Source organism: Bombina bombina, chromosome 4 (assembly GCF_027579735.1).
Source record: "Bombina bombina isolate aBomBom1 chromosome 4, aBomBom1.pri, whole genome shotgun sequence".
Taxonomy (NCBI): Eukaryota; Metazoa; Chordata; class Amphibia; order Anura; family Bombinatoridae; genus Bombina; species Bombina bombina.
This window is the reverse complement of record NC_069502.1, coordinates 680778531-680850619: the sequence shown is the minus strand read 5'-3', so window position 1 is coordinate 680850619 and position 72089 is coordinate 680778531. Positions and strand designations below refer to the sequence as shown.

At 39.8% G+C, this 72089-nt stretch overlaps 1 protein-coding gene across 1 annotated transcript; it reads right to left on the bottom strand.

Moving 5' to 3' along the window:
- Positions 1-38196: 38196 nt before the first annotated feature.
- PDCD2 (programmed cell death 2) lies at positions 38197-63301 on the bottom strand. The gene is given in 7 exon segments (XM_053709141.1): positions 38197-38710; positions 42427-42463; positions 42465-42541; positions 43639-43760; positions 50940-51095; positions 60422-60667; positions 62928-63301. Coding segments are annotated over 7 exon segments (1083 nt in total). The 5' UTR covers positions 63211-63301; the 3' UTR covers positions 38197-38548.
- Positions 63302-72089: the final 8788 nt, after the last annotated feature.

The following is a 72089-nucleotide window of genomic DNA, read 5'->3' as shown; positions in this document are numbered from 1 at the left end:
TCCCGTTACTGTCTAACATGCCTCCCAAACATAGCCCGACACGTATACCCCTCTATCCGCAATCCCCCCCTCTCACTCCTAACAATAAATGTATTAACCCCTAAACCGCCACTCCCGGACCCTGCCGCCACTTATATTAACTGTTACCCCCTAATCTGAGCCCCCTACACCGCCGCCACCTACATTAAAATGATTACCCCCTAATATGATCCCCCTACACCGCCGCAACTACATTAAAATGATTACCCCCTAATGTGAGCCCCTACCCTGCCGCCACCTACATTAAAATGATTACCCCCTAATGTGAGCCCCTACCCCGCCGCCACCTACATTAAAATGATTACCCCCTAATGTGAGCCCCTACCCCGCCGCCACCGACATTAACTATATTACCCCCTAATATGATCCCCCTACACCACCGCCACCACCTATATTAAATTTATTAACCCCTAATCTAAGCCCCCTACACTGCCGCCACCTATATTAAATATATTAACCACTAAACCTAAGTCTAACCCTAACACCCCCTAACGTAATTATTATTAAAACAAATCTAAATAATAATAATAATATTAACTAAATTATTCCTATTTAAATATAAATACTTACCTATAAAATAAACCCTAAGATAGCTACAATATAATTAATAATTACATTGTAGCTATTTTAGGGTTTATTTTTATTTTACAGGTAACTTTGTATTTATTTTAACTAGGTGCAATAGCTATTAAATAGTTAATAACTATTTAATAGCTATCTAGTTAAAATAATTACCAAATTACCTGTAAAATAAATCCTAACCTAAGTTACAAATACACTTACACTATCAATAAATTAATTAAATAAACTACAATTATCTAAACTAAAATATAATTAAATACACTAAACTATATTACAAAAAAAAACACAAAGACTAAATTTCAAAAAATAAAAAAGATTACAAGAATTTTAAGCTAATTACACCTAATCTAAGCCCCCTAATAAAATAACAAAGCCCCCCAAAATAAAAAAATGTCCCTACCCTAAACTAAATTACAAAAGTAATCAGCTATATTACCAGCCCTTAAAAGGGCCTTTTGTGGGACATTGCCCCAAAGTAATCCGCTTTTTTACCTGTGAAAAAAAAGAACAACCACCACCCCACACACCCCTACTTTAAAAAACCCACCCGATCCCCCCTTAAAAAAAGTCTAACCCCCAAGTGGTCCTTACCTGTCCTGAAGACCGGCGGAGAAGGTCCTGTTCCAGGCGGCGACCTCTTCTTCTTCTTCTAGGAGCCAGTCGGGCGGAGCGGAGGAGTTGAAGACTGCGGAGCTGAAGACCGCCTTCTCTGGAACTGAAGACCGGCGATACTGGAACTGAAGACCGGAGCCATGGAGCGTGGAGGATCCTCTTCATACGATCGCCGCCGTACACTGAATAGGAATTCAAGGTACATGATTAAAAATGGCGTCCCTTGAATTCCTATTGGCTGATTTGAGCCTTCAAATTTAAGTCAGCCAATCGGATGAGAGCTACTTTAATTCTATTGGCTGATTTGCATAGCCAATAGAATAAGATCTACTGTAATTCTATTGGCTATTCTAATCAGCCAATAGAATTACTACTAGAGGGGGTTCATGTAGTTAAAATAGGTGGCGACGGGGTAGGGGGCTCACATTAGGGGGTAATGTAGTTAAAATAGGTGGCAGCGGGGTAGGGGGGCTCACATTAGGGGGGGTAATAATTTTAATATAGGTGGCAGCGGTGTAGGGGGATCACATTAGGGGGTTAGACATTTAATGTAGCTGGCGGCGGGGTCCGGAAGCGGCGATTTAGGGGTTAAGCACTTTATTAAAGATTGCGGTGGGGGATTGCGGTTGACAGGTAGATAGACATTGTGCATGCGTTAGGTGTTAGGTTTTAATTTGCAGGTAGTTTAGGGAGTTACGGGGCTCAAATACTCAGCGTAAGGCTTACTACGCCTGCAATTTGTAGCAAGGTGAAAATGGAGTAAGATTTCTCCATTTTCGCCACGTAAGTCCTTACGCTGTATATTGGATACCAAACTGCGCGGGTTTGGTATACCAGTCTATGGGCCAAAAAACTACGGCCGAAGGCAGAAATATATGAGCGTAACTTCTATGTTACGCCGTATATGTGATACCAAACCCGCGCAAAATTTGACTTTTGCGGGTGACGCTGCATATCGGATCGGGCCCATGGTGTGAACCGGATTCCCTTTATATTGCAACAGAACTTCTTGTAGACTGGAATATTTGCAAATACGACCAACCTGAGTATCTCTGTATGTGAATCCTGTGTAACTTTATCAGATGAACTTTAAACAAATATGTTTAGAACTGGTAACGAAATAACCTGTAAACAAAACAATAACAGAAAATAACATGAAAAAATACAATACAAAAAACAAAATGGTATGTTTGCAACCATTCACTTAGTTAAGGAAGATAACACTAGATGACAATTCCTATAAGGTACGTATATAGGAGGGTCAGGGCAAGTGTGGGAAGGGAAAGAGGAGAAAATGGATAAGGTGCAAAGGGATTATATGGGGTAAAGGTGGAGAGGGAAACAGGAAGGGAAGGTCAATAGGAGAAAGGGTGAGGGAAAGGGTTAAGCATCCTCAGCTAACTGAGATTAAATTCAAGATAGAGCGTCTATTAACTCATTAAACCTACTTAGCAGCAAGCTCTTGTTACTCTAAATACTCCCTTCTAGTAGGTCAGGTAGGACTGGTATGATGTGCATTGCTGCTTGTGCCAGGAATATTTTATTTGGTTTTCTTGATTTGTCTGCATTTCTGCACAGTGGACCAAGTTCTGTTTAATGTCTTCCAAGGGCTGTTTTGTGGAAGTTGGGCTTTACGATCTTGGGAGGTGATCTGTAGCTTGGCATGGAGATTAAGGCCCTCCTGTAGAGTAGTGCAGCAGCATGTGTTGCCATTATGTTAAAATATCAGTTTGAAAGGAAATGCTTCTTTGAGCGAAGCAAGTACTGGTTTCAAGTCTCTTCTCTTTTTTAACGTCAGTGAAATATCAGCGAAAATTTGAATTAATGATCCTCAATTCAATTTGTGGTAGTTTGTGAGCTTCATGCAGGATCTGTTCCTTAATATGATAGTGTAATTTCAGGATGACCTCTCTTGTGCCCTGTGAATTCTTTCGAAGAGTAGCAGTGGGACCTCAATAGTGGGTGCAATCATTTGGAAAAGTTCAGTAACTGTTGCTTGAAGGTCTGTGAATGTTTCAGGGAGATTTTTTATATGCAGATTGGATCTGCGTGACCTGTTTTCGAGGTCTTCAAGCTGTGCCTCCAATCTGAGGATTTGTTTCTGTTGTTCCATAGATGATCGAATGTTAGGGATTGTCAGTTATTTCATCTACTTTTTTTCTAAATCTGAAGTTCTACCACCAATGTCTTGGATATCTTGTTGAATCTTGCATTACTGATCTTAAGATAAATTCAAATGCTATACAGATATGCTAGATGTTGACAACAAAATGTACAGAATGACTAGAATAGAGCACAATACTCCCCTCTTAGGTGACCGAAGCCTTCTAACAGTCTCTCCCAAAAGGACTGTGAATAGAATATGGAAAATGTATATAGAGGCGCTGGTCTTTGGTCTAACTGGAACACATGATAACGCATCATTTGGCTGACCTGAAAGGGAACTGCACAGAATCGGGACTCGAAAGGGAACTACCACATTACTTCACTGTGATTGGTCAAATAACTTTTAATTTGTTTATACCGATCCGATCTGGTAAATTATTGAGATTTTGAGCGAAATAGCTTAAGCACACAAAAATTGCATTACTCTCAAACACAATCGGATGGGGATAAAAATAAAAAATAAAATGTTTTATTTGTGAGTCCTATTCCGGTGTTTTTCACCGGAACAGGAACATTGATTATCCGTATAAATACACCTGTAATACTCCAAGGCAGCACTTCCAATTGTTTTTACTGCTCTTGAAAAAGACGATTTAGTCGTTGAAACGCGTAGAGCCAAAAGAAGAGCTTTTTTAATATGTTTTAATAAATATTTGTTTGTTACAACAAGTATTTTCTGCTGCCTTTTTGGAAGTATTTTTAAGTTACCAATCACATTTGGGGAGCCGGATTCCGAATTACTCGGAGTGAGTATACTGCACTTTATATAATTTATAAGATACAATCACCTGCAGTGTAATTTCCATTGTTTGCAGATACTAAAGCACAATATGGGAAAATCAGGATTTAGATCCTTATGAAGAGGCTGAACTCTGAAATTTTCGGAGTAAGTATACTGCACATTATTTTGTTGTTAACTCCTGCGAATCACAAGCCAAGTTTCTTTCTTCAGTGTGCACTACAACACACAGAAGGACCCAAGACCAGCGCCTCTATATACATTTTCCATATTACTGATCTTAACTCTTCTTGAAATAATGCTTTAATCTGAGAGAGTAGTTCTTGGTTAGGATTGTTACCAAGAATTAAAGAAGACATATCTGTTAAAGCTTCTTGGGAGTCCATTTGTAAATGAGGGCATTTGGCTGTCTTCCTAATGTTTCTTGTTCTGTGACTTAGAGAGGGAGTCCTTCATGGTTTGTGTTCTACTTTTCATAGTAGAGAGAAGAGATACTAAGCTTATAAAGTAAATTAAGAAGCTGGTGCAGATCTGTAGAGTGATCACCTCATATGGTAGCTCAACATGTTATCCTGTACAAAGAATTTAGGGTTGCTGACTTTCAAATGTTCTATGGAGTCATGTTTATAAAGGAGGGGGGAGAGACAGAGGATACAGAGCTAGGATTTATATGCAGACCATAAATCTTAGATAGTCCTCCACTTCGGCTTCTCATTAGCTGCAATATTAAAAATCCCCCTGAGCCAATAAGGAAAGTAGACATCAATGATCTTGCTTGCTAAGAAGAAAGCTCTGCAGTTTATGGTATTAGATGTTTATTTTATCATTGAGGTATCCCAAAGTTTCAGGGTCCCAAGTTTGGCCCCTTGTATCATAGGACAGACAACCTTATTTGGATATTTGGTTTATGTTATGTAGAATGTTCTAATGCACAATGATGTCCCTTGTGTGGTTTCTATTTAGACAGTTAAAAGTCTGTTTAAGTTTATGACAGTTTATGTATGTTTATTTAGGTTTATTACAGTAAGTGGGATTATTATTGGGTAGTGTTTCCAAATACCTATATTTTCATATAAGCAGACTCAAAAATCAGTAAATGTATTGTTGTCAAGTTGGCAGCTTTTATTTTGTCAAGCTCTTATAACTGAAACTGTCGATCTCTGCTGAAGGGTGATGGCGTAGTTTTGCGCAAAAATGTTCAGGCCTTTCTGTGGCGTATTATAAAACAGGCCCCCTCAGCTTGTTATCTAGGAATATTATTGCGTATTGGATCAGAAGCTAACTGACCTTAATTAATTGACCCTCCGATCATTCTATTTGAGAACTGTGGCGCTGTTCCACATGGTCTGCTGTTTCAATGGCGAATTAAGTAGTCGGGCTGCGGATGATGTTATCCCAATTTAGGCCGGCCTGTCTGAGCAGCTCTCAATCGCCTGCCGGTGATTGTTCTGTGGTGAGATGCTTACTCGGCATGGAGTGGATCCCTGATCCTCCGGCTATCAAACAGTCCCAGATCAAGTCCTCACTGGTGAATGACGGATCTTTCCGTTTTGAAGTTTGGCTGTGCGTATGTTCCAAAATAGGCAACTAGATTTAAATTTTTGCCCGCTTCTGTTCTGGTCACCTTGTCTAGTTTGACAAGTTTTTGTCTGGGTTGTGTCTGAAAGTTAGTAGGTTTTCTATATGGCACTCGGAATTCTTAAAAATTGCGCCTGCTTCGTTCAGCGGTTATCTCCGCCCCGCTTTGTATTCTTTATTAAAGGAGCAGCAATGCACTACTGGGAGTGAGCTGAACACATCGCTTGCAGCAGTCGCCATCTTTCCTCAGGGTTGTGATTAGTAACAGATATTTTCAGTTATCTTTTCTTTTTAAAGACACGATGAGTCCACGGATCATCTTCATTACTTATGGGATATTCACCTCCTGGTCAGCAAGAGGAGGCAAAGAGCACCACAGCAGAGCTGTTAAATAGCTCCTCCCTTCCCTCTCACCCCAGTCATTCTCTTTGCCTACGTTAGTGCTAGGAAGAGGTAAAGTTAGGTGTTAGAAAAGATTCTTCAAACAAGAGTTTATTATTTTTAAAGTAATGCAAGATTGTGCTGCTTTGTTCTAGGGTGTAGCCGTAGTCCATATCAGTCTCTTCAGTAGAGCTTTTGGTGGCTTTAGAGAAATGGGAACTTGTGGGACATAATTCTCACTTTGCCTCCCATACATTTATGCTGCCCTAATCCTGATGGCCTAAGCAAACTTAACTCAGGCTTTATCATTTTCCACAGGGCTATGGGAGGGAGAGGACCTCTTAAACCTGCTGGACTGTCCTGCTGTCGGACAGAATGAAGGTAAGTGCTGACTTTTTTATTCTGGGAGGATAACAAGACTCGGAGGAAAGTGGGCACTTTAATAAGATACATATAACACATAAGGCTCAGAAACATGGGGCTCTTTATGTTGGGACATTATGCTCTCTGGGGCTGGGAGCTAAGCTTATTTGACATTACGGTGGTTAATTTCCGTAACGGTTTATTTTTCTATGAAGCTGGTCGGGTTATGTCTGAGTAAAGCCCACGATGGGCGGGGCTATCGTTTTGCGTGCTTCCTCTAAGCTGCGCAGTATTCAGCCTTGTCTGGTGTGTCATGGACGTCTGAGCAACGTCGCACTCGAACCGCATGGTTGTTGTATAATTTGAGGAAGCGGTTTTAGCGCTATAAAGCCCTTATTATCCGGATCGCCAAAGATATAGCAGTGAGCCCTGTTGACAGGTAGGCGCCTCAGCAGAACTGCTGAGGTGTAAGGGGGTCTGAATTTTACTTTATTTAACTGAGAATACGTTGTTTTTCTTAATGCAGTAAAATAGTTGTTTTAAAATTTAAAGACACAGTAACAGTTTAAATAATAAAAAAAATTTTTAATTAAAGTATTTTGATTCTTATAATTTTTATTTTGGGGAGACATTTTTCTTCCTGCAAGTAAAAAAGTTTCCATTTAAATTTTAAAGGGACAGTAACGTTTTATTGTAATAACATTTTTTTGTGGTAAAGTTTTATTACATTGTCATTTTATTGTGCTTCAGTATGGACATAGGAGCCGTGGAAAATGTTACTTGCTCCATGTGTTTGGATGCCAATGTGGAACCACCAATCTCTTTCTGTCCCTCATGTATTGAGAGGGCTTTAAGTTATAGGGAAAAGATTTTACATGAGCAAAATTTTTCAAAAGCGGATGCTTCTCAGGAGTCTAATGATGAGATTCAGAGTATGCCGCAGCTTTCTCCCCAAGCGTCCCAAACTTTAAGGCCCGCACAAACAGTGCCCTGTACTTCTGCTCTAGTGCCTGCTGGAGTCACTTTAAAAGACATAGCTGCGCTTATGTCTTCCACAATTTCTGATGCGTTGTCTGCTTTTCCTATGCTACAAGGCAAACGTAAGAGGAAAGACAACCATGCTATCAGTGAGGTTTCTGATGCAATGGTGGCCATCTCGGATGTACCCTCCCAGGGAACTGAGATGGAGGGTATAGAGGTTCTATCAGAAGGTGAAATTTCAGACTCAGAGAGTTCATTGCCTTTGACTGATTCAGAGGTTGTATCTTTCAGGTTTAAACTAGAACACATCCACCTGTTACTCAGGGAGGTTTTGGTTACTTTAGATGACTGTGATTCCACAGAAGTGGTCACTCCTACGAAGTCGAGTAAATTGGACAGATATTTTGAAGTTCCTTCTTACTCAGACATTTTTTCCAGTGCCTAAGCAAGCATCAAAGATTGTTTGATAAGGAATGGGAGAGACCAGGTATTCCCTTCTCTCCCTCTCCTATTTTCAAAAAGATGTTTCCTATAGCTAACTCTGTCAGGGAAGCTTGGCAAATGGTTCCTAAGGTGGAAGGGGCTATTTCCACCTTAGCCGAACTACTATTCCCATTGAGGATAGTTGTGCTTTTAAAGATCCCATGAACAAGAAGTTGGAAGGTCTACTTAAAAAGATTTGTTCACCAGGGTCTGCTATTGCAGCCAGCTGCGTGCATTTCTACTGTCACTAGTGTGGCAGCTTATTGGTTTGATGCTCTTTCTGAGTCTCTCAGGACTGAGACTTCCTTAGAGAAGATCCAAGATAGGATTAAAGCTCTGAAGTTAGCTAATGCTTTTATTACGGACGCTTCTCTGCATATTACTAAATTGGCAGCCAAGAGCTTGGGGTTCTCTCTCCTAGCCCGCAGAGCTTTATGGTTAAAACCTTGGTCTGCGGACATGTCATCTAAGTCTAAGCTTCTAGCGATTCCTTACAAGGGGAAGACCTTGTTTGGACCTGGCCTGATGGAAATTATCTCTATATTTATCTATATATATCTATATCTCTATATTCTATATTTGAGGATTTTTCTGACAGAAGTCAGGAAATCAAATATTCTTGATACCTGCCGAGTCCTTCAGTCCACTCCTCGGCCGTCAGTGGCCCAGTGCATGGATGTAATTGGACTGATGGTGGCGGCGATGGACATCATCCTGTTTGCTCGGTTCCACCTCAGACCTCTGCAGTTAAGCATGTTCAGACAATGGAATGGAGATTATGCAGACTCGTCTCCTCGAATAACCCTGGAACAGGAGACGAGGGACTCGCTTCAATGATGGTTATTTCTGGATCATCTATCCCAGGAAACCTGCTTTTGTAGACCGTCTTGGGTGTTTGTGACAATAGACGCCAGCCTTCTAGGGTGGGGAGCTGTCTGAGGTTCCCTAAAGGCTCAGGGGGTGTGGAATTCTGAAACTAAGAGCGATCTTCAATGCTCTTCTGGTCTGGCCTCAGTTAGCCTTGGCCCAGTTTATCAGATTCCAGTTGGACGCCATAACTTCAGTGGCTTAACTCAATCATCAGGGGGGGAACGAGGAGTTCCTTAGCCATGACCAAGGTAACCAAGATAATTTGGCGGGCGGAAGCCCATTCTTGCTATCTGTCGGCGATCCACATCCCAGGGGTGGACAACTGGGAAGCAGACTTTCTGAGCAGGCAGACTTTCCATCCGGGGGAGTGGGAACTCCATCCGGAAGTGTTCTCCAACCTGTTCTCAAATGGGGTCGGCCAGAGTTGGATCTCATGACATCTCGACAGAATGCCAAGCTCCCGAGATACGGGTCGAGGTCCAGGGACCCCCAGGCAGAACAGATGCTCTGGCGGTTCGTTGGTCCTTCAGTCTTGCATACCTTTTTCCTCCATTTGCGCTCCTTCCTCGAGTCATTGCTTGAATCAAACAGGAGAGGGTGTCGGGATTCTTATTGTTCCGGCTTGGCCTCGCAGGATTTTGTAGGCAGATCTGGTGGAAATGTCATCTCTGCCACCTTGGAGACTTCCGTTGAGGAAAGACCTTCTGATTCAAGGATCTTTTCTTCACCCAAAGCTAGTTTCTCTGAAGCTGACTGCTTGGAGATTGAACGCTTAATTTTATCCAAGCGGGGGTTTTCTGAAGCGGTCATAGAGGCCATGATTCAGGCTCGTAAGCATGTGACTAGAAAGATTTACCATAACATTTGGCGTAAATACCTTTATTGGTGTGAATTCAAGGGCTACTCATGGAGTAGGGTTAGGATTCCTAGAATTTTGTCTTTTCTCCAAGAGGGTTTGGAGAAGGGTTTATCGACAAGTTCCTTAATGGGTCAGATCTCAGCTTTATCTGTTTTGTTACACAAACGTCTGGAGGATGTTCCAGATGTTCAATCATTCTGTCAGGCCTTGGTCAGGATCAGGCCTGTGTTTAAACCAGTTACTCCTCCTTGGAGTCTTAATTTAGTTCTCAAAGTTCTTCAAGGGGCTCCGTTTGAGTCTATGCATTCCTTAGATATGAAGTTGTTATCTTGGAAAGTTTTTTTATTTCTTCAGCTCGTAGAGTGTCTGAGCTCTCGGCGTTGCAATACACTTCTTACCTTTTTTTCCATTCAGATAAGGTAGTTTTACGTACTAAACTAGTTTTTCTTCCTAAGGTTGTTTCAGATAGGAACATTAATCAGGAGATTGTGGTTCCTTCCTTGTGTACTAATCCTTCTTCTCAGAAAGAACGTCTTCTGCACAATTTGGACGTGGTCCGTGCTTTAAAATTTTATTTACAGGCGACTAAGGACTTTCGTCAGTCCTCTTCTTTGATTGTAATTTTCTCTGGAAAACGTATTTGTCAGAAAGCTACGGCTACCTCTCTTTTTGGCTAAAGAGTATCATCCGTTTTGCATATGAGACTGCTGGACAGCAGCCTCCTGAGAGTGTTACGGATCATTCCACTAGGGCTGTTGCTTCCTCATGGGCATTCAAAAATAAAGCTTCTGTGGAACAGATTTGCAAGGCTGCAACTTGGTCCTTTCTTCACACTTTTTCAAAATTCTATAAATTTGATACTTTTGTCTCGGCCGAGGCTGCTTTTGGGAGAAAGGTTCTTCAAGCAGTGGTGCCTTCCGTTTAGGTTCCCTGTCTTGTCCCTCCCTTATCATCTGTGTACTGTAGCTTGGGTATTGTATCCCATAAGTAATGAAGATGATCCGTGGAAAAGAAAATTTATGCTTACCTGATAAATTTGTTTGTATGGTGCAGTCTGTAGATGTTGAACCCCTTGTGTAGGTCTTTTGGTCTGTGTGTGTCTGGCAACTTTTGGTTCCCAATATCTATGTTTGACAGTGATCATATAAGATTCATTACAAACTTAAAACCTTTTTACTAATGTACTTACATTCTATAGTTTTCTGTCACTGAATTGCTCAAGTGTTGCGATCAATTTCTGCTGTACTGCTCTCCATAAAGTTTGGTGCTAGATAAAATAACAATATATTTGAATCAATGTTTACTAAAGCCCAGTGCAAGTAGTTGCAGTACTAATGAAACCATATTAGAATGTTTGAGGACATGAAAGTAGGGAACCACTCAGGTGGGTGCTTCTAAGGTAAGTCAAGATAGCTTAATTTAAGAGTTAGAAATACAAACCTGAACCACCACCGTTTTTCAGTGTAAGATCATTTACTTGTGTGATCTCCCCCACCCTGTCTGTTGTACAAGATGGTACAATAGTGAGAGAAAAAGAAATGCATCATATCAATTTAATAGTCTGTGCCATGAAGCGGTAAGGGTCCATTACATCTGGTATTCAACTCCTGGCCACTAGGAGGAGACAACCACTGCCAAACTTTAAAAGTACTCAAACCCTCCAATCTCTATCTCACTTTTCACTCACATAGCCTACCCGCTATTAGCATGTACAGTTATCACACAGTACATCATAGACAGGGGGCACATTTATTAGACATATTCACACCATATTACATACTATACTGTTCATATGTACAGTATTATGTTTTTTTTTTTTTTAGGAGATGCTTATATTCTAGGAACCTCATCATAACTAAATGGTATAACTTTTATTTCATTTTGGTTTATATTTTTTTTTTCTCCTAATGGAGTGAGAGTCCATAAAATCATTCATAACCTATGAGAAATATTTTGCCTGGCCACCAGGAGGAGGCAAATACACCCCAAACAGAGAATTTAAGTATCCCTCCCACTTCCTTGCTCTCTCTGTAGTTCTTTGCCTCATTTCATGGAAGTAGGCAGAGAAAGGTGCTCTTCTGAAGATTATTATTTCATGCTCTGTGGATTGTTTCCTGCAAGAGACAGCAGGGGAGTTGTAAGCCATGTAATTCTCTTAGGGTTTTGGTATGTGCTAGCTACTGGATGTAGCAGGGAAGTTCCTTCCTATGCCTCATTCAGCTTAACCATGTTATCATCCCTTTCAGGCAAACTGTTAGATACACTGATTTCCCTTTGTGTTACAGGTTTCTCTAGAGGACAGAAGACGGGTACGTCCTGATTGTTTTACACTATCCTCTAATGGCTTGTTGCCCAACAAAGGAGGAATTTATATAATCAGATTGCCTATGTACCAAGAAGGGGTTCTTTATCAATAAACCCTAGTGCTAGTAAGGGGTTAATTGAACTCCTTTTTATGCATAACCTAACTGGCAAATTCTGGACTATGTATGATATATCATGACAGAGGTAGACTTCAGAGGGGGCTTAAAAAGTAGAGCAATCTGCTCATAAGCGGCGCTGTGTCCTCTGACTGGACTTGCTGTACGGACCTGGCATGCGACGCTGTCAGGTGACATGGAGCAGCATGCTATATGGTCTCACGTCCCTAGATCTCCTTGATGGACCTTTGGCTCCTAAAAGGAGCATTACTATCGGCATTCATAAGCGCTATAGGACAGCGCACGGCCTATGCATTAGATCTACGGCAGTGGGTGTGTCATCGACTCTCACCACAGGCAGTTTTGGCACTATTTGTATTAAGGGATTTACACTTTAACTATCTTCACAGGTACCTGCTACCCAAATGCTCCCACTTTACCTTTAGTTCGGTAACCCCTTTTACCCAATTTTCATATACCAATAATGACAGACACAGATTTGGCGTTAGAAAAGGTCACATTTATTAAATTCAAATCTAAATTATGAAAAATGAGCGATCCTCAACTACTAGGATAATAACATATCCTTAATCCAATTTGGATTTGAATTGATAACACAATTCATGCAACAGCATGACGAGAGAACTGGGCGTAACCCACGTAACCAAGGAGCGTGACCGCGCGCAACTCAGGGGCGTCAATTTGCTAGTAACGGGCCGAAAGGTCTGCAGACTAGGAGGGCTTGTGGGTTTGACCGACAGACCAATACCCCGCCCCCGTACCCTACACACCTCCCCCCATTACTGCATTACCCACGTGCCAGGACGCCCACTTCCCGCCGCGTCATGAAATATACCACTAAAAACGCCATGATTTCTCTATGCCATCCACCAGCTCTGGCCGACAGACCAGTAGCTGATTTCCTGCTTCGTGGCGAAAAAACCCTTAAGGGGCGCTACACGGGCGGTCTTAATCTGAGTGGCGGAAACACCACAGCATCTGCCCTTAGCCGTGTCGCTTGTGATCGCTCTTGTGCGTGACCTCTTCCTTGGGCTAGGCTTTGTCGTTTCTAGGGAGGGATGGAGGGAAAAAGAAAATAATTATTGTGAGCTCCAAGCATTGTGCAATCATCTTTATAGGCAGTTAATCCCCTCAACTCCTGTTCATACCCCCTCTTCCCCTCCTGGCCAATCCCTGTGCTAGCCTATTCAGGATCAGCTAGTTGCAGCTTATCTACACTGCCCATCCCTTCTTCTATTGTCCTACTATAGCTGTGCTATTCAAAGGAAGGGGCTACGCCTAGCCCCCAACCCCCTATAACCTTCCCAGTCAGTAAAGTCAATCTCCCTTAAGCTGTTCCTCTCCTAGTTTAGTCGATACACTTTGCTAAGGGATTTACACTTTAACTATCTTCACAGGTACCTGCTACCCAAATGCTCCCACTTTACCTTTAGTTCGGTAACCCCTTTTACCCAATTTTCATATACCAATAATGACAGACACAGATTTGGCATTAGAAAAGGTCACATTTATTAAATTCAAATCTAAATTATGAAAAATGAGCGATCCTCAACTACTAGGATAATAACATATCCTTAATCCAATTTGGATTTGAATTGATAACACAATTCATGCAACAGCATGACGAGAGAACTGGGCGTCCCCACGTAACCAAGGAGCGTGACCGTGCGCAACTCAGGGGTGTCAATTTGCTAGTAACGGGCCGAAAGGTCTGCAGACTAGGAGGGCTTGTGGGTTTGACCGACAGACCAATACCCCGCCCCCGTACCCTACACACCTCCCCCCATTACTGCATTACCCACGTGCCAGGACGCCCACTTCCCGCCACCAAAAGAGGACCCTCTTGCCGCCAACCAAAGCACACCTAGTGACCTTTTCTTACCTTGTAAGGGTCTTTACGATGGCCCTCAGATCTCAGACCTCAGAACAGATCATAATAGCCTGGTTTACATTTTTCCTACTCTTGTCGGATCATAACAGATCATAACAGCCTGGTTTACCGTTTCCTACTCTTGTCGGATCATAACAGATCATAACAGCCTGGTTTACATTTTTCCTACTCTTGTCGGATCATAACAGATCATAACAGCCTGGTTTACCTTTTCCTACTCTTGTCGGATCATAACAGATCATAACAGCCTGGTTTACCGTTTCCTACTCTTGTCAGATCATAACAGCCTGGTTTACCTTTTTCCTACTCTTGTCGGATCATAACAGATCATAACAGCCTGGTTTACCTTTTCCTACTCTTGTCGGATCATAACAGATCATAACAGCCTGGTTTACCTTTTCCTACTCTTGTCGGATCATAACAGATCATAACAGCCTGGTTTACGTTTTCCTACTCTTGTCGGATCATAACAGATCATAACAGCCTGATTTACCTTTTTCCTACTCTTGTTGGATCATAACAGATCATAACAGCCTGGTTTACCTTTTCCTACTCTTGTCGGATCATAACAGATCATAACAGCCTGGTTTACATTTTTCCTACTCTTGTCGGATCATAACAGATCATAACAGCCTGGTTTACCTTTTCCTACTCTTGTCGGATCATAACAGATCATAACAGCCTGGTTTACATTTTTCCTACTCTTGTCAGATCATAACAGCCTGGTTTACCTTTTTCCTACTCTTGTCGGATCATAACAGATCATAACAGCCTGATTTACCTTTTTACTACCCTTGTTGGATCATAACAGATCATAACAGCCTGGTTTACCTTTTTCCTACTCTTGTCCGATCAAACAGATCAAGGCACCAGCATTGTAAAGAAATAGGCGGCCCCACATGACTAAGAAGTTGTAAGACATAGCAAATAACACAAGGTTTGAAGAGCAGGCGAGCATGTTATTTTTATCGGCAGACCACCACTCAATGTCCATCCTTCCTGTGTGACACTATCCCTCCAAGACAGAGACCAGACTAGTTCAGTCCCCACCCATTTTAGCTTGAACCAGCTGAATACTTATTTTACCTGCTCCTGTAGCTCAATTGAAGGAACCAAACCTACGTCGTTCCCACCCAGGTGTATAATTAAGATATCGGGTAGACCCCACTTTCTCGTAGAGATCTGTGCTGTCCCCAATAACTGGTTTCATTTCATCCCTCTCTTCCCAATCCACCTAATTCCTGCTTCTTTAGAACTAAAACCTAAGTTTGCTCCCTGCCTGGTTGCAGCTGTGTGTGAAGCTGCCCAGTGCACGTAGGAGTGTCCGATTATCCATAATCTTGTGGCTCTACCTGAAATGGACACACCAAACACATTATCACCACAACGTAAACAACAAACCAACTGTCTAAAGCTGCTTTTATATCCTAGCTTCTCCACTACTAATGAAAAAACCCTTTTGAACTGGAACCTGGTTAAACTACTACCATTCTTGTGCCTAAAGAACATGACGCCCTTAGCAGGGGCCACACCTAAATAGCCTCTCACATGTGAAACAGGACATATTTACCCCCTGTTGCTTTAGAAGTTATCCAAGCCCCTTTCCCTTCCCTATCTGTCTGATCTTCATATGAATATTAGTCCTGATTCTACAGCAATTCCATCCTCAATGCTTCCCCAAAGCCAGCATAAATATTGTTGCAAAAATTGTATTCTCAAAACCAGCAGTACAAACCTTGCTTAAAATTTTTTCTAAGATTTCCAATCTCTCCACTGACCAACCTCTAACCCTTTTCCTAACCAGGAATCTTTTTTGTCACATCCACTTCCTCCAACAGCTGCGCAAAGAAGGAGACTGACATTACAGTGCTTAAGTTGCCTTTCTTGATACCTGCGTGCCTAGGTTATACCAAATTGTCCAAAAATATCCTTTTTTTACCCCTTTACCAATCCTCTCCAATACTTATTATATGCAGTCCATGCCCGTGTTGTCAATGATTGTCTGACCAAACCATAGATTACCTCTAATTGCTCCCAATCTGCCAAAGATAAATGGGGGCAATCCTTACCTTTCTGCGCCGCATTGGGTGCAAGCTTCCTAAAGGCCTCCCATTTAAACCTTGATAAAGCATCAGCTACGACATTCTTAACTGCTGGTATGTGTTTATAACTTTATATTATTGCTCTAAACATTTTAAAACTAGAGGCTGCATGAATGCTATGGCCTGAGGGGAAGATGCTGATAGGTTATTTAATACAATTACAACTCCTCTATGTCAGACTGGAACAAAATGCTTTTGTTAGCCAATTCTTTCCCCCATAGTTCTATCGCTGTCACAATTGGGAAAGATTCAAGTAACACCAACACCTTCTCATGCCAAGCCTGCGGCCACTTACCACGCATCTTCTGCCATCCAAATAAGCCCCAAACCCCTGCACCTTCCCTGTAGCATCTGTATATAACCGGATTTCATTAGCTGTCACCTTCTGCTCCCAAATCCTGATGCCATTAAAACTACTTAGGAAATCATCTCATACTTTTAAATCCCCTTTTAATTGACTGTTCAGTCAAATCATGTGACTAGGCTTTACAACCCCTCTGGTACTCACTTCCAACCTTCTTTTAATGATTCCACTGGAATCACCCTGCATGCAAAATGTAACAGCCTCAGTAATTTCTGCATATTCCAAGTGATACCTTCTTTTATAAATCACCTGCCGTATGGCCTCCCTTATCTTCACAACCTTATCTTGGGGCAATCTGCAATGGGGATTACTGAATAACTCTAAATGCCTAGAAAGAATAACTTAGAACAGGGACCCTCTGATTTGTCATCTGCCACTGGAACCCCCATCTCTACAAACATTTTCAGCAGTACATTAAGAACTCTATCACATTCTCCTGTACCCTTTCTACCTACTACCATGAAGTAATCAAGGTAATGCACAATACTACTCTCACCTGCCCTTCTCTCTACCAGCCAATGCAAAAGTGCTGGACATTTCAAAATCCACACAAGATATAGCACACCCCATAGGCAGATATTTGTCAATATAAAACTTGCCCTCAAATTTGCATCCCATCAAAACAAAACTTTTTGGCTTTATAGGTAGTAATCTGAATGCAGATTCTATATCAACTTTTGCTAAATCAGGACCCAGCCTGCCAACCTAACCAAATTTACTGCCTGGTCAAATGCTGGTAGGATACTGATGCATCATTTACTGACTGACCCTTAGGGTAGGATAATCGCTGAATCATTCAGAATTTACTGGCCTCTTTTTTGGTAACCACTCCCAAAGATGATTTAATCAAATTCTTTAGCTGTTTGTCATTAAAGGGGGCCTGCCATCCTTCCTAAGGCTACCTCCTTCCATAGTTTTCTCTCAAAACTTCTGGGAATTTGTAAGAACCCCCCATATGCCATGTAACAATCAGCGATCAAATGCAAATACCTCATCATCCCTTTTGTCTGTGCATAGAAAGCAAAACCTATAACCCATTCAGGGCCTTCTCAGCGTTTTCCACTAATTTTGTCTTTAAATGCCTAGATAACGGCAGCAACCTTGTTGCTGAGACTTCATCATCTGCATCATATTCCTGATCAGATTGTTCTGTATCCTTATCCTTTAAACCCCTGTTCTCTCCCCTCCATTAGATATTTTGCTTAATAGAATATTTCAGCTGTGTATTCAATAAATATGAGTACAGTTTAGGAGTGCCCTCCCAATGAGATTATTTATGGATTATGAATATTAATAACAACAATAAAATTATTGTCAGCAATACCCCAATTCATATAGTAAAATCTTAGCAGTGCACCCCAGAAAATTGTTATATAATTCCAGAAGCGCACTCCAAAATCACACTATTGAGATATTTAGCAATTAATGACAACAAGCTTACTATCAAATATCAATATTTAATCCCAAATTAAAATATTATCTTATTTCTGAACAGGTTGTTTTTATAAACACAGTGATTATATGTATGCAGTAAATAGACTATTGGTTATGACCATATATATAAATTGATTATTACCATAATAAAATTATAATATAAAGTAAGGTTAATTAGATTAATTAATATTCAATTAAATCGCCTGTATCCTGGATATGGTCACGTTATTATTAGGAAATGACTTTACCTCAAAATGACTTAACTATAAAATATCACCATTTAATGTTACTAGATAGAACAATTTATGATTAGCCAGTAACCTTAACGAATTTGGAATATGGCTTATTTAACATATAGCTAGCAAATATTAAAGCTACTATAATTTCCAGGAGGTATAATTTAGCTATCTAACCAAAATAGTTATATATGACTTAAATTAGGGCTCAACAAACCCAGGAGCCTGAGAGCCACTGGCTTCTAGAATTTTTTCCTAAAGGGTTATTATCCATATATCTATATACAAATCTAACTGTCTGGCTCCAGAAGATATGCCTGGCTCCTAAATATTATTACTGGCTCCTAATTTTAAACAAACTTGTAAAAACACTGACTAAATAATCAACCAGAGCATTTTATACCTTATTAACAATTCAATATATCAACAAGTACAGCATAATGAGTCTGATCTGGCCACAATCAATTTCAAAACTTTTACCAGTAACTAAAATAGCTTATGAGTATAAAAAACAAAAACCCTTTCTACAGTGGTAAATTGAATCAATGCTAGCATGAATATTATATAGGATACAATGATCTATTTGATATTAAATTATAGATATAAAATACACTATTAAATCACAGTTTAAGCTGTAGAACCTATTTATACATTACCAGCTAGAAATGTAACAATGAATGAGACTTCAGTATCCAAAGTTCTTTCCAAATTTCTTAGCAATTATCCTGTTACTTGGAGCCATTTCTGCAACAAAGAAAACTGCTCTGCTCTGCTCTGAAAAAAGAAAATAATTATTGTGAGCTCCAAGCCCGGTGCAATCATCTTTATAGGCAGTTAATCCCCTCAACTCCTGTTCATACCCCCTCTCCCCCTCCTGGCCAATCCCTGTGCTAGCCTATTCAGGATCAGCTAGTTGCAGCTTATCTACACTGCCCATCCCTTCTTCTATTGTCCTACTATAGCTGTGCTATTCAAAGGAAGGGGCTACGCCTAGCCCCCAACCCCCTATAACCTTCCCAGTCAGTAAAGTCAATCTCCCTTAAGCTGTTCCTCTCCTAGTTTAGTCGATACACTTTGCTTCTGCCTTGTAGCTAATGCACAACAGCCTTGGAGCGACAGTGTAAGGGTATCAGCCTGTTACAGAGGTGGTGAGGCACCTAAGATGTAGCATTTTAATAAAAAAGGCTTTGGGGTAGACATTTGGGGAACATAACTGTGGGGTCCACGGTAATTTCACTCCTTTTTATTATTGATGATGCTATGCTTGAACCTTGTCAAGCGGAGACCTTTTCTGTTATTTGAGTCTAATAAATGCATGCTATGCATGTTACATAAAATGTGTCCTCCTGCTCAATTATGTAGCTCATGCCTTTCATCTGCAGTCTCATAAAGGGGGTCCTGGTATTCAGATATCCACGGTATTCCCGCCATCTCAATCTATCCCTGGACATTCTGCAGACTTGCAGACTCAGTGTGTCCAGACATGCCAGTCCTATAGGTGCAAGCAGCGACCCCTATTTCTGCATATGCAGTTCTCTGCAACCCCACTGTACAAACTTTATTCAGAGTTGGATTTTGCAGCCCAGTTACAATCAGCGGATTCTGCTGCCCTAAGCGCTTAAAGGGGAAAAGGAAGAGGGAAGGTTAAACATCTGTTCATCTGAGTCTAGAGCTTGCAGTTCAGCTGCAGCGATCAGTCATATACAACCTTTGGATATTGACGACTCATTGGTTAGCTCTGAAGGAAAACTTACAAAAACAAAAACCCTTTCTACAGTGGTAAATTGAATCAATGCTAGCATGAATATTATATAGGATACAATGATCTATTTGATATTAAATTATAGATATAAAATACACTATTAAAGTCACTGTTTAAGCTGGTAGAACCTTTTATACATTACCCAGCTAGAATGTAACAATGAATGAGACTTCAGTATCCAAAGTTCTTTCCAAATTTCTTAGCAATTATCCTGTTACTTGAGCCATTTCTGCAACAAAGAAAACTGCTCTGCTCTCTGCTCTGAAAAAAAGAAAATAATTATTGTGAGCTCCAAGCCGGTGCAATCATCTTTATAGGCAGTTAATCCCCTCAACTCCTGTTCATACCCCCTCTCTCCCCCCTCCTGGCCAATCCCTGTGCTAGCCTATTCAGGATCAGCTAGTTGCAGCTTATCTACACTGCCCATCCCTTCTTCTATTGTCCTACTATAGCTGTGCTATTCAAAGGAAGGGGCCTACGCTAGCCCCCAACCCCCTATAACCTTCCCAGTCAGTAAAGTCAATCTCCCTTAAGCTGTTCCTCTCCTAGTTTAGTCGATACACTTTGCTTCTGCCTTGTAGCTAATGCACAACAGCCTTGGAGCGACAGTGTAAGGGTATCAGCCTGTTACAGAGGTGGTGAGGCACCTAAGATGTAGCATTTTAATAAAAAAGGCTTTGGGGTAGACATTTGGGGAACATAACTGTGGGGTCCACAGTAATTTCACTCCTTTTTATTATTGATGATGCTATGCTTGAACCTTGTCAAGCGGAGACCTTTTCTGTTATTTGAGTCTAATAAATGCATGCTATGCATGTTACATAAAATGTGTCCTCCTGCTCAATTATGTAGCTCATGCCTTTCATCTGCAGTCTCATAAAGGGGGTCCTGGTATTCAGATATCCACGGTATTCCCGCCATCTCAATCTATCCCTGGACATTCTGCAGACTTGCAGACCTCAGTGTGTCCAGACATGCCAGTCCTATAGGTGCAAGCAGCGACCCCTATTTCTGCATATGCAGTTCCTCTGCAACCCCACTGTACAAACTTTATTCAGAGTTGATTTGCAGCCACAGTTACAATCAGCGGATTCTGCTGCCCTAAGCGCTAAAGGGAAAAGGAAGAGGAAGGTTAAACATCTGTTCTCTGAGTCTAGAGCTTGCAGTTCAGCTGCAGCGATCAGTCCATATACAACCTTTGGATATTGACGACTCATTGGTTAGCTCTGAAGGAAAAACTTACATCCTCTGATTCATGTAAAGAATATGAAAGGGACTCTGAGGATATTTCATTTAGATTTAAAATTGAGCACTTTAAATACTTGCTTAAAGGGACCCTGTACCCAAATTTTTTCTTTTGTAATTCAGAAAGAGCATGCAATTTTAAGCAACTTTCTAATTTACTCCTATTATCAATTTTTCTTCGTTCTCTTGCTATCATTATTTGAAAAAGAAGGCATCTAAGCTTTTTTTGTTTTCAGTACTCTGGACAGTACTTTTTTATTGGTGGATGAATTTATCCACCAATCAGCAAGGACAACCCAGGTTGTTTACCAAAAATGGGCCGGCATCTAAACTTACATTCTTGATTTCAAATAAAGATACCAAGAGAATGAAGGAAAATTTGATAATAGGAGTCAATTAGACAGTTGCTTAAAATTTCATGCTCAATCTGAATCACGAAAGAAAATTTTTGGGTACAGTGTCCCTTTAAGGAACGTAAGTACCTGGAGGTCCAAACCCACAGAGGAAAAATAGTACATAAACTGGATATGGTTTTTAACCTAAGTTAAAAAAACCCTGAAGTGTTCCCACGGTACCTTCCATGGTGACTGACATTATAACCAAGGAATGGGGAAAACCGGGTGTTCCGTTTTTTTTCTCCCTCTCCAACCTTTAAGAGAATGTTTTCTGGGCCAGATAGTCATTTTGAAGTGTGGAATACTGTGCCTAAGGTAGACGGCACCATTTCCACTCTGGCTAAATGGGCTACTATACCGCTAGAGGATAGTACATCTTTCAAGGACCCTATTAATAGGAAGTCAGAGGCATATCTGAGAAAGCTCTTCCTTCAGTCAGGTTTGCTTTTCCAGCCAGCTGTAGTCATTGCTGCAGTGGCTGGGGTTGCCACCTTTTGGTGTGACTACTTATCTGATCTGATTTAATTTGAAGAATATCCAAGACCGCATTTAGACTCTAAAGATGGCCAATTCCTTCATATGTGATGCCATTATTCAAATTTTCTGGCTTAATGCCAAGAACTCTTGCCTCACTGTACTAGCCAGGAAGGCTCTCTGGCTCAAATCTTGGTCAGCAGATATGGTTTCCAAGTCTAGAATACTATCTTTGGCCTTCAGTGGAAATCCCTATTTGGCCCGGGTCTGGATTCTATCATTGCCACTGTCACTGGAGGATAGGGTGCCTTTCTACCCCGGGATAAGAAATCTAGAGCTAAGGGACATCCTTCTTAACGTTTTTGTTCCTTTGATCCGAACAAGACTAAGAGTAAGTACTTCTGCACCCCAATCCGAATTCGCCCAGGAGTACCTGGAAGCCTAACACACGGTATGGAACAAGAATAAACAGCCAAGAAATCAACCCTAGACAACAAGTAGGCATGGGGTTGCCACCGATCTGGGCTCAGGTTGTGTGGAGGCAAGTTATTGCTGTTTAAGGTAGTTTGGGGTCAATCTGTCCAGGACCCTTGGGTTCTGGACATCATATCTCAAGGACACAAAATAGGTTTCCAATCCCTCCCTCCAAGGGGCAGGTTCCTCCTGTCAAGGATCTTGTGAAAGCTTTTCTATTCTGTGTGGATGATCTAGTAGCTATGGAGTAGTGATCCCTGTACCATAAGAGATGGGAAGAGGATTTTTATTCAAACCTCTTCATCGTTCCCAATAAAGAGGGAACTTATCTTCCCATCTTAGACCGTGTGCATCAACAAATTTGTAAGGGTACCTTCTATTCAAGATGGAAACTATCAGGTCCATTCTTCCTCTTGCTCAGGAGGGTCAATTCATGGCTACCATAGATCTAAAGGATGCGTACCTTCACATACCAATTCACTGAGATCACTAACAGTACCTTCAGTTTGCCTTACTAGACATGCATTACCAATTCATAGCTCTCCCATTTGGCCTAGCTACGGCTCCCAGAATTTTTTCAAAGGTGTTGGGAACTTTACTTGCTGTAGTCCGACTACAGGGCATTGTGGTAGCGCCATAATTGGATGACATCTTAATCCAGGCACCATCTTTATATTTAGCAAAATCCACACAGAGAAGTTACTTTGTATCTTCGGACGCATGGCTGGAAATTAAACATGGAGAAAAGTTCTCTTGTTCCCAGCATAGGGTGAACTTCGTAGATTCTGTCAGCATGTGTATTTATCTCACAGATCTATGCAGGGAGAAGCTTCAGGCTGCTTACTGTCTATTTCAATCTACTCGTCCTTCGTGGCTCAATACATGGAGGCGGTAGGTCTTATGGTTGCGGCTTTAGACATATTCAGTTTGCTCGTTTTCATCTGAGACCTCTACAGTTATGGTATGCTCAGGCAATGTAAGGATATCATGCAGACCTGTAGCAGGTAAATCTCTAGATCCAAAGATGAGAGAATCTGTCTCCTGGTGGCTGTCACAGTAACCCATGTTCCAGGGTATGTGTTTCCTGGCGACCATCCTTGGAAAATTATAAAAAGATGTGATTTGACAGGCTGGGGTGCTGTGTGGGTTCTCTGAAAGTTCAGGGACCTGGCGACCAGAAGAAGTGAGTCTTCCTATCCAATGTTCTAGGAGTTGAGGGCCATCTTCAATGCTTTCCTGTAGTGGCCCTAGTTACGTTTCGCCTGTTATATTTAATTCTTATCGGACAAAATCACAAATGTGGCTATGTCAACCACCAAGGCAGAACGTCAGTTCTCTGGCGATGCTGGAGGTGTCTCATATCCTTTAATGGGCAGAGACATACTAATGTCAGATATCTGCCATCCACATTTCCAGGTGTGGGAGAACTGGGAAGTCGATTTTCTGAGCAGGCAGACTCTTCATTTTGGGGAATTGGTCTCTAAATCAGGGATATGTTTTGCATGATCACCTGCAGGTAGGATGTCCTGAGATAGATAGATTGGCTTCACTGCTCAATGCCATTTTACTGAGATTCAGACTGAGAGATCCCTCAGGCAGAGTTGGACGCCTTATTAGTCCCTTGAAATTTCAATCTATTGTGATCTTTTTTCTCCAATTGATCTTCTGCTCCAGTGGTAGCTCAAATCAAACAGGAGGGAATTCAGTGATCCTGTTCGCTTCTGCGTGGCCAAAGGTTTAAGAATCATTTTTTGGACTCTCACTGCCATTAGATGGAAAATATAATTTATGCTTACCTGATAAATAATTTTCCTTCTTGGCAGTGAGAGTCCACGAACCTGCCCTGAAACAGTTTAGCAGCGGCAGTCTTGCTGCACTCTTTACACCCCTTGTGTGTGTCCCTCTTTTCCTTATCCTTGGCTTGAACTACTGAGAGGGTAGGGGAAGTGGAAGGGATACTTCAATTCTCTGTTTGGGGGTGTCTGCCTCCTCCTGGTGGCCAGGTAAAGTATTTCCCATAGGTTATGAATGATTTTGTGGAGTCTCACTGCCAAGAAGGAAAATTATTTATCAGGTAAGTATAAATAAAAAAAAATTAAAATCTTGTTCTTGCTGTATCGCTTACAGGCATGTTTTATTTACTATATCGCTTCTTTCATTGAGCATGCCTGTTTTTTTGTTTTTGTTCCCCCCCCCCCCTTTTTTTTGCCATGTAGGAACACTTTGACTCTCTCTCATTCTCTCTCTTGTCTTTACACTGAGCAATTCGGCTTAGCGTGTTCTCGCCCTTACATTTAACGCTTCGTCTTAGCGCATTCTTGCTCCGGCTCTTGCTTTTTGGAGCGCACTTAGATTAGTTTGGCAGTGGGTTAACTTTCTGCTTGCGCTTTTCTCCCGCCTTCTCTCTCAGCACATCTCGGCTGTGAGGGAGTCTGGCTCTTGCAATTCGGCAGCTCTCTTATCTCTGCTTGCTCTGCTGTTATCCTCTGTGGTATCGGAGTGAGTAAGAATGCCATAATTGCCACTGAAATTTTTATATTTCATTATTGTTTGGTGTCGCTAGTGTTATTGTCAGTTGTACTCTACTTTACATTTCCTTCTCGATTTTGCTGTTTAAAATGCCCTGAACTGTTTACTGTTTTGTAAAGTATATACTATTTGTGGTGTGTTCATTTTTATTCTCTGTCTTTTGCCACACTGTTAGAGGGGAGAACCCAATGATTCTTGCAAGTTCAGTTGGAATGTGCTATGTGCAAACTTACTAATATTGTATCCCTAGTACAACTTTGCAAGTCCTATATGGATAACCTGCTGAATGCCCATCCAACAAGTTCGGTTATTGTGTCTAAAGGTCTCTGCCCTCCCTTTATTTGCTCTTTACAAGGGAGTTTCTCCAATTTTTCTCCAGTGATCAAGGACTTTGTCTAAGTAAGAGCAAAATGTCTAGGTCGGACAATAATCCTACTATGGATGTATCTGCTTAAACTCTAAAGCAGGAATCAAAAGATCTTCTCAAGGATTCAGATTCAATGTTATCAGATCAGTCTTTTTGAGGGTAAATATTTTTGAACAGGATTCAGATTCTCCTCTTAATGTTCAAATTGGATCGCCTTCATACATTACTAAAGAAGGGTTTAGTTGCACTCTAGGAATTCAGAAACCTGAGCTTACAGAGGAAAATCTGTTAGCAATTGGATCTGTATTTTCAAGCCTACTCCGGAAAGCTCCTGAGGTATCCCAGTTCCTGATGCAATTATTGAAGTTATTACTATGGAGTGGTTATAGGCCCAGTATTCCTTATAATCCATCTTAAAAATTTAAGATGTTTCAATTACCATCCTCTAATTTAGAACTCTGGGAGACCATTCGCAAAGTAGACAGAGCTATTTCCACTTTGGCAAAGAGCACTACAATTACTTTAGAGGATAGTACTTGATTTAAATTCCTTGTCTATGAAATCATTGAACTATTTCATAGAAAGGCTTTTCAGCAAGTAGGATTTCTTTCATACAGGTGGTGAGAGTCCAGGATCCATTACTCATTGGAATTACTATTATATACCACTAGGAAGAGGCAAAGCTTCCTAAACCCCAAGAGCTCTATAAAAACCCCTCTCACCTCACACATACCTTAGTCTTTACTTTGCCTCTGCTGGAGGTGGTTGAAGAATGAAGATGTGCATGTGTTCCTCAGAGAAAGGGGGTTTCAGTCTATGTTGAGACCCAGTTCCCCTCAGAGTACAGCGCTTGTCAGAGGAATGTATTTGGGGTATGGTTAATGATCTGATGGTTTCACCTCATGGGAAATCCTTCATAAACACTCTTATTGGTCGCAGGGATGTGTTTTTTGCCTCCCTTTAAAAATCTACATTATACGCCTATTCCATAACCTTTGCTGATATGTTTCATTACTGGTTTGGCTGTCTATTTGTTTTATAGTGGTCGAGTGTATGGATAAGTATATCATTTATCTACTTTATGGGCACTTTTAAATTTGAAAGTTTATTTATATATGGCCCTAGGACAGTTTCTTCATTGTTTTCTTCCTTTTGCGCTAGTCGAGTTTTTAGCACGCTTAGTTTTGCGTTCATCGGCTGTCTTTGCACGTCGGGATTGCACACGTCTGGTTTATGCTGGGTTAGTGCATGTCCCTTAATCTGTAAGGAGTTGTTGAGTTAGTGCTCGTCTTTAGTTTTTCCGCACTTTGGTGTACGCATGTCGGGTTAGTGCACGGCAATGTGTACGTCTGGTGTTTGTAGAGCTTTTCCCAATTTAGCTCAGTAACATAGTAGATGAGGTTGAAAAAAGACCGAAGTCCATCGAGTTCAACCTATACAAATCTAAAATACTTACAAAAAGCTCCAGTTAAGCTTAAATAATCCCACTAAAAAGTGACCCATTTAATACTAGCAATCATATCCATGAATTTTGCTTCTAGACAGAAATGTTTCCAAACAATTTTTAAATGTATCTAGGGTATTGGCATTTACTACCTCCTTTGTTAATAAGTTCCACAATTTTATTGCTCTTACAGTGAAAAAAAGTTTCCGTTGCAGGAGATTAAATCTCCTTTCCTCTAACCTTAAATTGTGACCTCTTTTCACAAACCATTTTCTTGGAATAAACAGAGCTTCTGCGATCTCTGTATATGGGCCTTGAATATATTTATATAAAGTATGCACTCCATACTCAAGGTGAGGTCTTAACAGGGATTTATATAGTGACGGAATTATGCTTTTTCTCCCTTGAATAAATGCCTCTTTTAATACATGCTAGTATCTTATTAGCCTTTGTAGTCGCTGCCCTGCATTGTGCACCCATCTTTAGCTTGTTATCTATTACTACTCCCAAATCCCTTTCCTCCTCGGTTTGGCTAAGTCTTGTCCCATTTAAATAATACGTTGCCTGCTTATTTTTACTTCCAAAATGTAGAACCTTGCATTTTCCCGTATGAAATCTGATTATCCATTTACCTGACCATACTTCTAATTTTTGCAGATCCCTTTTGTAATAAAAGTTCATCCTGCTCTGACCTAATGACCTTACTTAATTTAGTATAATCTGCAAAAATAGAGATGTCACTATTTACTTCTTGCTCCAAGTCATTTATAAAAATATTAAAAAGAACAGGGCCCAGTACTGATCCCTGGGGGACTCCACTGATTAACTTTGTCCAATCTGAGTATGATCCATTCACTACTACTCGTTGCTCCCTATCTTTTATCCAGTTATTTATCCATGAGCTAACATTTTCAGCTATTCCCAGTCCCTTAAATGTGTGCATTAATCTCTCATGTGGCACTGTATCAAATGCCTTTGCAAAATCTAAGTATATCACATCAACTGATTCCCCTTTATCTATATTTTACCTACTTCCTCATAGAATCTAATTAGATTAGTTTGCCATGATCTATTTCTCATAAAACCATGCTGATTTGAACTCATAATCTTGTTTACACGAATGTGCTCATCAATATAATCCCTCATAATTCCTTCAAATATCTTCCCCACTATTGATGTCAGACTAACTGGTCTATAGCTTCCTGGATCAACCCTGCTTCCCTTTTTAAAGAGTGGCACCACATCAGCTTAACACCAATCCTGGGGTACCATGCCTGAGAATAATGAGTCTTGAAAAATTAAGAGTAGAGGTTTGTCTATAACAGTACTAAGTTTTATTTACCTAAATATCCAGTTTTTCCTGATATCCTCTACAGGGAGTGCAGAATTATTAGGCAAGTTGTATTTTTGAGGATTAATTTTATTATTGAACAACAACCATGTTCTCAATGAACCCAAAAAACTAATTAATATCAAAGATGAATAGTTTTGGAAGTAGTTTTTAGTTTGTTTTTAGTTATAGCTATTTTAGGGGGATATCTGTGTGTGCAGGTGACTATTACTGTGCATAATTATTAGGCAACTTAACAAAAAACAAATATATACCCATTTCAATTATTTATTTTTACCAGTGAAACCAATATAACATCTCAACATTCACAAATATACATTTCTGACATTCAAAAACAAAACAAAAACAAATCAGTGACCAATATAGCCACCTTTCTTTGCAAGGACACTCAAAAGCCTGCCATCCATGGATTCTGTCAGTGTTTTGATCTGTTCACCATCAACATTGCGTGCAGCAGCAACCACGGCCTCCCAGACACTGTTCAGAGAGGTGTACTGTTTTCCCTCCTTGTAAATCTCACATTTGATGATGGACCACAGGTTCTCAATGGGGTTCAGATCAGGTGAACAAGGAGGCCATGTCATTAGATTTTCTTCTTTTATACCCTTTCTTGCCAGACACGCTGTGGAGTACTTGGACGCGTGTGATGGAGCATTGTCCTGCATGAAAATCATGTTTTTCTTGAAGGATGCAGACTTCTTCCTGTACCACTGCTTGAAGAAGGTGTCTTCCAGAAACTGGCAGTAGGACTGGGAGTTGAGCTTGACTCCATCCTCAACCCGAAAAGGCCCCACAAGCTCATCTTTGATGATACAGCCCAAATACCCAATACTCCACCATCCACCTTGCTGGCGTCTGAGTCGGACTGGAGCTCTCTGCCCTTTACCAATCCAGCCACGGCCCATCCAATCTGGCCCATCAAGACTCAGCTCTCATTTCATCAGTCCATAAAACCTTAGAAAAAATCAGTCTTGAGATATTTCTTGGCCCAGTCTTGACGTTTCAGCTTGGTGTTCTTGTTCAGTGGTGGTCGTCTTTCAGCCTTTCTTAACCTTGGCCATGTCTCTGAGTATTGCACACCCTTGTGCTTTGGGCACTCCAGTGATGTTGCAGCCTCTGAAATATGGCCAAACTGGTGGCAAGTGGGCATCTGGCAGCTGCACACGCTTGACTTTTCTCAGTTCATTGGGCAGTTATTTTGCGCCTTGGTTTTTCCACACGGCTTCTTGCGACCCTGTTGACTATTTTGAATGAAACGCTCTGATTGTTCGATGATCACGCTTCAGAAGCTTTGCAATTTTAAGAGTGCTGCATCCTCTGCAAGATATCTCACTATTTTTGACTTTTCTGAGCCTGTCAAGTCCTTCTTTTGACCCATTTGCCAAAGGAAAGGAAGTTGCCTAATAATTATGCACACCTGATATAGGGTGTTGATGTCATTAGACCACACCCCTTCTCATTATCAGAGATGCCACATCACCTATATGCTTAATTGGTAGTAGCTTTCGAGCCTATTACAGCTTGGAGTAAGACAACATGCATAAAGAGGATGATTGTGGTCAAAAATACTAATTTGCCTAATAATTCTGCACTCCCTGTACTACATAACCCAGTTAATGGTATGGGCTGGCCTCGTTCTAGTTTGTTCCAAAGTATTGTCCATTCAAGAGCATAGTTTGGCGAGCGTTCGGAAGTAATGTTTCTTTTTTTTAAGACACAATGAGTCCACAAATCATCTTAATTACTAATGGGATATTCACCTCCTGGTCAGCAGGAGGTGGCAAAGAGCACCACAGCAGAGCTGTTAAATAGCTCCTCCCTTCCCTCCCACCCCAGTTGCCTACATTAGTGATAGAAAGTGGCAAAGTGAGGTGTTAGATAAGATTCTTCAATCAAGAGTTTATTATTTTTAAAGTAGTGCAAGATTGTGCTGCTTTGTCCTGGGTTGTAGCCGTAGTCCATATCAGTCTCTTCAGTAGAGCTGTGGTGGCTTTAAAGCAATGGAAACTTTGGGGACATAATTCTCATTGCGCCTCCCATATTCTGATGCTGCCCTAACCCAGAAAAACTGAGGGATTTTAATCAGGATTTTCATTTATTTACAGGGCCATGGGAGGGAGAGGACCTCCTAAACATAGGAACTGCCTTGCTGCCAGGCAGAAGATGAGGTAAGTGCTGACTTTATTTCTGGGGGTAGAGGATCTCAGAAAAAGTTTGGGTACTTTACTATTTTAGCCCTCATTGATCTTGAACTCTGATTCTTCTAGTCTATTAGGAGACATTATGGCAGTTAGAATGCAGGCACTGGGCGAAATGTGTCTCATCTCCTGGCGGTCTCATTTAATAATAGAGCCGATCATGAGATTTTATATTGAGCATTGAGTGTGACAGAGTGTGTACTCTAAGAGGTTTTTCTGTCATGTAGAGCTATCGGACTGAACATCTGTTTAAACTGAAGCTGTTCAGTCTGTTCTCTTGCTCCCGGTCACAGTGTGAGTGTTTTCCGTGATAACAGGCTAAGCAGCTTTTATTTGAAAGTGTAAAATTTATCCTTTTGCTCCCGGTGCCTTTACTTAGGCAATGGCGACCGGGAGATGGCTTGTGAAACGCTTAAGACAGCGCTATAGCAAAGGCTGGATTTGTGTAGAGAGGCTGTCTGATGCCTCAGCTGGGTCAAGCTGAGGTGTAGAGAGAGTTAGCAATGGTTCAGCAGTTATTTCTGACCTCATTAAAATAAAAGAAGTTACTCTTTAACATTTAAAGAGACAGTAACACTTGCTATATGTTAATTTTTTATTAACAGGTTAAGTCTTTATTCAATTATTCTGCCATATGCGAGTCAGATTGATTAAGTAAGTGTACATAAATGTTATAACACACATGCAGTGCCCTGCGGCTCATCGCAAATTCCATATGGAGTTGCTGCACAAATATTGAAAAATCTAGGTGTCATTTATGCATATTTTCTGTTTATTTACTTTTTAAAAGCATAACCAATATTAAATTATTTAATGACATATGTTATCAGAACTTAAAAAGGACTTTAAACACTGAGATATTAATATAAAATGTATAATAAGATAGTAAACAGTAGTTAAACTTTCAGTATACTTTATTATTATTTATTTTGTTCCCTTTTCTTGTAATTAAAATTCAGAATATTGTGGGCTTTTCAAATTCCTGTAAAAAGTGGAAGTGCAGACACAGCTGAAATCCACACAGTCATTGGTTTCACATGCTAGTAAGCCATTTTCTCCAACATTGGTGTGTCCGGTCCACGGCGTCATCCTTACTTGTGGAATATCTCTTCCCCAACAGGAAATGGCAAAGAGTCCCAGCAAAGCTGGCCATATAGTCCCCCTAGGCTCCGCCCACCCCAGTCATTCTCTTTGCCGTTGCACAGGCAACATCTCCACGGAGATGGTTAAGAGTATGTGGTGTTTAGTTGTAGTTTTTTATTCTACTATCAAGAGTTTGTTATTTTAAAATAGTGCTGGTATGTACTATTTACTCTGAAACAGAAAGAGATGAAGAATTCTGTTTGTGAGAGGAAGATGATTTTAGCAGACAGAGTAACTAAAATCCTTTGCTGTTTCCACATAGGACTGTTGAGATGAAGTACTTAAGTTGGGTGGAAACAGTTTAGCAGACTTTTTCTGCTTAAGGTATGACTAGCCATATTTCTAACAAGACTGTGTAATGCTGGAAGGCTGTCATTTCCCCTCATGGGGGACCGGTAAGCCATTTTCTTAGTCTCAAGCAGAATAAAGGGCTTAATATGGGCTATAAAACTGGTAGAACACTTTTATGGGCAAAATCGATTGCTTTATTTGGGCATTTTATACATGTTTATGCTGGTATTTCACACTTATAAACTTGGGGATCGTTTTTTAACGTCAGGCACTATGTTAGACACCTTTTCCAGTCAGGAAGGGGCCTTCCCAGTTGTAGGCTGAGCCTCATTTTCGCAGCCATTACTGCGCAGTTGTTTTTGAGAGCAAGACATGCAGATGCATGTGTGAAGACCTGAAAATAGTTGGAAAAGTTCTAGAGGCCGTCATTTGGTATCGTATTCCCCCTCTGGGCTTGGTAGAGTCGCAGACAAAGGCTGTAGCTGGGACTGTAGAGGGGTTTAAAACTGTAACCGGCTCCGGTTTCGTTATTTTAAGGGTTAAAGCTCTGAAATTGGTGTGCCAATACTTTTAATGCTTTAAGACACTGTGGTGAAAATTTGGTAAAAATTTGAAACAATTCCTTCATATGTTTTCACATATTCAGTAATATGTGTGCTCTGTTTAAAATTTAAAGAGACAGTAACGGTTTTGTTTTAAAACGGTTTTTGTGTTTTACTGACAAGTTTAAGCCTTTTAACATGTCTGTGCCTTCAGATACGCTATGTTCTATATGTATGAAAGTCAATGTGTCTCTCCCCTTCTAAATTATGTGATAATTGTGCCCAAAGCGTTCCAAACAAAGTAAGGACAGTACTGTCACAGATAATGAAGTTGCCCAAGATGATTTCATCAGATGAAGGGAGTAGACATGGTTCTACATCATCTCCTTCTGTGTCTACACCAGTTTTGCCCACGCAGGAGGCCCCTAGTACTTTCTAGCGCGCCAATGCTTATTACCATGCAACAATTGATGGCTGTAATGGATAATTCCATAGCAAATATTTTATCCAAAATGCCTGCATATCAGAGGACAAGCGCGATTGCTCTGTTTTAAACACTGAAGAGCAGGAGGGCGCTGATGATAATTGTTCTGTCATACCCTCACACCAATCTGAAGGGGCCATGAGGGAGGTTTTGTAGATGTGGAAATTTCAGATTCAGGAAAAATTTTCCCAACAGGCTGAACCTGATGGTTGTGACATTTAAATTTAAATTAGAAACATCTCCGCGCACTGCTTAAGGATGGTGTTATCTACTCTGGATGATTGTGACAACCTGGTCATTCCAGAAAAATCTATTGCAAGATGGACATGTTCCTAGAGGTTCCGGTGCAACCCCGACGCTTTTCCTATACCCAAGCGGGGTGGCGGACATAGTGATAAGGAATGGGAGAAGCCCGGCATTACCTTTTGTTCCCCTCCTATATTTAAGAAATTATTTCCTATGGTCGACCCCAGAAAGGACCTTATGGCAGACAGTCCCTAAGGTCGAGGGGGCAGTTTCTACTCTAAACAAGCGCACTACTATTCCTATCGTGGATAATTGTGCTTTCAAAAGATCCTATGGCTAAAAAATTGGAGGGTTTGCTTATAAAAAGATTTTTGTACATCAAGGTTACCTTCTTCAACCCATTTCGTGCATTGTTCCTGTCACTACAGGCAGCTGTGGTTTTCTGGTCTCGAGGAACTTTAGAAAAGTCGCTCAGTAGAGAGACTACATATGAGGAGGTTATGGACAGAGTTCACGCACTTAAGTGGCTAACTCTTTTATTTTAGATGCCGCTTTGCAAAATAGCTAAATTAGCGGCGAAAAAATTCAGGGTTTGCTATTGTGGCGCGCAGAGCGCTTTGGCTAAAGTCTTGGTCAGCGGATGTATCATCCAAGACAAAATTGCTTAATATCCCCTTCAAGGGTAAAACTCTCTTTGGGCCGGAATTGAAAGAGATTTCTCTCAGAACATCACTGGGGGAAAGGGCCAACGCCCCTACCCACAAGATAGTCCTTTCAAAGCCAAGAATAAGTCTAATTTTCGTTCCTTTCGTAATTTCAGGAACGGGACCCGGGCTCTAATTCTGCATCCTCTAAGCAAGAGGGTAATACTCACAGACCAAACCAGCCTGGAAAACCGAGTGCAAGGCTGGAACAAGGGTAAGCAGGCCAAGAACGCCTGCCGCTGCTAACAAAACAAGCATGAAGGAGTAGCCCCCGATCCGGGACCGGAATCTAGTGGGGGCAGACTCTCTCTCTTTGCCTCTGGGCTTGGGCAAGAGATGTTCAGGATCCCTGGACGCTAGAAATAGTTTCTCAGGGTTATCTTCTGGAATTCAAGGAACTACCCCCAAGGGGAAGGTTCCACATGTCGTGGTCTCGGGAAGAGTCTCTTCTCCCGATAAACATTCTGGAACTAAGAGCGATATTCAATGCTCTCAGGGCTGGCCTCAGCTAGCAAAGGCCAGATCATAAGATTCCAATCAGACAACATGACGACTGTTGCGTATCTCAATCATCAGGGGGGGAACAAGGAGTTCCCTGGCGATGAAAGAAGTGACCAAAATCATACAAATGGGGCGGAGAATCACTCCTGCCACCTATCTGCGATCCACATTCCAGGTGTGGAAAACTGGGAAGCGGATTATTTGAGTCGTCAGACATTCCATCCGGGGGAGTGGGAACTCACCCGGAGATCTTTGCCCAGTTGACGCAACTATGGGCATTCCAGATTATGGATCTGATGGCGTCTCGTCAGAACTTCATGGTTCCTTGCTATGGGTCCAGATCCAGGGATCCCAAGGCGACCTCTAGTGGATGCACTAGTAGCGCCTTGGACCTTCAACCTAGTCTTATGTGTTTCCACCGTTTTCCTCTCATTCCCAGGCTGGTAGCCAGGATCAAACAGGAGAGGGCCTCGGTGATCTTGATAGCTCCTGCGTGGCCACGCAGGACTTGGTATTGCAGACCTGGTAGAAATGTCATCGGTTCCACATGGAAGCTACTTTTGAGACAGGACCTTCTTGTTCTGGGTCCATTCGAACATCCAAATCTGGTTCTCCCTCCAGCTGACGGCTTGGAGATTGAACGCTATGATGCTATCAAAGCGTGGGGTTTTCAGATTCCGTGATAGATTACTCTGGTTCAAGCCAGAAAAACCGGTAACTAGAAAGATTTACCATAAAAATATGGAAAAGTATATCTGCTGGTGGAATCCAAGGGATTCCCATGAATAAGATAAAGATTCTAGGATTCTTTCCTTTCTACAAGAAGGTTTGGATAAAGGATTATCTGCGAGTTCTCTAAAAGGGACAGATTTCTGCTTTATCTGGTCCTACTACACAAACGACTGGCAGTTGTGCCAGAAGTTCAACCATTTGTTCAGGCTCTTGGTTTAGGATCAAGCCTGTTTACAGACCTTTGACTCCTCCCTGGAGTTTAAATCTAGTTCTTTCAGTTCTTCAAGGGGTTCGTTTGAACCTTTACATTCCATAGATATTAAGTTGTTATCTTGGAAAGTTTTGTTTTGGTTGCTATTTCTTCTGCTAGAAGAGTTTCTGAGTTATCTGCTCTACAGTGTACTCACCCATCTATTGGTGTTCCATTCAGATAAGGTTGTTTTGCGTACTAAGCCCTGGTTTTCTACCAAAGGTTGTTTCCAACAATAAATATTAATCAGGAGATAGTTGTACCTTCTTGTGTCCGAATCCAGTTTCAAAGAAGGAACGTTTGCTACACAATTTAGATGTAGTCCGTGCTCTAAAATTCTACTTAGAAGCTACAAAGAGTTCAGACAAACTTCTTCTCTGTATGTCGTTCTATTCTGGTAAAAGGAGAGGTCAAAAAGCAACTTCTAACTTCTCTTCCTTTTGGCTTAAAAGCATCATCCGATTGGCTTATGAGACTGCCGGAAGGCAGCCTCCTGAAAGAATCACAACTCACTCCACTAGGGCTGTAGCTTCCACATGGGCCTTCAAGAACGAGGCTTCTGTTGATCAGATATGTAAGGCAGCGACTTGGTCTTCACTGCACACTTTTGCCAAATTTTACAAATTTGATACTTTTGCTTCTTCGGAGCTTTTTTTGGGAGAAAGGTTTTGCAAGCCGTGGTGCCTTCCGTTTAGGTAACCTGATTGCTCCCTCCCTCTCATCCGTGTCCTAAAGCTTTGGTATTGGTTCCCACAAGTAAGGATGTCGCCGTGGACCGGACCACACCAATGTTTGGGGAAAACAGAATTTAAGCTTACCTGATAAATTTCTTTCTCCAACGGTGTTGTCCGGTCCACGGCCCGCCCTGGTTTTTTTAATCAGGTCCGATGAATTATTTTCTCTCTAACTACAGTCACCACGAAACCCTATGGTTTCTCCTATTTTTTCCTCCTGTCCGTCGGTCGAATGACTGGGTGGGCGGAGCCTTGGAGGGACTATATGGCCAGCTTTGCTGGGACCTCTTTGCCATTTCCTGTTGGGGAAGAGATATTCCCACAAGTAAGGATGACGCTGTGGACCGGACACACCGTTGGAGAAAGTAATTTATCAGGTAAGCATAAATTCTGTTTTTAACTGTCCCTAATAAACACACTTAACACTGGTAGCAAAGTGTCCAGAGGACTCAGCTTCTGAAGAGAATGAATGAAAATGTATAATAGGAGTACATTAGAAAAGTTGCTTAAAATTGCATCGTCTATCTGAATCACAATAGAAAAAAATGTGGGTTCAGTGTCCCCTTAACTACAAAAGCATAAACAATTATATCCCCACAAAAAAAAACCTCTTGAGGAATGGAAGACATAACCCCCTCCTAAAGTATTTTTGTAAAACTTACTAGGCCAAGGCGCACTAAGACAAAATAATGTAGGAGACAAGTAGACTCCACACCCGAAGCCTGGTTAGCACTCAGCTGAGTAGTAGAGTGCACGCAAAACTAAACTGATTAAAAGGAAATTTGCGCTTACCTAAAGGGTATACATGCGCAAACCCAAAAGCTGAAGCATGGGGGGAGAAAAAAAAAAAAAGTTCCCTTGTGCATGCGAAAAACCAGATGTGCGCAATCCAGAGGGGCTTATGTGCATTATCCCGCTGTTAAAAAAAAAAAAATCAAAAAAAAATCAAACTTAACCCCTCACGCCAAAAATCTGATGTGTAAGAGTGAATAGGAGAGTGTTTATTCAAAGTGAGTGCGGAAGAGTGTGTGTGGGCAGAGAATATGGTGTGGAAAAAAGTGCATATAGGGTGTGTGTGTGTGTTCCTGCCTCACTTAACCCCTTAACACCAAATGGACATTATATGTCATGCGGTACTCTTGCCTATTGTAGTGCATGACATTACAATATATATATACGTCCAAGCTGCAGAAGCTCCAGCAGTCTCAGTAGTGTAAAGTTACAGCCAAAAGCTGGAGTTCCTGAGCTTCAGGCATCAGGCTACATATGGCACCGGGGCACGATTAGTGCTCCGGTTCCATGTGAAGGCAAATGCCAGATCGTTACAGACCAAAAAAATTACGAAAAAACAATGGTAAAGCCATGTATGTTTATTATTTCTGAACAAAGGGGATCCCAGATAAGCTTTTACAATCATTTGTGTCATGATTGCACAAGCGGTATGTAAATAATTTCAGTGAGAAACCAAAAGTTTGTGAAAGTTTTAAGATATAGATAGCTGTTTACCTTTTAGAGGATTATCTTTGGTTTCCTCTATAAGTGTATATATTGTGGGCTGCTCTCAGCCTTACACTGTGATCCTACAGAAGGAAATGTCTCTCAGCATTGCTGATTATCTGAGATGATTCCTGTCTACTATACCTTGCGCTTATCCAGACACACTGCAACACACTTTTCTATTTGTGCTATTGTACGGATGATGGTTCTGGATGTAAGCTACCATTTCCCCTATTTGCTTGAGTTAAAGGGACATTGTACACTAGATTTTTTTTTGCATAAATGTTTTGTAGACGATCCATTTAATAGTATAGTTTTGCTTATTTTTTTTAACAGCGTGCTGATTTTCAGACTCCTAACCAAGCCCCAAAGTTTTAGATGCATACAGACTTCAGACTGCTTCTGTTTGTATATTGGGTATTTTCATATGCAGGGGAGGGGGAAGGTTCAGCTCTTAGCCCCTTTCAGTGGGTGTCCCAAGCTAATCTCATCAACAGTGCTAAATTCGGAGCTTCTAAGTAAGTTTTTAAATGATTTTATATCAGTATCTGTGCATATTATTCTTTATAGTAGTGTCTATTACATACAGTTATATGAAAAGTGGTGTATACTGTCCCTTTAATCTCCTCAACTCTAATCCTCAAGTGGCTGATTGCTGAACTACAAGTATTATAAACAACATGGTTGAGAATCAACATACTACAGAGTCAGGTTTCCGGTTTTGTCTGGTCCTTTATTAGGGAAAAAGCAGTCTAATAATGGTGAACAGTTTCCCAGTATAAATTATCACATTGCACTGCATATTTTATGTTATATATACAATATTTAGCTTTTTTACTTGGTGTAAAGCTATTTGATACATATATTTTGGCATGTTTTGCAGTTTATTATATAATTGTTAATATAACAATATATTGTCTAGATGAATTTACTGTTACATATATTAGAACTGTGTAAAACCAAATACTGCAGAAACATAGAAACTACTGCCTGTGCTTTGATTAAACAACAAAGCACAACAGCGAACACAAAAAGGCACAATTTAAAGTTTAGATAACGATATTTTATATATTATCTCCAGCAACTTCCTGTTTCCATAAGAATTCAGGTGCGTATCTCTTTTCTGCATTACAATTGTCTGCACAGGTGAATACTGCCAGGACACCCCAGTCTATGCTCTCTCCAAGACTGTCTACTCTGAGATGATTCAGAAGTTGTGGCATTACCTGTATTTAAGAAGAAAAGAAAAGTGTGTTAATTTACTCAAATATTTTGCATCTTTGTCCATTTTTAAGACACATTTCTTCCTTGCAAGACTTGTGTCCTTAAGGACCAGCACAGTACCCCATATGGCGCTGGTCGTTAAGCCCTTAAGGACCAGCGCCGTACCCTGTACAACGCTGCTGTCCTGAGCAGTGCAGAAATAGAATGTGCCTCTCTACATCCGTAACTTTGCAAGTCTGTGTCCTACTCTGCATCGGGTAGCGGTGGTGGCGATTGTTGGTGGTGTAGGAGGGTTACGAGGAAGGCGGTTGGGCTGCTCATCGCTGGGAGGAAGGGGTGGGAACGCTACACTGCAGAAAAAATAAATGCAGAGAGAGGGAGATAGGGGGAGGCAGCTATACTACAGAAAAAAGTTTTTTTTTATTATTGCATAAAAAAGAAAAAAATCATAGAAAACTGGGTAGTGGCAGACAGCTACCAGTACCTAAGATGGTGGAAACTATTTAAAGTGGGGAGGGTTAGAGAGCTTTTTGGCAGGGATCAGGGAGGTCAGAAGGTAATGGGGTAATCATACACAGAAGAAGAACATAATGATAAAAAAAATATGCATACTGGCAGTCTGTCTGCCAGTACTTAAAATAGGGGTGACCAGTGGGGGAGGGAAGAGAGCTGTTTGGGAGAGATCCGGTAGGAATCAGGGGGTGGGAGGACAATCTCTACACCAAAGCTAAAATTAACCTTACAAGCTACCCGATTAACCCCTTGACTGCTGGGAATAATACAAGTGTGGTGCACAGCTGCAATTAGCGGCCTTCTAATTTCCAAATAGCAATGGAAAAGCCATACATGTCTGCTATTTCTGAACAAAGGGGATCCCACAGAAGCTTTTACAAACATTTGTGCTATGATTGCACAAGCGGTTTGTAAATAATTTCAGTGAGAAACCTAAAGTTTGTGAATAAGTTAAGTTTTTTTTTTTTATTAGATCACGTTTGGTGGTGAAATGGTAGCATGAAATATACTAAAATTGGCCTAGATCAATACTTTGGGTTGTCTACTAAAAAAAATAAAAAAATATTATACATATACATACATACATAGACACACACACACACACACCCCAGTTAAAATGTCAGGTTTCTGTGATGTAAAAATATGAGACAAAGATAAATCATTTCAGAACTTTTTCCACCTTTAATTTGATCTATAAACTGTACAACTCAATTAAAAAAAACACACTGAAATATTTTAGGTGGAGGGAAGTAAACAAAAAACTAAATAATGTGTGCACACCCTTAAACCTAATACTTTGTTGAAGCACCTTTTGATTTTATTACAGCACTCAGTTTTTTTGGTATGAGTCTATCTGCATGGCACATATTGACTTGGCAAGATTTGCCCACTCTTCTTTGCAAAAACACTCAAAATCTGTCAGATTGCAAGGCATCTCCTGTGCACAGCCCTCTTCAGATCACCCCACAGATTTTCGATCTGAATTCTGGTCTGGACTCTGGCTGGATCATTCAAAAACTTTAATCTTCTGGTGAAGCCATTCCTTTGTTGATTTGGATGTATGCTTTAGGTTGTTGTCATTGCTGAACGATGAATTCCTCTTCATGTTCAGCTTTACCTAGTAGAAGCTCAAGGTTTTGTGACAATATTGACTGTATTTGGAACTGTTCATAATTCCCTCTACCTTGACTAAGCCCCAGTTCCAGCTAAAGAAAAACAGCCACAAAGCATGATGATGCTACCACCATGCTTCACTGTGGGTATGGTGTTCTTTTGGCAATGTGCAGTGTTGTTTTTGCGCCAAACATATCTTTTGGAATTTTGGCCAAAAAAGTTCAACCTTGGTTTCATCAGACCATAAAGCCTTTTCCCACATGCTTTGGGGGAACTTCAGATGTGTTTATTGCAAAATTTAGCGGGCTTGAATGTTTTTCTTCATAAGAAAAAGGCTTTTGTATTGCCCCTCTACCCCATAGCCCAAGACATATGAAGAATGCGGGAGATTGTTGTCACTTGTACCACCACAGACAGTACTTGCCAGATATTCCTGCAGCTCTTTAATGTTGCTGTAGGCCTCTTGGCAGCCTCCCAGACCAGTTTCTTCTCGTCTTTTCATCAATTTTTGGAGGGACATCCAGTTCATTGGTATGTCACTGTTGCGCCTTATTTTCTCACTTGATGATGACTGTATTCACTGTGTTCCATGGTATAACTAATGCCATCGGAAATTATTTTGTACCCTTCTCCTGACTGATACCTTTTAACAATGTATATATATGTATATATATATATACTATATATATATATATATATATATATATATATACTATATATATATATATATATATATATTGTTTTAATAGGTTAAATAAAAAATAACAGGCTCTATTTCTGTTTAAATGATGATGGCAAAAATGCTCTGGTCTTTTGGGAAAGTTTTAGTCTGAAATGCCCCATATTAACCCCTAAGGGTCTCCTTTGATATACTCAAGTTTTTGTTGCAGTGTTCTTACATAAAGTGCACAAAGAAACTGCTCTAATATGTTAGTACATGTAATTTCTTCAATATGGCTTGCATATAACCATGTGCTTAAACTATGCAAAGAAATTAAACACATAAAGCCAGCTTCAGCAATACAATAGAGGAAGCTAGCTGAACACATTTGGGGAGCAAATGACAAGAGGCGCACGTGGTTAGATACCAATCAGCACATACAAGTCAATTTTGAGTGCTAAATCTTATATGGCATTAATGAAAGTTTCTTTAATAGGATGCTTATTTCAGATCACGTGCACTATACATACCACATTATTATATCTCATGCGATTGTTTACATTTTGTTCTCTTGTTCAGTCAGAAATATTTTTGTTATGCACTAGAATGCATCTTTTACTGTGTATGTCTTTTTAAATTCACTTGTATGTGCTGATTGGTCAGTGTCTCTTTAAATGGAGGGACTTTGGGCTCAATCATTCCTATGATTAAGTGCACTGTGGAGGCAAACGAAAACATGTAGGAGTTATTTAATACAACTGCCCCTTATATTTTTATGCAATTATTTAAAGTTATATTTTATTTTCTATATTGGAGTGCAGCTATTTCAATATTTATTCTGTAAAACTCAACCCTTTAATTAATATTCATCTTTACATTGTTATTGTGGCTATTCACTGTTTTTAGATGGGGATTATATAGTCGATTCACAACACACAGGTTTTAAAGGGGAACACAAAACATCGATGTAATATTCAGGTTGATAACCACCCTAAACACAGAAGGGGTTAAGCTGATGCTTTCCTCTGAGGTTTCAAATAGGCAATAGGTAATCTGGGGTGCAGGTGTGATACAAAACTATTCTAACTGTACTTGTTTTATTTAGCTTACGAGCCGGCCCATCTTTGGTTCAGCGTCTGGGTACAGCTTGTTGATTGGTGGCTAAAAGTACCCACCAATCAGAAGCGCTATTCAGGGTGCTGAACCAGAAATGGTCTCGAGCTCGTAATCTTACATTCCTGCTGTTTCAAATAAAGATACCAAGAAAAATTGATAATAGTAATAAAATTAGAAAGTTGCTTAAATTGCATTTGCTCTACCTGAATCATGAGTTCAGTATCCCTTTAAAATTGCTATGCTATACCTGAATAATGAAAGAAAAAAAATTGGGTTTCATGTCCCTTTAATTAAAATGTATAACAACTATTATACCTGAAATTCAAATTTTCTTTTGGCACCACATGAGCATTAGGATATCTTTCTTGGATGGTATATTATGGTTGTGAAATCCAGAGTGGCTCCCCCCCTCTTGCAAGTACCTCAGCACCTGAAGCAAAACATTTTTTTTTTTTTAAATCAATGAATGCATTTTATTAACATGGCAACCTAGAACACTTTTTAGTAAAGAAAATAGTCAAACAGATTATAGCTAGAAACAATTGGGTTAATTGTTAACAAGGGTAAGAAACTTCTTTATTTACATTTTATTACGCTTCCAAGAGGCTAGCACTTCATAGTTATTAGGGATAATATTTTTAAATTGCATACCCTTTATGAGCCATAGACTCAGGACCCATTATTATGTCGCAACACCATGTTTACTAGGTTGCGACTTGTGTGTGTGTTGTAGGAGAGTGTAGTGTATGTGGGTCTGTACAAGAGGACAGCCCATAGCACCATAAAACCTAAACCATCTTTATTGGAAACAAACTAAAAACAATGCCACATTTCTGGGAATCCCCTTATTCTTGGATGATATATGGAATAGAGGGATCTTGTGTGTGTTGTGCAAGAGTGTGTGTGGTGCGTGTGTGTGTGTGGTGCGTGTTGTGTGTGAGCGTGTGTTGTATGAGAGTGTGAGCGTGTGTTGTATGAGAGTGTGAGCGTGTGTTGTATGAGAGTGTGAGCGTGTGTTGTATGAGAGTGTGAGCGTGTGTTGTATGAGAGTGTGAGCGTGTGTTGTATGAGAGTGTGTGTGTGAGCGTGTGTTGTATGAGAGTGTGTGTGTGAGCGTGTGTTGTATGAGAGTGTGTGTGTGAGCGTGTGTTGTATGAGAGTGTGTGTGTGAGCGTGTGTTGTATGAGAGTGTGTGTGTGAGCGTGTGTTGTATGAGAGTGTGAGCGTGTGTTGTATGAGAGTGTGTGTGTGAGCGTGTGTTGTATGAGAGTGTGTGTGTGAGCGTGTTTTGTATAAGTGTGTGTGTGACGTTGTTGTATGAGAGTGTGTGGTGTTTCAAGTTTAACTACAATCAGGAATGAAGTACGCACATATTTTAGTCACTTTGCCAAAAATTGCAGCTATTTTCAGACCAAGCACAACAACAGGGTCTCAAAGGTATGTGATATCATGGCACTGGGTCTTGGGAATAACCCTGCCTTAACTATAAATTCACAAATTGAATTATTGGTAAAATAATTATACTACCTGCTCTGGTTCCAATGCAATTCGCTTCTTGAAACTATTAAACACCAAGTCATCTTTTGTTTCATGTTTTGCCATGGACTCTAAATCATTTTCATCCAAAGACAGACCATCCATCTGAGAACCTTTGCAATATAAATAAAGGGTGACTTAGTATTTTTTTTTATGGATGGATACCACTTATTAAGCAACTAATCCCCCTCCCACACACTCTTAAAGGGATAATAAATCCCAAATTTCTTGTTCTCTTGGTATCTTTATTTGAAAAAGCAGGAATGAAAGCTTAGGAGCCAGCCTATTTTTGGTTCAAAACCCTGGATAGTGCATGCTGATTGGTGGCTACATTTAGCCACCAATCAGCAAGGACTACCTAGGTGCTGAACCTAAAATGGTCCGTCTCCTAAGCTTTAATTCTTGCTTTTCAAATAAAGATACCAAGAGAATGAAGAAACATTGATAATAGGAGTAAATTAGAAAATTGCTCAACATTGCATGTTTTATACGAATCATGAAAGAAAAAATTAGGGTTTAGTATCCCTTTAACTTATCTGGTCTCCTCTCAATGCTCTTCTGATCGGGTCTTTGTTTTCAAAGGCGCTTAGCAACATTGAGCAGAATGTAGCACACTCCAACAATGGTCTGGTAGCGGGAGCAAGCTACATTCAATTCAATGGCACAATCGGGCGCGCTGCGATTAAACAGCGCGCCCCCAAAGCGCTTTTGAAAACCAAGACCCGATGAGAAGAGCCTGGAGAGGAGACCAGGTAAGTTCAACTTTGATAGCAAAAATCTCTCAAAGCTTTTGGTTTTGAAAACTGTCGTTAAGATAATGTTAAATAATTCTACACTATGTGGAAATTACATAACTTTATTTTTTAAGTTTACTGTCCCTTTAAAAGTAAAGTAAAAAATTAAAAGGGACATGAAACCTAAGATTTTTCTTTCATGATTCGGATAGAGCATATCAATTTTAAACAACTTTCCAATTTACTTATTTTATCAATTTTCCTTCAATCTCTTGGTATTCTTTGCTGAAGACGCAGCAATGCACAACTGGGAGCTACATAAACGCATTGGCTGAGCCAATGACAAGAGTCAGATATGATCAGCCATCAATCACCAGCTAATTCCCAGTAATACATTGTTGCTCTTGAGTCTACCTAGGTATTTTTTCAACAAAGGATACCAGGAGAACAAAATAAATCAGGTGATAGAAGTACATTAGAAAGTTGTTTACAATCGCATGCTTTTTTAGCATCATGAAAGTTTAATTTTGACTTAACAGTCCCTTTAAATTTAATGAGGTTACATACAGTAGGCAAATAAAAAAAGAACAAAAAACTTTCCAATTTACTTCTGTTATCAAAATTTGCTTAATTCTCTTGTATCCTTTATTGAAAAATAGAAATGTGGATGTGTCTTACGCAATCTGTGAAAAGTGTTTGCAACAATCTATAACATTGCTCCAAACATTAGTATAAATCACAATCCTTTAGAAAAGTTTAACAACTGAAATATGTTTTTTTTGTTGTTGTTAAAAAGCAGGGAGATAAGCTTAGGAGTCTGCCTTTTCTGAAACAATATATGGCAGCAGTTTTGCAAGAATCTCCTCCGTTTGCAAGAGCACTATATGGAAGCGCTATTTCCGGCCATGTAGTGGTCTGGGCACCTACCTAGTTATCTCTTCAACCCAGAATATCATGGGAACAATGCTAATTTAATCCATAGAAAACTGCCGCTCCAGTCCGTTGCTGGCTGTAGACGCCACCGGAAGTCACAGGGGGAAGGCAATAGGTGTGGAGCCACAGGGGGTGCAAGCCGAAAATGCGGCCGGTTCCGCCGCAAAAGCACAAAGGAAAAAAGGTAATCAGCTGCACTGGCGGTTATAATAAAAATCCAAAATTTATTAGTTCAGTTTAAAAAGAAGGTACAAGCAGGCTAGGCAGACAGAACTTCCTAACATGTTTCGTGCCAAACACGGCACTTAATCATAGGACAGGTGTTCAAGGTATGGCCCCTTCCTTTTAAAGGGGCCATACCCAATAGTGTGCTATGTACAATTTAAAAAGACAGTACTTAAAAAACCTATGCACTAAAGGGGAGGGAGAGGCAGACATATGCAAAGGCAGAAGGAAAGAGCATTAGAATAGAACATATGCAGGAATTTAAACATCATGTAAATCACCCAATAATATAGTGCATTAATTAATAAGTAAATAAATACAAGAGTAAGTTACATTAAATAATGAATTATACCTGAAAGCAGTGAAACTGCTATTATTTAAACTTAACAAAAGGTTTTCTTAGAACAACATAGGTGGTAATAATAATAAAATAGTATAAATGCACTATAGGGCTTACTGTAGCATGTATATTAACTATGCTACTTTAGATACATGCATATGAGAAAAGGAATCATAATCTTATTGAAAGAAATTTTGATAAATAAGTAATCAATCAATAATTTACTAAATTTAAAGCCTATTACAGTATAATTCAGATTGGGATACAAAATTGTACATGCATGACTCCTTGGTAATACTCTAAATGAATGGTTTTGGTATATTCAACATTTTGAATAAGTATTATGCACTCCCAACATGAAATACTGTACATCAAAGTAGATAAGAACGAAACAGAATTGAGGAAAGCCACTTATTCAAAGTAGTAAGACATGTCCCACTCTCTATTTAAACCAGAGGGAGTTACAGTTTTGAGTTTATGTATCCAATATAACTCACGTTTCTGTAATAATTTGCATTTGTTCCCCCCTCTAATTGGAGCTTCTATTTTGTCTATCACTGTAACAGTTATCAAGGCCTCATGAGTGAAGTGTACTTGATTAAAGTGTCTCGCCACAGCAGAATCCTTGTTATAATTCTTGGTGTCATTGATGTGCTCCCTGACCCTAGATCCGAGTTCCCTCGTCGTTTGTCCGACGTATTGAAGGGAGCACATGCTACATTCAAGTAAATAAACAATAAATTCACTTCTGCAGTTGGCATAAAAGTTGACCATGAAATTTTCCCTAGTTACAAAGCTGGAAAAGCTATTACTTTGTCTGATGACACCACAAGTGATGCAGGACCTTGCTCCACACTTAAAAGTGCCTTTTTTCCTTAGCCAATTGGCGGCTTGTTTTCTATTACTGGTAACCATACTAGGAGCCAGTTTGGTTGCTAGGGTAGGTGGTTTTTTAGAGACGAATTTACAGGACTCAGAGATATTACACAAAAGTTCATCACTATTCAAAATATGGAGATTATTTTTCAAAATTTTACAAATGTCGTAAAATTTTTGGAATATTCTGTAGAAAATACCACAGAGTCTCCATTAAATTTACTCTTCTCCTTTTTATGACCAATAACTTCTGATTGTTTTTTATCTCTGACACTATCAAATGATTTCTGTAGTTCTTTTTCTGAATAACCCCTCATTTTAAGCCTATTAGTAAGATCCACTGACTGGGTATATAAATTACTGTCAGAATTAGTATTCCTCCTCATACGAATATATTGAGCTCTCGGAATGGAGCGGATAAGATGGGGAGGATGACATGACTTAGCATGGAGTATAGTATTCCCTGCTGTGGGCTTGCGAAAAGTATCGGTTAGTATGGTACCCGTCTCAGTATCACCAGTTAATATTAAATCCAAAAAGCACATTTTGTATGGATCTATTTGTCCCGTGAATTTAAGGTTCAACTGATTATCATTAAGATAGTTTAAAAAAATTATTGAAATCTAGCGGGTCTTGTACTATAAAGATCAAGTCATCGATAAATCTCATGTATTTAATTATTGAGTCTGCGAAAGGATTTAGAGTGGTGTAAAGATACATGTCTTCCCACCATGCAACAAATAGGTTGGCAAACGAGGGGGCAAACTTGGCCCCCATCGCCGTGCCACATACCTGTAAAAAATAAATGCCATCAAACATAAAGAAATTATGTTTGAGTAGAAACTCCACGATTTCGCAGAAGAAAATAATAAATTAAACAGAATATTGTGTCCTGGAGCTTAAGGCATATTGTAATGCCTTAATCCCCAAAGCATGTGGGATACTTGAATATAATGCCGTAGCATCAACAGCTACCCAACTGAAACCTTTACACCACCTGGTATTTTCAAGATAGCTAATGAGGTGTGTTGAATCCCTCAAATAGCTATTCAGATCCTGAACAAGGGGCTGCAGAATTGAGTCCACCCATTCAGACAGTGGCTCAAACATTGAGCCAATCCCGAGATGATGGGTCTCCCCGGGGGACATTGAATATCTTTATGTGTTTTAGGCACATGGTGAAATATAGGGGTGATTGGGTGTGTGGGAATCAATGACTCAGCTTGTTCTTCTGAAAAGATATTTAATGCAATGCCTTGTTCAATTAAATGGCGTAGCTTAGATTTAAATACAGTAGTGGGGTTACTCTCTAGTCTTCTGTACGTATTGGCATCGGCCAGTTGGCGTATTGCTTTTGTGTAATATCTCTGAGTCCTGTAAATTCGTCTCTAAAAAACCACCTACCCTAGCAACCAAACTGGCTCCTAGTATGGTTACCAGTAATAGAAAACAAGCCGCCAATTGGCTAAGGAAAAAAGGCACTTTTAAGTGTGGAGCAAGGTCCTGCATCACTTGTGGTGTCATCAGACAAAGTAATAGCTTTTCCAGCTTTGTAACTAGGGAAAATTTCATGGTCAACTTTTATGCCAACTGCAGAAGTGAATTTATTGTTTATTTACTTGAATGTAGCATGTGCTCCCTTCAATACGTCGGACAAACGACGAGGGAACTCAGATCTAGGGTCAGGGAGCACATCAATGACACCAAGAATTATAACAAGGATTCTGCTGTGGCGAGACACTTTAATCAAGTACACTTCACTCATGAGGCCTTGATAACTGTTACAGTGATAGACAAAATAGAAGCTCCAATTAGAGGGGGGAACAAATGCAAATTATTACAGAAACGTGAGTTATATTGGATACATAAACTCAAAACTGTAACTCCCTCTGGTTTAAATAGAGAGTGGGACATGTCTTACTACTTTGAATAAGTGGCTTTCCTCAATTCTGTTTCGTTCTTATCTACTTTGATGTACAGTATTTCATGTTGGGAGTGCATAATACTTACTCTAAATGAATGGTTTTGGTATATTCAACATTTTGAATATTACCAAGGAGTCATGCATGTACAATTTTGTATCCCAATCTGAATTATACTGTAATAGGCTTTAAATTTAGTAAATTATTGATTGATTACTTATTTATCAAAATTTCTTTCAATAAGATTATGATTCCTTTTCTCATATGCATGTATCTAAAGTAGCATAGTTAATATACATGCTACAGTAAGCCCTATAGTGCATTTATACTATTTTATTATTATTACCACCTATGTTGTTCTAAGAAAACCTTTTGTTAAGTTTAAATAATAGCAGTTTCACTGCTTTCAGGTATAATTCATTATTTAATGTAACTTACTCTTGTATTTATTTACTTATTAATTAATGCACTATATTATTGGGTGATTTACATGATGTTTAAATTCCTGCATATGTTCTATTCTAATGCTCTTTCCTTCTGCCTTTGCATATGTCTGCCTCTCCCTCCCCTTTAGTGCATAGGTTTTTTAAGTACTGTCTTTTTAAATTGTACATAGCACACTATTGGGTATGGCCCCTTTAAAAGGAAGGGGCCATACCTTGAACACCTGTCCTATGATTAAGTGCCGTGTTTGGCACGAAACATGTTAGGAAGTTCTGTCTGCCTAGCCTGCTTGTACCTTCTTTTTAAACTGAACTAATAAATTTTGGATTTTTATTATAACCGCCAGTGCAGCTGATTACCTTTTTTCCTTAATGCTAATTTAATAATATAAGTAAATTAGAAACTTTATTAAAATTGTATGCTCTTGTCTAAATCACAATAATAAAAAAAAAAAATTGGATTTGATATCCCTTTAATGTTTGTATATAAAATGTGTAGTTATGCATATTGAAACAACTTAGCAATATACCATCATTATTTATTTTGCCCCATTTTGTGTACATTCGCTCTAAAATTTAAAGGGACATAATACTCATATGCTAAATCACTTGAAACTGATACAGTATAACTGTAAAAAGCTGACAGGAAAATATCACCTGAGCATCTCTATGTAAAAAAGGAAGATATTTTACCTCACAATCTCCTCAGCTCAGCAGAGTAAGTTCTGTGTAAAAAGTTATACTCAGCTGCTGCTTAGCTGCAGGGAAAAACCCCCCAAAGAAATGAACATCAGCCAATCAGCATCAACAGTGCTGAGGTCATGAACTCTTTTACTGCGATCTCATGAGATTTCACTTAAAGGGACATTCCAGTCAAAATTTAAATGCATATAGATTTATTACATCTTTGAATAGAAACATATTTGCAATATACCGGTACATGTATTGGCAAAAATGCTTCTAGTAAAAGTTATCACTGCATTAGTGTTAGTATTTTTCTCTGCACGTGCATGTGAAGCATAGCTAGATATTCTCAGTGCACCATTTTAAATACTGCAGCTGCTCAGATCATCATTGGGGCTTGTATCATGTCAGCAATTAACAAATTGAGTCATTACCAGATGGTACAAGCACCTTAGGCTCTCTGAATAACTGCTGTGTTTAAAATGCTGGTGCACGTTGCATACTTAAATACACTTTTGAAACAGCTATAGCTTTTATTAGAAACATGTTTGCTAATGCATATATATTACAAAAATGCTTCTATTCAATACCGAAATGCACCCATGTGGTTTCCAATTTTGGCTGGAATATCCCTTTAACTCTCATGAGATTTCATCCTTAAACTGAATAGGGAAATAATATGAGTGTGCACGAAAGCTCAATCCCTTAACTGTCCCGGGACAGACATACTGATTTGCTGCTTAGAAGTCCTTTACAATGGGAGGTGGCTACTGAGGAACTTTTGAGGTAAAATATCTTTCTTTTTTACATAGAGATGTTCAGGTGATATTTTCTAGTCAACTTTTTACAGCTATGCTGCATCACTTTCAAGTGTTTAAACATATGGGTATCATGGCCCTTTAAAGGATTTTCTAATTCTCAGAATTTAAAAATGCACCTGCTGACTTATCAAGGCTTGCCCTGATATATATATATATATATATATATATATATATATATATCCCTAATTGGTGTTAACCAACGCTAGGACAGTAGCTAGCCTTGTATGTGGAATAAATGGCGGGTTGAGTTTTGCTACTGATAAACAATTTATATGTTAATGTGTTTTAAAAAAAGGGTCCTTTTAAAACCTTACCAATGCCAGCAGATGTTACTGTTTCTCCATCATCCTCTGCCTCCATCTCATCCTCCTCCTGACTTCCATTGTCTGGTCCTGACTCCTCCGGTTCAGTAACAATTTCATGCTCAGGAAACAAAAATCCATAATCTGGGACTGTGGCCCTATATAAATCTAAGACATAGACACATAGTTTTGACTTTTATTTTGGAAATTCAAAGTTAGAGTAAAAACATAAACAAAATTAACTTCAACACACAAAAAAGGAAGGCATGGGTTTCAGTATGTCAGATAATGAAATAAAATGATGTCAAATACTACATGGTAAAACACAAACACACGTTTTGCAGGTATCTGCTACGTTTGGTATACATGCATTGTGTTACAGGGTGTCACTGTCAACATGTTTTGTTTAGGATGTTTGAAACAAATATGCTGGGATCTTGCTTAAAGTGTCAGTAAACCTAAAAAATAATGTTATATAATTCTGCACATAGTGCAGAATTATATAACATTATTTTAGTGCTATCGTTATAAACCCTTTTTTTCCCTTTTAATTTTTTTAAAATATGTCCGTTTTACAGACCCACTCTCTGTACTCTGCTGAGCGGGTCTGTTTTTTTTTTTTACACAGCGCATCGGGCCAGCTGTATAGTCACAGCCCGGCCCGACCGCGCCATAACACTAAGTGCAGCTCGCTCCTGCTGTCAGACAGAGCAGGAGCGAGCTGTGACTATACAGCTGGCCCGATGCGCTGTGTAAAAAAAACAGACCCGCTCAGCAGAGTACAGAGAGCGGGTCTGTAAAATGGACATATTTTTAAAAAATTAAAAGGGAAAAAAAAGGGTTTATAACAATAGCACTAAAATAATGTTATATAATTCTGCACTATGTGCAGAATTATATAACATTATTTTTTAAGGTTTACTGTCCCTTTAAAGGCACTAAACCCAATTTTTTTATTTAATGATTTAGATAGAGCATTCAATTTTAAGCAACTTTCTAATTTACTCCTAGTATCAATTTTTCTTCGTTCTCTTGCTATCTTTATTTAAAAAGCAGGAATGTGATGCATAGGAGCTGGCCCATTTTAGGTTGAGAACCTGGGTTATGCTTGCTTATTGGTGGGTAAATGTAAGCTTCCAATAAGCAAGGGCTATCCATGGTGCTGAATCTAATATGGGCTGGCTGCTAAGATTTACATTCCTGCTTTTTAAATAAAGATAGCAAAAGAACAAAGAAAAACTGATAATAAAAGTAAATTAGAAAGTTGATTAAAATTTCATACTATATCTGAATCATCAAATTTCATACTATATCTGAATCATGAGAGAAAAAAAAAATTGGGTTCAGTATCCCTTTAAAGGGACATAGTGAATTACAATTTTAAATGAGTGTTCTGTACATTTATTTTCTTCTCCTTTAATATGACCCTAATGATCAATTTACCTCTTTAGGGGATTCAATTGTTTATAAATAGACCCATTACCTTTATATTGTAATTTGAAAATGCTGATTTTCTCTGTTGTATTCCCATTTCCCACCTATACTAAATATATCAATACATAGAAAAGCTATGTAAACAAAAAAACAACAACACGCTCCCTGTGGAGGGTTGTACAGGGATGTATTAAAATGTTCATTTTCCCATTGTTCTCTCTAGGTATCATTGGTCTCACTATGTATAGAGAGAAGAAGGGTTTTATGTAAACAGAGATAAGCTAATGAGGTTTGCTCTTCCTGAAAACTCAGCCCATGTTATTTGGTAGTGGTTTCAATTAGTAGATACAGCAATCACCCCATAAATGGTAAACTCTGCAGCTGATATAAAAAGTTATTGTAAACACAGTAAAGGGGGTACAAAACCCGAAATTTTTCTTTCATGTTTAGAAAATGACTTGTATTATCAAATGTTCTTAATTCCTATGGTATTCTTTGATAAATAGATATCTAGGTAGGTAGTGTGCACATGGCTGAAGCATTACATGGCAGGAAAAGTACTACCAACTAGTATTCTTGCAAATGTATAACATTCTTGCAAAACTGCTGCCATATAGTGTTGCCGACATGTGCACTCTCCTGAGCTTACTCCCTGACTTTTCATTAAAGGATACCATGAAAATGAAGACAATTTGATAATAGAATTAAATAAGAAAGTTGTTTAAATGGCATGCTTTGTCTGAACCATGAAAGAACACTTTTAGGTTTTGATGTCCCTTTAAGGGAATTTTTTTTTTTACAGTACACTGTCCCTTTAAACACTTATTGACTTTTGTCTCAAGTTAAATGGACATAAATGTGCAATAACCATTTTATTATTGTACTTTTAGTTGAATATAACTATGTGGAAAGTTATTAAACACAGCTAAAATCAGCCAGTTACAGCAAGGCACTACTGGGAGCTACCTGAACACATCTGGTGAGCAAATGGAAAAATGACGTGTGTGGAACCACCAATCAGCAGCTGCATTGCCACTCCTGAACCTACCTAGGTATACTTTTCAGCAAAGGATACCAAAAGAACAAAGTAAATAGAAGCATGCTCTGTTTGTACCATGGAAGTTTAATTTTCACTTCATATCCCTTTAATTGTTTACATTCTCTTTTCTCGTATGCACAAAACCAGTACTGATAGAACTAGGACTACTTATGAATACGGTTTCCAAAAGGCACAGTACACTTTATTGTATTTCTACAGAAACACACTGCATTCTCTACAGGGAGGCCGGTATCCAGCCTCATGGTAACTTTCATTTTATCAAAGAACAGTATTTTACCTATTTCCTTTGAGAAAATTCTGACAAATATTTCATTTATAAGAACTAAAAAAAATAATAATAATAATTGGGGGGGGGAAGTTATTCTACTCCTTACAATATTTTTAGCTAAATGGCAAATATTACTCTCCAAAAGTTTCCATATTTCAGATTGATTTAAAGTAAATATTCACGTGCAGACATAATTTCAAAGTTTATGTAGCCATAATAGAGCAAAAATAAGATAAGCATAAAAACATGTCCTTGGCTCTAGTTTATACACGGCAAAGACTTATTTGATCACAGTTATAAATAACAATCTAATAGAAACGAACAGATGAACAGACCGTGCAGAATGCAAAAAGTTTAAAATCCAAGCGTTGTATTCATACATTTCAAAAATGATATGCAAGTTTAATTTTCATTTGGTTTAAAGTGTGCAACTTACTAAAGGAATATAATTTATTTGAGAGCTTTAGACTGAGAATAACAAATACAAGTTATTCATATTAATTATATCTGAAAGAGCTGGATTTTTTTTCTTTTACATACAAGCCTGATGTGTACGCATTTAATTACACACACACACACTCACACATACATTATAGCTCTCTCTCTCTAAAGATGGATATATATGCAAGTACATACTGGTGTATATATGTATTTACAGACATATATACAGATATAAACACAAATACATATGTACACAAATACAAAAATACAAAAGTGCATTGGAGCCCTTTGCAGTTAAGTAGATGAATACATGTAAAAACATATTTATGCAATATTCATATTTAATAAAGTTTTAGACTGTGCATTTACTGTAAATATTTCACATTCCAATGTTCTGCACATAGCAGAATATGTTATATATATATATATATATATATATATATATCTCAGACTATTTTTCAACAAAACACTTACCATCCAAAGTAATATCCCAACACAAGACTGCAACCTTCCATATCTGCCCCCCGCCACTACTCTTAGAACCTTCCCCCCAACCACTGAGAATGAAGTGAGTTCCCTATTGTCTTCCTCACACCTCACTACCTGCCCACTTGACCCTATCCCTTGACATCTAATACCTTCTCTGTCTTCTACCCTCACTCCAGCTCTTACTCACATATTCAAACCTATCCCTTACTACCGGTTTATTCCCATCTTCTTCAAACATGCAAAGGTCACCCCCATCCTCAAAAAAACCTCCCTCGACCCCAATTCTGCTGCAAACTACCACCCCATATCACTGCTTCCGCTAGCTTCAAAAGTCCTGGAAAAACTAGTTTTCGATCGCCTAACCCACTTCTTGTCCTCCAACTCATTGCTTGACTCCTTGCAATCTGGCTTCCATCCCCAACACTCAATTGAGAATGCCCTCACCAAGGTTACTAATGATCTTCTTTCTGCTAAAAATGGCCACTACTCAATACTTATCTTACTTGACCTGTCTGCTGCTTTTGACACCGTTGACCATCCCCTTCTCCTACGGACTATCAGCTCCCTTCGGCTCTCTGACACTGCCCTCTCCTGGATCCACTCTTATCTCTCTAATAGGTCCTTTTCTGTCTGCTTTGCTGGCAACTCCTCCTCTCCATTGCCTCTGTCTGTTGGAGAACCTCAAGGCTCTGTTCTGGGTCCTCTACTCTTCCCTATTTATACTTCCTCACTGGGTAAACTTATCAGTAGTTATGGCTTCAACTATCACCTTTATGCTGATGATACTCAGATCTACCTATCCACCCCTGCACTCTCTTCTTCTATCCTTTCTCATATCAGTGTCTGCTTATCTGGCATTTCTTCTTGGATAGCCTCTCATCACCTAAAATTCAACATGTCCAAGACTGAGGTCCTTCTAATCCCCTCCTCTAATTCTACCCCGGTTTCTAACTTTTCAATCACTGTTGGTGACACCACTATCTCCCCATCACCCCAAGTCCGCTGCCTAGGAGTTACACTTGACTCCAATCTGTCCTTCATACCCCACATCAAATTGCTCTCTTCATCCTGTCACAACCACATACGCAATATCTCCAAAATGTGTCCGTTTCTGAGTGCTGAAACTACTAAACAGCTAAACCACTCCCTGGTAATTTCCGGACTTGACTACTGTAATAACCTACTAACTGGCCTCCCTCTTTCCCGCCTCTCCCCTCTTCAATTCATCCTAAATTGCCTCTGCTAGGCTAATCCACCTCTCCCGACACTCTGTATCTGCTGCACCTCTCTGCAAGTCCCTTCACTGGCTCCCCATTCACAGCAGAATTAAATTCAAAATTCTCACCCTGACCTACAAAGCCCTTACCAATGCAGCCCCCCCACCTGTCCTCAATCATCAACAAATATACTCTAGCCCGCCCCCTAAGATCCAACAATGACCTGCTCCTTGCACCTTCTACCATCACCTCCTCCCATGCTAGACTACAGGACTTCTCTCGTGCGGCACCAACCATCTGGAACACACTTCCTTGAGCTGTCAGACTTTCCCCTAACCTTTCCTCCTTTAAACGCTCCCTAAAGACCTTTTTGTTCAGGGAAGCCTATCTCCAAATCAGTAACAAATTAATTCCACTTGCCTAATAGCTGCCCTCATCTAACGCCACACTAATATCATTCTCACCTTTGCAGTTCCCACCTCCTGTTTCTCACCCTCCTACCCATCTATTGTAAGCTTCCACAGGAACAGGGCCCTCAATTCCCCCTGTAGTTGTTTGTTAAACTTTGTTAGGTGTGTTTTATATTGTATTGTACTTTTATCTTTGTACCCATGGACAGCGCTGCAGAATCTGTTGGCGCTTTATAAATAAAGATTATAAGATAAAGATTATAAGATAAGATTAAGATATATATATATATATATATATAGATATATATATATATATATATATATATATATATATATTTTATATATATATATATATATATATTTATTATCTAGAGATGCACCGAAATTTTCGGCCAAAAATGAGCCTATCCTATTTCGGCCGAAAGAGGAGCAAACTATCTGAAAATTGCATGCAATATCTATGCCACACTTACACTTGCTGGCCGCCTCTAACCGCATCCACCCACACCTAAAATTTAAAGGGACACTGTACCCAATTTTTTGATTTTGTGATTCAGATAGAGCATGACATTTTAAGCAACTTTCTAATTTACTCCTATTATCAATTTTTATTAATTCTCTTGGTATCTTTATTTGAAATGCAAGAAAGTAAGTTTAGATGCCGGCCAATTTTTGGTGATCAACCTGGGTTGTTCTTGCTGATTGGTGGATAAACTCATCCACCAATAAAAAAGTGCTGTCCAGAGTTCTGAATAAAAAAAAAAAAAAAGCTTAGATGTCTTCTTTTTAAAATAAAGATAGCAAGAGAACGAAGAAAAATTGATAATAGGAATAAATTAGAAAGTGGCTTAAAATTGCATGCTCTATCTGTTGATTTAGTACTGTTAGCGTGGAGGAAGAGATGCTCCGGTTCAGCTCTGTTAGAGACAACGGAGGTTTGATTAACAGCAGCCTAAACCGGAGCAACCCCTCTCTACGTCCCTGCACTACAAAGCTGTAAATCAAACCTCTGTTGTCTCTAAGGGAGCTAAACTGCTGAACCGGAGCAACTCTTCCTCCACACTAACAGCAGGTACACATTGTGCCTACAGTTGCTAAGCAGCAGTAGTTAACCCTGTGGCAACAAAAACAGCAATACTCTGTAGTCCTCAAAGTCCCATTGGCAGGATAATAACATATACGTGGAAACCTTCCTGACTTTTAGTATGGGAACTGAAATTGCAAAATATTACTAACTAGTCCTAAAGCCCGTATACACAGGCCATTTTTTGCAGTACAGCAGCACCTTGCTCTCTTTCTCTCCCCTCTCTTTTGCTCTCTCTCCCCCCTCCTCTTTTGCTCTCGCTCTCCCCCCCCTTCTCTTTTGCTCTCGCTCTCCCCCCCTTCTCTTTTGCTCTCGCTCTCCCCCCCTTCTCTTTTGCTCTCGCTCTCCCCCCCCTTCTCTTTTGCTCTCGCTCTCCCCCCCCTTCTCTTTTGCTCTCGCTCTCCCCCCCCCTTCTCTTTTGCTCTCGCTCTCCCCCCCCCTTCTCTTTTGCTCTCGCTCTCCCCCCCCTTCTCTTTTGCTCTCGCTCTCCCCCCCCTTCTCTTTTGCTCTCGCTCTCCCCCCCCTTCTCTTTTGCTCTCGCTCTCCCCCCCTTCTCTTTTGCTCTCGCTCTCCTCCCCCCTTCTCTTTTACTCTTGCTCTCCCCCCCTTCTCTTTTGCTCTTGCTCTCCCCCCCTTCTCTTTTGCTCTTGCTCTCCCCCCCTTCTCTTTTGCTCTTGCTCTCCCCCCCTTCTCTTTTGCTCTTGCTCTCCCCCCCTTCTCTTTTGCTCTTGCTCTCCCCCCCTTCTCTTTTGCTCTAGCTCTCCCCCTCTCTCTTTTGCTCTAGCTCTCCCCCTCTCTCTTTTGCTCTCTCCCTCCCCGCTCTCTTTTGCTCTCTCCCTCCCCCCAAGTATTTATCAAATGTTAAACTATTAGAACTGTCATTTACATAAGTGCCTTAAACAAAGAGCTGTCATTCACATATGTGAATGACAACTCTCTGTATAAAGCACTTATGTTACGGTCTCCTCTCTGTATAAAACACTTCTGTAAATTACAGCTCTCTGTATAAGGCTCTACTGTGAATGACAGCTCTCTGTATAATGCACTGCTGCTGCTCTGTATAATGCTCTTTTGCTCTCGCTCTCCCCCCCTTCTCTTTTGCTCTCGCTCTCCCCCCCCTTCTCTTTTGCTCTCGCTCTCCCCCCCCTTCTCTTTTGCTCTCGCTCTCCCCCCCCTTCTCTTTTGCTCTCGCTCTCCCCCCCCCTTCTCTTTTGCTCTCGCTCTCCCCCCCCCTTCTCTTTTGCTCTCGCTCTCCCCCCCCTTCTCTTTTGCTCTCGCTCTCCCCCCCCCTTCTCTTTTGCTCTCGCTCTCCCCCCCCTTCTCTTTTGCTCTCGCTCTCCCCCCCCCCTTCTCTTTTGCTCTCGCTCTCCCCCCCCCTTCTCTTTTGCTCTCGCTCTCCCCCCCCCTTCTCTTTTGCTCTCGCTCTCCCCCCCCTTCTCTTTTGCTCTCGCTCTCCCCCCCTTCTCTTTTGCTCTCGCTCTCCTCCCCCCTTCTCTTTTGCTCTTGCTCTCCCCCCTTCTCTTTTGCTCTCCCCCCCTTCTCTTTTGCTCTTGCTCTCCCCCCCCTTCTCTTTTGCTCTTGCTCTCCCCCCCTTCTCTTTTGCTCTTGCTCTCCCCCCTCTCTTTTGCTCTAGCTCTCCCCCTCTCTCTTTTGCTCTAGCTCTCCCCCTCTCTCTTTTGCTCTCTCCCTCCCCGCTCTCTTTTGCTCTCTCCCTCCCCCCTCTCTTTTGCTCTCTCCCTCCCCCCAAGTATTTATCAAATGTTAAACTATTAGAACTGTCATTTACATAAGTGCCTTAAACAAAGAGCTGTCATTCACATATGTGAATGACAACTCTCTGTATAAAGCACTTATGTTACGGTCTCCTCTCTGTATAAAACACTTCTGTAAATTACAGCTCTCTGTATAAGGCTCTACTGTGAATGACAGCTCTCTGTATAATGCACTGCTGCTTATGACATAAGTGCTTTAAACAGAGAGCAGTCAGTATCTGAAGAGTCTTATACAATGTGCTGTCAGTAACCATTGTGCCTTTTACAGATTTTTATTTAAATTGTTTTAGTAAGTTATTTTCTGTCCAATTTTGGCGTTTTATTTGAATCGGGATAGCACTCAAACAAAAACAGTTTGCTTTCAACTCATAATGTGAGCACAACCCAACAGGCACAAAAATCTTACTTCTAGCTGACTTAACACTCGTGCGGGCATGTTAAATATTGCTCCACTTGTAATCTGGCACTTAAAGGGACAGTCTACACCAGAATTTTTATTGTTTTAAAAGATAGATAATCCCTTTATTACCCATTCCCCAGTTTTGCATAACCAACGCAGTTATATTAATATACTTTTAACCTCTGTGATTATCTTGTATCTAAGCCTCTGCAAACTGCCCCTTTATTTCAGTTCTTTTGACAGACTTGCAGTTTAGCCAATCAGTGCCTGCTCCCAGATAACTTCACGTGCACGAGCACAATGCTATCTATATGAAATACGTGAACTAACACCCTCTAGTGGTGAAAAACTGTTAAAATGCATTCTGAAAAGAGGTGGCCTTAAAGGTCTAAGAAATTAGCATACAAACCTCCTAGGTTAAGCTTTAACTAAGACTACCAAAAGAACAAAGCAAAATTGGTGATAAAAGTAAATTGGAAAATTGTTTAAAATTGCATGCCCTATCTGAAATCATGAACGTTTATTTTGGCCTAGACTGTCCCTTTAATGGGTTAAATGTATTTAATTATAGGACAGACAAGGTTTATGGTATGGGTTGTGAACCTGACTGCATTTCCCTGTAAATTGTGGGACACATTTGTTCCCCATATTTAACATTGCATGAGCAAACTCTTGTGCAATGCTGCCTCCTTGCTCTAGCGAGAGAGTAGGGTTTGTAAATCACCTCAGTGGAATGGGGCCAGGGTGATTTTGATCTGCAAAATCTAAGCTGGCAGAGAGAGGGTTAAATCGCTACTTCATGAATATTAGTTGAAAGCTCAAATGAGCGAGTTTGAAACGGATAGGGGCATTTGCCTTATGATGAATAAACCCCAATGTGTATGCTTATGTTTTGAAGAAGCTTCTGATTCACACTTACCAGGCGGTTCCTTGCACATTTTTTTGTGTTGTACTTTCCAGTCCATAACCTGATGCTCTTTGCTGCAGTAATTGACATTATGGCAACCTGAGCATGTCTTTGGTCCCAAACAGCCACAAACTCTGCAGAGACGAAGACCACACTTCAGCTGAAATCTAATAACACTGGTGTCCTCAGGAGGGACTGTTTCTGATGGGGGTCCATAAGAATATGTGTCGTTCTTCCTGGGAAGCTGGTTCCGTAATACTAAATAGATACACAACTGTTACTATATGCATGTTCTATTGTTATAAAATGGGAATGACAAATCTAAACTGTTTAGCAGCTTTAATCATTTGTATATCACAATTTTCTACTGTATGTACATAATAAAGAATAATGCAAAAGCAATGTAAGTTCAACATTTAAAAGGTTAAAAAAACACCTACTGAGGTATATGATAATATACACCAAGGAGTAACAGTGTACAGTAGTTTAGATATTGAAAGGGACTACTTCTTAAATATATTGTGGCTTTAGTGAATGACCACTGTTCAAATCCTTAACTATGTATCACACATTAGAAAAACATAGTATCCATTTCTACCACCAGGTAATGAATAACATAATTTGTGCATCCTTAAAGAGATAGGAAAGTCAAAATGAAACTTGCATGATTCAGATAGAGCATGTCATTTTAAGACACTTTTAAATTTACTTCTACTGTCAAGTGTGCTTTGTTCTCTTGGTATCCTTTGTTGAAAAATAATACACACATATATTAGACACTAGAGGCACTAGCTGCTGATTGGTGCCTGCAAACATTTGTCTCTTGTGATTGGCTAACTAGGTATGTTGAGCTAGCTGACAGTAGGGCAATGTTGTTCCTTCAGCAAAGAATAACAAGAGAATGAAGCAAATGTAATAATAGAAAGTTGTTTGAAATTGTATGTTCTGTCCAAATCATGAAAGAAAAATTTGGGGTTTCCTGTCCCTTTAAATTTCTTCTAAAATGTCCTACTTTTGCATTTAGCTATTAAAATATTAGTATTATTAATATAATTACAGTGGAATTCCTGTGCATTGCAAAGTGCCCAATACTTTGTTCTCAGACAGATACATTTGCCAATACTGATAGATTGACCTTATCTACTAGGCTTATTTGTGTAGCTTCTAGCCACTCCCCTTCTTAAAGGGGCATGAAACCCAAAACTTTTCTTTCATGACATAGGTAGAACTAGGGCTGAAACAACTAATCGATAATGAAAATAATCGGCCAACTGATCAATTATGAAAATAATCGTTAGTTGCAGCCCTAGGTAGAACACACCATTTTAAACAACTTTCTAGTTTACTTCTATTATCAAATGTCCTTCATACTCTTGGTATCATTTGTTGAACGAGCAGCAATGCACTACTGGTTTCTAACTGAAGCCAATGACAATCGGTATATATATGCAGCTACCAATCAGCAGCTAGAACCTAGGATCTTTGTTGCACCTGAGCTTTCGTAGATAATCCTTTCAGCAAAGGATAACAAGAGAAGGAAGCAAATTAAATAATAGAAGTAATTGGAAAGTTGTTTAAAATGGTATGCTGTCTAAATCATGAATCTCTAATTATGAATTTACTGTCCCTTTAACTAAACCCCAACATTATAGCATAAAAGCTGATAATATTGGGGTATGTTTAATGACCCACTTGATAGCAATATTACATAAAGTAAAGTATGAATACTAGTGTTGGAATATCAAAATATGCCATTTTTTCTTTACTAATAAAAGGGACTAACTTAAACCACAACATATTTTAAATTGGTAGATTTAATTTAGAGACAACAAAATAAGAATATTTGAGATGACATAAAAAAGGGCTGTGCCACATCCCATAAGGATACTGATAGATGTATGGGATTAGTAGGCAAGCTTTCAACACACACAGCTCAGCAGAAAATCTGTATTATTACTCTAATTACCACATATGACTTATGTTACTGTTTTTACAATGCTTTATGAAAAAGTTGTAATAATGTTAATATGTATGTACTGTGGTAAGTGAAAAATGTGGATAAGTTTCTATAAATTAATAATACACTATTGCTTTTTCCTTGTATTCTTTATTTTATTTACTTTTAAAATGTATGCTCTTATTCCAAATCAAACGTGTGCATTTATGCTAGGGGAGGTGCCCAACATCAATTTGTACTAATTAACTTAGCAAATCGTGTTTTTTTATATAATGTTTGGTAGTTTAATATGAATAAACCTAACCAGTCTGGTATATTAAAAACTATGGGCATGTTTATTTTCAACAAATGGTATACCTGTATCATTTTTAATCTTAAAATTTTGGGAAATTACTTTTGAATAATTGTAAAGCACTATTTTAGCAATTATAATGCCATAAACATAATTTAGGGCCATCCTTTTCTTTACAGGTTATTAAAGCAATAAATGAGCAAACACAAGGGCCAATCACATGATAAACTCTTCTGAGCCAATCAGAGATAGGCACCACCGAGTAGTACCTTTAAAGCATCGGCTATCTGTTGCTTGGTGACAGCTGGCGTTTCGACAACAAAAAATAAAAATGGTGCGGTGAAAGCTCCCGGTACACGGGGCGTACACCTGCAGAAGGAAGGCTAGAGGCTTCCCACAAACCCCACATTGCAATGCGTCCGGTTCAGGCAACCCCACTTCTCCCAACCACGCAGGCCGTCCACCAACTTTACTTGGGAACTGATCGCTGCGCAACCGCCACGGCTCGGTATCCTGTAAGAAGCCGAGTTCCATGGGGGGTAAAGAAGCCATTACATATAAATATTAATTACACGTGTTCAAAAACGGCAACCAACACTGGGTATCCCGGAGCATTGCAAGTACGCAATGACAGTTCTTTGCGTGTAACGTGACTCCTAGGTGTCACTGCGTTACGATCATGTGATTTGGAACCTGTAGCAGCCATGTTTGATTTGGGAAATGGGAAATCAGCAGACTGGCGCGGCGCGTCCATGTGCTTCATTTTACTACTGTGAGTGTGCGAAGCAAGCTGATAACTGAAAGCAAGCCGAATGTTATGTTTACTGTAACACAAGCAAAGGGGTGCAATTGTATCCATTTAGTAGCCAGGTGAACAAATATAAATTAAACAATTGAACTAACAACGAAATATACTCAGACATCCCAAGTCTCCCTGAAGTTCAGGGAGTCTCCCTGATTGTAATAGCGGCTCCCTGATGACAGCAAATGGAGTGCAATCTCCCTGAAACTCCAAGTAGTTGCAGAGATGTTAAAGAACCCTCAAAGCATGCACCAATAACCAAAAAGCCCCCACTTATTCTAATAAAATAAAACACAAATACTACCTTATTTACTGCATGTAAAGCGTATGATCACTGGAAAATAGGTTTGTTGTATGTGGTTGTGCAATAAAGCTACTTTTTTTTTATTGTGACTTTAGTGGGAAGCTACTTTAACCCCTTAGTGACCGAGGACGTGCAGGGTACGTCTGAAAAAAAAAAGGCAGTTAACGCCTGACGACGTACCCTGCACGTCCTCGGCTAAAGTGAGTGCTGGAAGCGATCAAGATCGCTTCCAGGCACTATTACAGTACTGCAGGGATGCCTCGATGTCTGGGCATCCCTGCAGTGCTGTTACGGAGTGCCGGGACCGGAGCGATCACTCCCCCTTGAGTGATCACTTCCGGTTTTGCTCCACGTGGAGCCCGGCAGTGCAGCAGAGCATCGGAAGCGATCGGACACGCTTCCGATGCTCTGCTAGTGTGCTAAGTGCCTCGGTGGGTCGAGGCACTTAGTTAGTATATAAATAAAATTAAAAAAAAAAAATAATATATAATATTAAAAAGCCCCACATATAGCGCCCCCCCCCCCCCCCCCATGAGGCTTCCAAAATGGCGATGCCCGGTGCATCATGGGGCATCTGGGGGTGTCCCTAGCCTGTCTCACCATAGGGGCAAGCTAGGGTCACCCAATCTGAGCCTTCTTAGAAAAAAATAAAAATAATAATAAAATACCCCATTTGTCTGATCATGTCAATATTTGTAAATATTGACTCTGATCAGTGTGGATCTCCCTCCCTCTCCTCACTTGCCATTTTGTTGGAGAAAGAGAGAGACCTGTATTTTAGCAGAGAGAGATTTATTTCTTTTATTTGTTAAAAAATTTAAAATCCAAAGGCTCTTTTCAGAGCCATTAACCCCTAGCTTGCCAGTGATCACTATAAATCACTGGCAGTAGCACAGCTGCACTTTTTTTTGCTGTCTGTGCATTTTTTTAGGGGTTAATTTTTGTTGTATTTTTTTTTAAAAACTCAAAGGCTCCTTTCAGAGCCATTTAGCTAATTTAATTTAATTTAAAGACTATTTAACCCCTAGCTTGCCAGTGATCGCTATACATCACTGGCATTAGCATAGCTGTAATTTTTTGCTGTCTGTGCATTTTTTAGGGGTTAATTTTTGTTGTTGTAATTTTTTAAAAACCTAAACGCTCCTTTCAGAGCCATTTAGCTAATTTAATTTAATTTAAATAGTATTTAACCCCTAGCTTGCCAGTGATCGCTATACATCACTGGCATTAGCATAGCTGTACTTTTTTGCTGTCTGTGAATTTTTTTAGGGGTTAATTTGTGTTGTTGTAATTTTTTAAAAAACCAAAGGCTCCTTTCAGAGCCATTTAGCTAATTTAATTTAATTTAAAGAGTATTTAACCCCTAGCTTGCCAGTGATCGCTATAAATCACTGGCATTAGCATAGCTCTACATTTTTGCTGTCTGTGCATTTTTTTAGGGGTTAATTTTTGTTGTTGTAATTTTTTAAAAACCTAAACGCTCCTTTCAGAGCCATTTAGCTAATTTAATTTGATTTAAAGAGTATTTAACCCCTAGCTTGCCAGTGATCGCTATAAATCACTGGCATTAGCATAGCTGTACTTTTTTTTAAAAAAACCCAAAGGCCATTTAGTTAATTTAATTTAAAGAGTATTTAACCCCTAGCTTGCCAGTGATCGCTATAAATCACTGGCATTAGCATAGCTGTACTTTTTTAAAAAAAAACCCAAAGGCCATTTAGTTAATTTAATTTAAAGAGTATTTAACCCCTAGCTTGCCAGTGATCGCTATAAATCACTGGCATTAGCATAGCTGTACTTTTTTAAAAAAAAAACCAAAGGCCATTTAGTTAATTTAATTTAAAGAGTATTTAACCCCTAGCTTGCCAGTGATCGCTATAAATCACTGGCATTAGCATAGCTGTACTTTTTTAAAAAAAAACCCAAAGGCCATTTAGTTAATTAATTAATTTTGGTTTTCTGTGACAGATACAAAAATGTCACAGAAAAGATATAGTGTTGAGGAGGCGTATGCCATCCTTGCGTCAGAGTCAGATGCCTCTATGTCTGACTCAGACCCCAATTTTGACCCTGCCATATGCTCAGATACATCATTAGATGCAGTCTCAACTGATAGTGATGTATCTGTGGCTGCTAGCCCCCCTGCTAGCCCCCCTGCTAGCCCCCCTGCTAGAAGGAGGCGTGTTGCTGCCATTGCCGCTGAAGAGTGGGTAACGCCTCATCTCCAGAGGCCAGATATCCCACCCTTCACAGCAAATGCTGGCATAAATATAGATGTGGCAGGTTTTAGCCCCCAACAGTTTCTGGAGGTGTTTCTGGGTGATGATGTATTGGGGAACATTGTCGCCCAAACTAATTTATATGCCCATCAGTACCGTGCTGCAAAGCCTGAAACATATTTGGCAAAGCAGCAATGGGCCCCCATCAATGTGCCAGAATTTAAAAAATTCTGGGCATTGACTATGCTGATGGGCATCATAAAGAAACCCTCCGTTCGCTCCTACTGGAGCAGTAGCCCCATCTGCTCTACCCCCATTTTCTCCCAGAGTATGTCGAGGCAGAGATATGAAATGATTCTTCATTTCATGCACTTCAGCGACAACAGCCTGTGCCCCCCTAGGGAGCATCCCCAATTTGACAGGCTGTATAAAATCCGCCCCCTGATTACCCACTTTTCTGCCAGGTTTGCAGAGGCTTATACACCTGGAAGGAATATATGCGTTGATGAATCCCTGATGAAGTATAAGGGAAGGCTGGGATTCAAGCAGTATATTCCTTCCAAGCGCTCCAGGTATGGGGTAAAGGTGTATAAGCTCTGTGAGAGCGAGACTGGGTATACTCAGGCCTTCCGGGTGTATGAGGGAAAGGATAGCCACCTTGACCCTCCAGGTTGCCCAGAACATATGGGAACCACTGGCAAGATTGTCTGGGACCTGATATTACCCCTAATGAACAAAGGGTATCACTTGTACTTAGACAATTTTTATACAAGTGTCCTTTTGTTCAAGCTACTGTATTGCTTTGATACAGTAGCTTGCGGTACTATTAAAAAGAACCGCAAAGGTTTCCCAGGACAACTTGTACGCACCCGGCTACGAAGGGGGGAGACCTCTGCTCTGCGCCAAGAGGAGCTGTTGGCACTGAAGTACAGAGACAAGAAGGATGTATACCTTCTTACCACCATCCACACAGAGAGGACGGTGGCGGTCTCTGTACGTGGCAGAGCTGAGATCATAAGGAAGCCAGTGTGCATCAAATCTTATAACCGGCATATGGGTGGGGTTGATCTGGCAGATCAGCTGCTGCAGCCCTACCTAATTATGCGGAAGACAAGGGCCTGGTACAAAAAGGTTGCAATTTACCTAATGCAGATTGCAACCCACAACGCTTTTTTGTTGTTCAAAAAAGCAAACCCCGGAATGAAACTGACTTTTTTACAATTTCAGCTCCAGATCATTTCGGGGATTTTGTACCATGATGCACCTGCTCCCCGGGCGGTGATGGGAGAGAGCAGAGTTGGGGCTACTCATTTTATTTTTAAAATCCCCCCTACTGCCGCAAAGCAGAGACCACAAAAAAAATGCAGAGTCTGTACCAAGAGGGGGCAGAGAAGGGACACTGTATATCACTGTCCTGATTGCCCTGGACAGCCTGGACTCTGCATTGGGGACTGCTTCAAGCGGTACCATACAATGGTCAATTTTTAAAAAATAAATAAATTTGCTGTTATTTTTTTTTTGTTATGTTTACTGTTAAATTTTTTGTTATTTTTTTACTTTTAATGTGCCAGATTTTTACATTTCACTAATATATTTTTTTTTCTAAAATGGGGCTGTTCTTTTTTTTTTTTTTACAAAAACCCCTGTCAAACCTATGCATGGGGACATAGGTGTACTCAGGGTGCCTAGCAGAAAACAACCTGTAGTATTTTTTTTGCACTAACTTACAACAGTCTCTCCTAAATCATAGTCAAAAAGCAATGTGTGTGTAAAAATGAAAATTGAAAAAATGCCACCATACACTTTCTCCAATTTTTTTAGCTAAAACAGTTACTTCAAATGCATCAAAGCACACCATATACAATACCTTGGGGTGTCAACATTTCAAAAATATGCACATTCATGGCAATAAATAAAAGTGGGGTTTACAATAGGCCCCAAACTAAAGATAGGCCTATCAGAAGAAATACTCTCACTTAATAACTAAAATCACAAGTCATAAAATTGTAACATAACCTTCCCAAAATCCTGGCAAACCTATGCATGGGGGGCATAGGTGTACTCAGGGTGCCTAGCAGAAAACAACCTGAAGTATTTTTTTGCACTAACTTACAACAGTCTCTCCTAAATCATAGTCAAAAAGCAATGTGTGTGTAAAAATGAAAATTGAAAAAATGCCACCATACACTTTCTCCAATTTTTTTAGCTAAAACAGTTACTTCAAATGCATCAAAGCACACCATATACAATACCTTGGGGTGTCAACATTTCAAAAATATGCACATTCATGGAAACAAATAAATTGGGGTATGTTAAAATACCCCCAAAAAGACAATAGGCAAAGAAAATATGTTAAATGTGAAAAAAAAATCACAAACGCATGTTGGACATTTGGCATTACACCCCCCGAACAAGCCAAGAAACTTATGCATAGGTGGTATCACTGTACTCAGGAGATGTTGGTGAACACATATTGGGGTCTTCTTTGGCAGTAACACATAACAGGAGCTGAGAATTCATGTCTAAAGTACAATGTGTGTGAAAAATAACACACAAAAAATGACTGCCTAATAGTTTGACAAAGAATTAGTGCATGGAAAGTGTTAAAATACCAGCATTTGAAATACCCTAGGGTGTCTACTTTTCAAAAATATATGGTTTGATGGGGGTAAATTACATTGGCCGGCTTCAGAAATGTCCTACATAGGACATGGGTGCATGGGATGTGAAAATTCCAAGTTGAAAAACTGGAATGCGCCCCCTAAAAATAAGGCCTTTTAGCCCCCAGAGAACCCAACACACCTATACATGGGTGGTATCACTGTACTCAGGAGATGTTGTTGAATACATATTGAGGTTTTTTTTGGCAGTAACACATAACAGGGACTGAGAATATATGCCTAAAGTACAATGTGTGTGAAAAATAATGCAAAAAAATGACTACCTAAAAGTTTGACAAAGACTAGTGGTTGAATTAGTGCATGGAAAGTGTTAAAATACCAGCATTTGAAATACCCTAGGGTGTCTACTTTTCAAAAATATATGGTTTGATGGGGGTAATTTACATTGGCCGGCTTCAGAAATGTCCCAAATAGGACATGGGTGCATGATGACAGATGTGAAAATTCCAAGTTGAAAAACTGGAATGCGCCCCCTAAAATTAAGGCCTTTTAGTCCCCAGAGAACCCGACACACCTATACATGGGGGGTATCACTGTACTCAGGAGATGTTGTTGAATACATATTGAGGTTTTTTTTGGCAGTAACACATAACAGGGACTGAGAATATATGCCTAAAGTACAATGTGTGTGAAAAATAATGCAAAAAAATGACTACCTAAAAGTTTGACAAAGACTAGTGGTTGAATTAGTGCATGGAAAGTGTTAAAATACCAGCATTTGAAATACCCTAGGGTGTCTACTTTTCAAAAATATATGGTTTGATGGGGGTAATTTACATTGGCCGGCTTCAGAAATGTCCCAAATAGGACATGGGTGCATGATGACAGATGTGAAAATTCCAAGTTGAAAAACTGGAATGCGCCCCCTAAAATTAAGGCCTTTTAGCCCCCAGAGAACCCGACACACCTATACATGGGGGGTATCACTGTACTCAGGAGATGTTGTTGAATACATATTGAGGTTTTTTTTGGCAGTAACACATAACAGGGACTGAGAATATATGCCTAAAGTACAATGTGTGTGAAAAATAATGCAAAAAAATGACTACCTAAAAGTTTGACAAAGACTAGTGGTTGAATTAGTGCATGGAAAGTGTTAAAATACCAGCATTTGAAATACCCTAGGGTGTCTACTTTTCAAAAATATATGGTTTGATGGGGGTAATTTACATTGGCCGGCTTCAGAAATGTCCCAAATAGGACATAGGTGCATGATGACAGATGTGAAAATTCCAAGTTGAAAAACTGGAATGCGCCCCCTAAAATTAAGGCCTTTTAGCCCCCAGAGAACCCGACACACCTATACATGGGGGGTATCACTGTACTCAGGAGATGTTGTTGAATACATATTGAGGTTTTTTTTGGCAGTAACACATAACAGGGACTGAGAATATATGCCTAAAGTACAATGTGTGTGAAAAATAATGCAAAAAAATGACTACCTAAAAGTTTGACAAAGACTAGTGGTTGAATTAGTGCATGGAAAGTGTTAAAATACCAGCATTTGAAATACCCTAGGGTGTCTACTTTTCAAAAATATATGGTTTGATGGGGGTAATTTACATTGTCCGGCTTCAGAAATGTCCCAAATAGGACATGGGTGCATGATGACAGATGTGAAAATTCCAAGTTGAAAAACTGGAATGCGCCCCCTAAAATTAAGGCCTTTTAGCCCCCAGAGAACCCGACACACCTATACATGGGGGGTATCACTGTACTCAGGAGATGTTGTTGAATACATATTGAGGTTTTTTTTGGCAGTAACACATAACAGGGACTGAGAATATATGCCTAAAGTACAATGTGTGTGAAAAATAATGCAAAAAAATGACTACCTAAAAGTTTGACAAAGACTAGTGGTTGAATTAGTGCATGGAAAGTGTTAAAATACCAGCATTTGAAATACCCTAGGGTGTCTACTTTTCAAAAATATATGGTTTGATGGGGGTAATTTACATTGGCCGGCTTCAGAAATGTCCCAAATAGGACATGGGTGCATGATGACAGATGTGAAAATTCCAAGTTGAAAAACTGGAATGCGCCCCCTAAAATTAAGGCCTTTTAGCCCCCAGAGAACCCGACACACCTATACATGGGGGGTATCACTGTACTCAGGAGATGTTGTTGAATACATATTGAGGTTTTTTTTGGCAGTAACACATAACAGGGACTGAGAATATATGCCTAAAGTACAATGTGTGTGAAAAATAATGCAAAAAAATGACTACCTAAAAGTTTGACAAAGACTAGTGGTTGAATTAGTGCATGGAAAGTGTTAAAATACCAGCATTTGAAATACCCTAGGGTGTCTACTTTTCAAAAATATATGGTTTGATGGGGGTAATTTGCATTGTCCGGCTTCAGAAATGTCCCAAATAGGACATGGGTGCATGATGACAGATGTGAAAATTCCAAGTTGAAAAACTGGAATGCGCCCCCTAAAATTAAGGCCTTTTAGCCCCCAGAGAACCCGACACACCTATACATGGGGGGTATCACTGTACTCAGGAGATGTTGTTGAATACATATTGAGGTTTTTTTTGGCAGTAACACATAACAGGGACTGAGAATATATGCCTAAAGTACAATGTGTGTGAAAAATAATGCAAAAAAATGACTACCTAAAAGTTTGACAAAGACTAGTGGTTGAATTAGTGCATGGAAAGTGTTAAAATACCAGCATTTGAAATACCCTAGGGTGTCTACTTTTCAAAAATATATGGTTTGATGGGGGTAATTTACATTGGCCGGCTTCAGAAATGTCCCAAATAGGACATGGGTGCATGATGACAGATATGAAAATTCCAAGTTGAAAAACTGGAATGCGCCCCCTAAAATTAAGGCCTTTTAGCCCCCAGAGAACCCGACACACCTATACATGGGGGGTATCACTGTACTCAGAAGTTGTTGTTGAACACATATTGAGGTGTTTTTGCTCAGTAACATATAACAGGAACTGAGAATCCATGCCTAAAGTACAATGCGTGTGAAAAATAACACACCAAAATGACTACCCAAAAGTTTGACAAAGACTGGTGGTTGAATTAGTGCATGCAAAGTGTTAAAATACCAGCATTTGAAATACCCTAGGGTGTCTACTTTTTAAAAATATATGGTTTGATGGGGGTAATTTGCATTGTCCGGCTTCAGAAATGTCCCAAATAGGACATGGGTGCATGACGACAGATGTGAAAATTCCAAATTAAAAAACTGGAATGCGCCCCCTAAAAATAAGGCCTTTTAGCCCCCAGAGAACCCAACAGACCTATACATGGGTGGTATCACTGTACTCAGGAGATGCTGCTGAAGACATATTGGGGTGTTATTTGGCAGTAACCCTTAACGTTCTCAGTAAATGTATTCTTGAATTGCTATTTTGTCAAAAAATCACCATTTTTTTTTTTTTTTTCAAACTTTGGCATAGA